Source organism: Micropterus salmoides, unplaced genomic scaffold, assembly GCF_014851395.1.
Source record: "Micropterus salmoides isolate LMB-PRFRI ecotype aquatic unplaced genomic scaffold, ASM1485139v1 Ms_hic_scaffold_12, whole genome shotgun sequence".
In the NCBI taxonomy this organism is placed as follows: domain Eukaryota; kingdom Metazoa; phylum Chordata; class Actinopteri; order Centrarchiformes; family Centrarchidae; genus Micropterus; species Micropterus salmoides.
In genome coordinates this window covers 19,128,826-19,200,914 of record NW_024040263.1, presented here as the reverse complement: position 1 = coordinate 19,200,914, position 72,089 = coordinate 19,128,826, and the positions used below count along the sequence as shown (strand labels likewise).

The following is a 72,089-nucleotide window of genomic DNA, read 5'->3' as shown; positions in this document are numbered from 1 at the left end:
TTTTGAAATTCTTTTGTATGAAAAATATGGTTTTATTACATGAAATTACACCAAAATAACATGGATGCTTCCACACTACGCTTTAAACAAACAAACAAAATGATCACTACTTTCACTGAATTGTGGGTATTTTATTCAAATGTGTTCCATTTTTGGTCTACCCGGGTCAGATGTGACCCGGTGTTGCAAAAGGGTCGATAAGTCACGGTGTTTTGGTTTTCAGCAGATGAAATCCTGCGACTAACATTCACACATTCATACACATTCATACACTGGCGGAACAGCCACCAGGGGCAATTCGGGGTTCAGTATCTTGCCCAAGGACACTTCGACACGCAACAAGGGGGAGCCAGGGATTGAACCACTGACCTTCCGATGGAAGGACCCTCTACCTCCGCAGCAGCTCCTACTAACCCAGTTTAAGTTTTAGAAATAAATGTTGCCTGTTCTATGTAAATGAATTTATTTATCTTTGTTTACTCTGTTATTTGTGAATAAAATTCCATCAAATGTTGACCTAGGAATATATATCAGTCTGTCATTATCCAAAATATATATAATAATAATTCCTGCTGGTTTCCTAAAAAAATTGAAAAGTTAATGTAAATGAGGTTTTGAAGTGTAAAATTAATTGGTGATGAGCTGGAATAAAGTTTGCTGACATTGTGTAACACAGAATTGGGTGATCATTTTTTACATTATGCTTTAGAAACAGGCAAACCAGACCGGGTCGTTTTGACCCATAAGGACAACAGGTGTGTATATGTGCTACCATTAAAAATAATGCAATGCTTCTAAAACAGTATCCTGACTCAACTTTGACATATACCAGTCTGTGATAGTCCATCAACTTATAGTCCTCTGATTTATACTCTTAGTCAAGATAACTTAGAGTTTCTGCATTTTTTAACTAAAAAATAAGATAAATTGATTGACCATGAATTCCAAGAAGAAGTGTAAAACTAGTGGTAATGAGTTGGAATGAAGCTGGTAAAGAAAGTGTAACAGAGAAATGGGTGATAATGTTTACATTATGCTTTATAAACAGACCAGGTCAATTTTGACCCGGGAGGACAAAAAGTGGGATTATTTGCAGCCATTAAAAATAATGAAATGGTTTCAAAACACTATCCAGACCAAACTTTGACATATACTAGTCTGTGATAATCCATCAACATATAGTCCTCTGATCTTAACTATTAGTCAAAAGAATTCATAATTTCTGATTTTTTTAGCTTATAAATTTGGTATAGTTTCATAAAAATGAGACATATTGACCATAAATTCCATCAAGAATTGTAAAAATAGTGGTAATGAATTAGAATGGAGTTGGCTAAGAAGGTGTAACACAGAATTGGGTGATAAGTTAAACTGGATGCTTTAAAACCAGGCAAACCGGACCGGGTCAATTTTGACCCGGGAGGACAAAAAGTGCATGGTTGACGGGAAGAGAACACAAGGGTTAAGTAGAGGCAGCATCTTACCAAGTACAGACTCAGTGACCACACCCTTGCAATTGAAAAAGGGAGAAATAAAAAGTCCCAGTTACCAAAAGATGTGAGGTGGAGACAGAGACGCATTTTCTCCTTATATTGGATAAATATAGAAGCATAAGAGAGCAACATTTTGAGAAATTCCATCCACTGATACCAGATTTCAAAGAACTTCAAGATAACAATAATTAAGAATAATCATAGGAGAAGGACATACGGCAAACCATACAACCATAGTATGTGTCACAACCTGAGGGACAGCTGCATGGCATGTTAAGTTTTGTAAGTTCTTGTTTGTGGTTTCTGTTCTATCTGAATTTGTTATTTTTGTTGTTGTAACTTTTAATTGCTTAACTGAATGGTCATGATTGCGTTAATTCTATCAGATTCAAAATTCAAAAGTTTGTGATTTTGCGGCTTTGTCAACATTGTTTAACTTGAACATTCAAGCCAGTAAAGCATGTTGAATAGAATCTGAATTGAACTGAAAAAAGATTCAGACTTCATTTCAGACTTACAAACACACAGATTCTTCAGATGATTTTTCCTAAACTTTTAAATGACACCTTTTATAACCTAATAGTTTAAAATTTAATGCAAGATAAATGTTTTCATTCTTGTTGATGTTACTTTTATAGTTAAAACAACTGAACATTGATAGCATTTCTCTCTCACCAGGGACTGGAGTAGCCACTTCACCATCTTCACCAGTGTAACTCTTCAAGGCATCACTTCTGGCTGAAATACCAGGAAGGTTTCCAATTTCAATAGTGATCTCTGATTCATTTTTAGGCATGTTTTACCTGCAGGAGTTGTACAAAAGTTTTAATGGTTGTTTTGTCTTGGTGCCAGTAGATGATCTGCTTACACAGCAAAGCACTCTTGTTCTTCCTCATTTTTAGATAAAGTCTTCCTTCCTTCCTTGTTTCAAACAACTTCCTGATGTTTATCAGTGACATATGCTACACAAACAAAACAACTTTGTCTGAACAAAACAACTCTGTCTGAACAAAACCCCCAACTTATAATGGCAAGTTATTCAACACCACAAACCACAGCTATCACAAAACAGAACAGATAAACAGCAAGTATAATGTTGGCATGCATACTGTGAGTTAGACCGTGGGAAGCAACTTGAGCACTGTTTTATATTTGTTTGCATTTTGGAAAATTAAGTTTACCAATTTAAATCACAGTTAATTTCTTCACTGATGTACTGACTATCCACACTACTACATTTTTGTTTTAAAACCCAGACCTTTTGCTATTGGCACATCCCTTACAGACTAAAATGGCAAAGTTTTCAAACACTACCGACACTGTTTTCGTTTTAAAACTCTGGGCTAGCGTTTTAGTGCAGACGGGCAAAAATGGAGGATTTAAAAAACAATGATGCAGACGCTTACATTTGGCTTCCTGATTGGGTCTTATAAGTCATGCAAAGAAAAAACACAAATCTACTGTGTTTTAGTTTCGGTATTTTTATTGAAATATTTTGTACTGTGTAAATAACATTTATACATGCTGGTGTGGACGGAGATTGTTTTTGTTTTAAAACTATATTTTTAAACAAAAACAGTATGGATGTAGCCTGAAGAAATCTTAAAACCAGGGGATTTCTTAAGTGTTTCCATTCCTGTTCCAGTACATGCATACAGTGCATTACACTGTGTCCTACACACTGAGCCATGTTTTTTATTTCCCAACATACTCATGCTCACGTTCATGGTTTTTAAGGGGAAATTACATGAACACACACTGTAGGGAAAATATTTATAAATAACCGAAATATCCAATATGATACGTTATGTCAGTCAGAGGCTGTCCAGCCCTACACGCAATTGACATTTTTCATATGATGTCAAGCCACTGTAGCAGACCTTGGCTACGTAAAATTTTAATACAGTTTTGAAAATTAATATTTCCGGAAATATTAATTTATACCTCGAAATTAGGAGCACCACTTAAAGATTTGCTTGTCCGCCCAAGGCTTTAGGTCCTTGAGTATAGCCTGAGAATTATACGAAGTTCTGGTAATTCATTAGTTGTTATTGGTTCAGGTATTCTGAAATCGTAAGGTCAATCAGTCAGTCTCAGATCTGAGCGTAAGTTCTATGTATAGGGACTCTAGATTCTGAATAACACACACACATACATTGCTGTGCTCAAGGTGAATTTATTAACTAACAGAAGAGGGTACAATAGTGGGTAAATGTGGTGATATTACAGGGATAACAGTTAATATGACCACCAGGAGGTACTAAAACAGGTTAGCCTATGTAAGGTTTGATTGAATTTCAGTTACTCACGAGTATGAGGGAACGAATGACCAAAATTGGGTTGCAGATTTAGTTTGACTAATCTAAGCGTTATTAACTGTGGATGGAGCCCCATAGAACACCAACGAGTCACAGAGGGTGTTTGTTTTGCCCTACCGTTGCCGCAGGTCCCGTGGTGAGGCTCGACTGCCGGTTGGCTCGGGAAGTCGGTTCTGGCCCGACCCCAGTGGCGTTTTCAAGTTGGGTTGAAACCGGTGGATTGGGTCCGGAGTCCTCTTGTGGGAAGCGCTTGCAGCAATGGGCTGTCAGCCAAGGCTTTTGCTCTGATCTCAGTTCGTTTGGTGTCGCTATAGCGGGGCCCACTCTGGGTTCTGTCGTCAGAGCCGTGGTTTCATTTATTCAAGGCCATAAATGAAGGCTTCAGAGTTTCTGGTCCAAAGTTGCTCACAATGGTCGGATGAGGTTGCAACAACAAAATCAAATAAACTCACACATTCGCCATAGGTTCGCGAGGCCTCGGGAATATAGGCTATTTAATGTTGCTGAGATTAAACAGGCAGCTCCAAACAGAATAAAAAAAATCAAATCTCCCGCTAAGAAATTTGGAATTCAGGGTCGTAGCTTTCTCAGCTTGTTTGAAGGAGATTTAAGTACGAAACAAAAAAATCGGAATTTCAAAAGTAAAGGAAGTTAAGAGAGCGTATACGTTTAGTTTCAAGAAACAACGTGAACAAAAGACAGCAGGGCCTTTTCTTGATCCCGCTAGCTAGTGTGACGTCAATTTTGGGGAAGGTCTCCCAAACGTCGGTAAGGTGTTAACTAACCTTTAATCTCTCTCTCCACAATATCGACATTTGGAAAAATACTTAGTTCTAAACATTCGGATAAAGACAGTTAAAACAAGGCTAAACACTATGGAAAAAGGTTATAATGGTATATAAAACGTAACAAAGCTTGATTACCTGTCCTCAGTATACTTGCTGGTTATTGGTTTTAACTCAAGGAGACAATTTAGATGTAAGCGTGACAGTAAAATTTCGTTTATGCAATTACATGGTGATAGCTAGGCCTACTTAACAATTCTGTCAGTGTAAGCCGAGTTTTAAACACTTGCGTATTATACCTTTCTTGTCCCCTTGGTGGCGCTCGGGTCACACAAGAAAAGAGTAGACATTCCACTTTAACTGAGAGGCTGGTGATGAACACGAGCGCTTCCATGGATAATTTAGTAGGAAATTGTATATGAAACATTTAACTAAAGCATTAGTTAATACTGAACAGACAGTAACAGGGATGAATTAAGACAACACAGAAAGAGGTTAGAAAACTAGTTCAAGATTACTTTCTTATAGGTCTGCTAGTCTTCAAACATCACTAAAGGATAACAAAAGGGTTATTACTTACTAAACTCAGAGGCAAACACTGCTGCTCACTTAGCAAGGTTATTATTTCAACAGAATAAACACAGTTATAATGGAACCTTGCTTGGTTCAAGAAACGGGGGTTTTTATGGTCTCTCTTCTCTGCATTTCTGGCTTATCGCACCGGTTATCAGAGAATGAAATGGTGGTTTATGGCTCAGCCGTTCTGTGGAGAGAAAAGAGTCAGGTTGAGGCTGGAGGTGACCTGCGGGAGGGAGAAGGGGTCAGATCGCCCCCTTTCCTGTCCTGTGGACTGTCTTTAGTGACACCTTTACGGCTAGAAAGGTTCACTAAGGCTCTTTGAATACACAATCCTTCATTGTCTGAATTCATTGTCTGATTGAGTCTCTTTCGGTCCTTACCAAACACCAGACAATGTCTCTGGGTTTTACATGTGAAAAGGTCAACTCTCGGGGAGGGAAACTTCCCTCTTTTGACACCTCCTGACCTTCTTTGAAGTGCGTCTGGATGAGTTCACAACACCACACATTAATTTTCTCATGCAGTGAAATACAAATGTAATTATAATTGATGAGACTTATAGAGTGAATCTTGATAGTAATCAACCGAACCTGAAATTGACATGTGTGTTTTCTTCAGCCATCTGTTCAAGTTGTAGCTGTCTGTCTGGAGTAAAGATTTGGAAAATTTTCTTGACTGACATTTCCTTCATCATTTTGCCGCTCTGGTTACACACAAACACCGTTGGCGCTGCGCTCAAAGTCATCTGTCAGTCAGTAAATTGGGCAATTTTTGGGCCAGAATCCATCAGCTGGATCTGGCAACACTGGCTGCAGCACATAGTGACAAGACGTCCGCCTGCTGCCTCCCCTCTCCCTTCTAAACACTAGCTACCCTCCAGGCAATCAATGGACATAAAGTTGTTACTGTGATGTAGCGACAGAGCTCAGTTATAACTTTATAGATGAAAGATACATTTGTTACAGATTAATAACTCACCACTCTGAAACTCCAGTCCATGTTGCTAAGCTGGTAAGGGGATTTACAGCTGAAATGAAGCCGTGTTTACCGGATTTTCAGGACCCGCCCTACTCTGCTTCTGTTTGACTAGTAGTACTTAAGTAGGGAATAGGGAGTTCTGAGAAAACCGTGTACTTAGCCTGAAAATTTGAACAAGCACACCTTAGAAGTCCCTCCCCCTTGCTCTCTGCTGCGCTACAGCCCTCCCTCCTCAGCTCCTCCCCCACAGCGGAGCCTGCCGTGAACGCACAGACTAGTAAGCAGGGCCACCAATGAAGGTGGATAAACAACAATGGCACATTCACTGGTATGGACAAAACATCAACGTTATGCTTTACATTGACTATGGCCTGCCCATACTTGTACATATAAACTCCTGAGCACCTCAGCAGAGAGGACATGGCGCGTGTAGAGAATTTAAGATTATAGAGGATTGCTTAAGAACGTGTAAGTTACCTCAGTTATAATTTTTTTCCCTTTGCACATCATAAATTATAATATTGTTCATTTAAATTTTGGAGGCCTATGTAGTATATTGTTAGATGTTTATCTGTGGATAATGACCTTCAGTAACTATTTTTATCTGTATCACTAGGAGTAAATTCACAATTGGATTTACAACAGACATAACAAGTGTTGGAGCAATGTTTGGCATGGGATCCAAGCCTGATTTTTGATGTCCTCAGCCATTTGGGACCTGCTGCTCCTCCAACATTACCTCCTTTTCCCGAGCAACCACCAGTTTGTGGCTTGGCAGTGTGGGGCTCTGGGTCCTGGTCACAGAGTGCTCATCCCAAGCTGCTGTGTGTGGGCAATCTGGGACCTCTTTCCAGATCCTCATGGAAAATACAGGGGATTTATTCTGAGGAGGGTATAGCTACTGTGTGGAGTGATTTCGAATGCTTTCTTGCTGTGTATAAAAATTTTACTTATATATTTGCTTATTTTTGGGGGGTTTAAAAATTTATGTAATTGCTCATTTGTGTCTTGCCAAAGGAGACCTAGCTTTTTTAAATTCAATTAATTTCCAATTTTTATTAGGAAGGTAAAAGGTAGCAGTGATAGTTTGATACAAACATTTACTTCTTACCCTGGCCCCCGCTGACTTGGTTCTCCAATGGCTCCTGTGTCGTGAGAGCTGGCACACCGGACAGCACACCATGCTGAAGTGGGTCATTTGGTCTTATGGTTGTAAGTTGAGGGAGTCCACGTCTTGATGACACCTGTTTCCTTACAATTGCCCTCTGAATTTCTGGGATGTAATGGTAGTCCTTTTCCTCTTTTATGGCATACAAACTCCACTTTCTGGACTTCTTATTATAGAGTTTGCAATATCTGAAATGAGATATTAGACGGACAATGAAAACAGATGAAAATATTTATATTCTATGCCTTTTTCGATAAGGTAAAGTAACAATAAACACAATTAATATTAACTCGACCGATCCTTACCGATCTGAGGATGGGTTGCAAAAATAAATTGGGCTAACTAAATGTAGGTATTGAAACAATTTTGTTTATACTGAGGTTGACCAACTTAGCAGGTAACGTTAACGTTAACGCTCACCTGCTTCTGACCGGCAGCGGTGGATTTCTGCAAATGGCAGTATGACCACTGGGAGGTGCCAGAGGAGCTTGATTTTTTCACAGATTATCTGTCTCATATTCTACTTTCAGGACATAGTGACAGTTAACTAGATACTGCAAATGTGCAACTCCCAACAAAGATCTTCTAGAGGTGAGATGCATCATCCATAGCTAAAACGGCACGTTCAACACACAGGGTGAAAAGAGGAACTGCAGCAATTTGCAGTGTGACAAACAATATGGTGTTTTCTGAAAATGAAACCATGTAAACCTGTTCTGGTACAACCCCTAAATAAAATTATGAATGTGAAAATTAGCATAATATGACCTCTTTAAAGTCCAGGAATTAATAACTGACTTAAAAGTGTGTAATATTTCTGAGGATTTCTTGACAGAAATGCAATGTAAGATCCATTACTATGTTTTCAGTGGTGTACAGATCTTATATAATAACCCGTTTTGTTTTTATTACCTTAGAATGAGCCATTTATATCTGCTTAACCGCAGGTCCCCCCTTCCATGGGTGCCGCCACATTGCATTGTCATGTTTCTACAGTAGCTGAAAAAGGACAAACAGCGCTACAGAGCACATTTCGTCACTACGTTCTTCTTGTTCTACTTCTGGTGGAATTCAGACAGTGTAGACACATATTACTACGTTGTATACGTACGTTAGAAGAAGAAGAAGTAGTAATAATATACTGCAGGGGTCTGCAAATAAGTTTTGCAATATTTTTAAACATTAGATTGTGAATGACAATATAAGCCATAATATTGACTTGCATTAACGTTTTATTTGGTTAGCTCAGTCGGTAAGGCACAGGACTTGCAACCCAAGGGTTGAGTGTTCGCTCCCACTAGGGTGACCAGACGTCCCGAAAACTCTGGGACAGTCCCGAATTACGAGCAGTTGTCCCGACTCGTATGGAGGACCGATCCTGACACAGGCAGAAATAAATACAGAAATAAATAAATAAATGCTCAATAAATAAATAAGCATACAATTAAATACACACAAAAAATAAAGTAAATAAATAAATGTAGGTAGTAATTAAATTATCCAAGGAGACATAAATGTATATATTTTAATTAGTGCCTTTACTTATTCACCTTTGTAATAATTACCTTATTTATTTATTCTCCGTTATAATCTTCAACTTTATTTATTAATTACTTATTTCTTAAATGTATTTATTTATTTATTCATTTACCGTAAATTCTCGAATAGGAGTGCACTCCTGATATAGCTGCGGCTAACTGATGTGGCTCTCAGAAACAACAGCTCACTTTCCTGCAGTTCTGTGTACGTATAAGTCGCTAACTGTAAACTCTGTAGGTCAGAGTGTCCACATGAAAAGAGAAGGAAGACATGGCTGGTAGTGTCTTCAAACAAGGTTGTTAAACACCTCAGCGCACTGAAGGAAGCCATCTGACTGTGTGAAGAGCAGCTCGTTGATGTGTGCAAGCAGAGAAGGCCTAGAGCTCTCCCGACTGACTGGTCCACCAATGGGCAGAAGTTGACCCCTTGAGACACAGCCCCTCCTCATTTACATAATGAGGCAGAAATGCATACAGAAATGTAAAAAGGACAGGCAGAAATAAATACCATAGGTGAAAATAAATAAGGTAAAAAAAATACAAAGGAAGAATAAAACAGACAAAAATATTAAAACACACATAAATAAATACATTAAAAAAATTAGTAATTAATAAATAAAGTTGAAGATTATAACGGAGAATAAATAAATAAGGTAATTGTCTATGAAGATTCTCAGTCATCCAGGTCATAGTTATCCAACGAAGGTTAAAAATCAAGGGCAACTGGACTCATCCAAAGGACTTCTTCAGTTCTGACTGACTGGCAGGGAAACTCAGCTATTTAACCTCAGTGGGGTCGTTGGCCTGGGTCATCGATACCGCTGGTTCGTTAGTGTTCCTGGTTGCTGTGACGACAGTCGTTACAGTCGTTAAGACTACCTGTGGCCAAGACTGAACGACCATAGTTGGTATCTTCACCTGAGGCCAACAGGTTACGTTTGTTGAGTTTCCTGGGAAGTGATGAAAGGACAGCATTGTAAGTGGGGGATAAGTGGTGGCGTAGACCCCCTCCCCTGTTCAATGACGGCTTCTCAACCCTGGTGTAGATGGCTTCCTTGACCCCTCTTTCAAACCATCCATCTTCTCTGTCTAAAATGCACACCTGGTGGTCCTCAAACGAGTGTCCTCTGTCCTTCAGATGTAAGTAGACTGCAGAGTCTTGACCTGAGGAGTTGGCCCTTCTGTGTTGAGCCATGCGTTTGTGTAGTGGTTGTTTAGTCTCCCCAATATCCAGGTCTGTGCATTCCTCACTGCATTGGACCGCATACACTAGATTGCTTTTCTTGTGTTTGGGTGTGCGGTCTTTGGGGTGACCAGCATCTGTCTTAGTGTGTTCTTGGGTTTAAAAAACACAGGGATGTTGTGTTTGTTGAAAATCCTCCTGAGTTTCTCTAATACCCCAGACACATACGGAATCACAATGTTGTTGCGTTTGACCTTCTTTTCCTCCTCCCCTGTAGTTTTGTTCTTGGATCTTGTGGCTATTTTCACAAAGGTCCATTTAGGGTATCCACAGGCTGTAAGTGCCCCCTTCAGGTGGTTCTGTTCCTTCTCTCTGGCTTGGGCGCTTGTTGGTATGTTTTCCGCTCTGTGGTGCAGTGTTCTCATGACCCCTAGCTTGTGCTCCAGTGGGTGGTGGGAATCAAACAGTAGGTATTGGTCTGTGTGTGTAGGTTTTCTGTAAACACCAATCTGCAGGCTCCTGTCCTCTTCAATGTGTACAGCGCAGTCCAGGGCCAAACTGTTGTTGTGAACATCTTCTCGTGTGAACTTGATGTTACTGTCCACAGAGTTGATGTGTTCTGTGAAGGCTTGCACTTCCTGGCTTTTAATTTTGACTCAGGTGTCGTCCACATATCTGTACCAGTGGCTCGGTGCTATTCCTCTGAAGGAGTTGAGGGCTTTATTCTCCACTTCTTCCATGTAGATGTTTGCCACAATCAGGGATACCGGTGAGCCCATGGCACAGTCATGCTTCAGTCTGTAGAATCCACCGTTGTACTGGAAGTAGGTGGTGTTTAGACAGAGGTCGAGTAATTTACAGATTTGGTCAGGGCTGAGGCTAGTTCTGTTGTCCAGGGTGTTGTCTTGAGTTAGCCGTTTCCTGACGGTTTCTACTGCCTCTATGGTGGGGATGCAGGTGCACAAAGAAGTCACGTCATAGGATACCATGGTTTCATCTGGATCCAGTTTTAGTCCTTGAACTTTGTTTACAAAGTCAATAGAGTTTTGGATGTGGTGAGGCGTGTTTCCCACCAAAGGAGCTAAGATGGTAGAAATGTGTTTGGCAATGTTGTAGGTGACAAAGTTGCTGATTATCGGCCTGAGTGGGGCTCCTTCTTTGAGGCTAATTCTTTCTTGAGCCTAATTTAACATTAAATACTGATCATTGTGTAGTTCTCTTACTCCAGCAAGGGTTGCAGGTTATCTGTACATTGTGTCAACGGCGTTTTTATAGCCACAAAGTAACACTCGTCCCCTTTTTGTTTTCTTTGTGGTTATTGGAAATTACAGTTGCGAGGACAGGGAAAGTGTATCTTCAGGCAGCCACAGCGGAGAGATCTGACACGCATGTGGAGCAGACAGATGTGACACTGCACTGATGACATTAATAAAATAAAAATAAAAATTAGGTAAAAGATCATGATTTACCTACATATCCACAGTTATTGTGTTTTTCCTAAGAACAGACTGGTGATTTCATGAACAAAAATAATTTTAGCGTTGTATTTTGATTTTCACGTGTGTTAATGTCCACCCCCCCCCCCCCCGCATCCCGAATTTCATCCATGCTCATCTGGTCACCCTAGCTCCCACCTTGAGACAACTTTTTTTTCTCTCTTCAACAAGTTTATTCTGCAGCCTATGTTTCTCACATTACAGCATGTGCTGCACTGTTTGTGTATCTGTGTTTGATCCACATCCATCAACCTACGGACGCTTTTGCATTTCCCCAGTATCTTCTGGCAGAGAAAATTTAGGGGAATCACGTTTTCTGACGGCTCTTTCAGAGGTGTGTCAAGCAGGCTACAGACTCTTTTAAAATCGTTCAGAAATTTTCAAAGTAAAAGCTCAGTTCAACTCCAACTACTGCATTACAGTAAACAAGCTTCTCACGCTTTTATTTTGTAGGCAAAACCACTAAAGAGGAAGTGATTATGTGCTGTCATGACAGATCTATTTCAGAACCGATATCAAAGTATTTTTTATTTTTTATTTTTTGCCGCTAGCAAACACCATAATCTGGCTGTGGGACAGATATTGATGGTGGGCAGTTTTAGCGATGGTCCATAATCACAAAGAGAATAAATGTGTTGTCAATGTTTGTATAAACTTTATCTATTATGTGGTTTATAATGGACTGTGGTACAGAATCAGTAGCTGTCCTATGCTCTTTGAAGCTGTCCTACGCTCTTTGAAAGGGTAGGGGGCAGTGGTAGACTGAAAAGTTGGTGGCAATTCACAACCCTCACCACTAGATGCCACTACATCTTACACACTGAACCTTTAAATAAGGTATCATTGAGGTGAAAGGTGCCACAATCACAATTAAAAAGGTTACTTCCCCAAATAAAGACACAAACAGGAGGGAAGATTAAATCATGAATCAGATATTAAATAAGTTGATCTACGGGAGAAACAGATCTGATAGCAACACAAAATTAATGAGAGCTGCACTGCTTTATATTCTGTTATAGTTAGGCTATAGAGTTTGAGTTGTCACCTTCCACAGAAATTTAGCCAAACTGAGGTGGAAGCAGATTTCACACGAGTTTTTCTAGCTGTCCTCACAGGAAATGACAGAAATAGGACCACATTGCAACAGCATTGCAAAGCATTAGTCATGGGAACAGCTGACTTCATTGCTGTTTCAGTTCTTCAGCATTCTCCCATAAAAACCCACTGCCAACAGTAATGTTGGTTATCGTTAGTTTTGTGCAAGATCATTAGAGACTGAATTTCTGACTATCAACTTACTATGCTAGTTTGGGACTGCTGCTGGCATGACTTGTTTGTCAGATAGAACTTTTTGCTACACACCCACTGCCCAAATGATTTACCCCTGGTAACATCTCAAACACAGCAAAATCAGAGGGGTAGGGTCTGCAGATACAGACACTGCACATAAGTGATGATTGAGGTAGATTATTTTTGTATGAAAATATGAATGAATGAATGAATGGTTTATTTCGGTTTACATTATAATGTACAAAGAATGACAATTTGTGTGAATATGCAATTTACAACAATCTTTAACTCATTAATCACACATTAACAACCGACAAAGGAATAGCCTTATATTTGTCTAGAATGCAAAATACCAGCAATACAAAAGAAACAAAAGAGAAAACAAACAAAAAAGAATATGCATTGTTGTTTTTTTTAAGAAAATCCTACTTATTCTGCCTTTAAAGAAAACATTTATAGATTTAAATTCAGTCAGTGTATGATGTCAAGTAATGACAAATAAGCAGGTATTTACTCAACAATGAATCAAAGCATGTTTAACATATTACTTTTCATTATTTTTGCAACCAAAGCAGTAGTTGGGTATTTGCTTGTATGTATGTTAACAGGCCACTTTCCCAGCAGTGCCGTAAAGTAATAACCAAGTTTCAGATTATATCCACACTAAACTGACAAATCTGAAAATTATGTTGGCCACACATATTCAGGTTGCTTATGTGAAGCTCTAAGTCCACACTGAAATGTATAAACAATAGTAAAAGAGCTAAACCTCTTCTTCTGTTCAACTGAAATTGAGAAATGCACTTTTAAAGAGAATGTTGTATACCTGCTCTTTTAGGAAAAGTGACCTGAGATAACTACTGTTATGATTTGGCGCTACATGAATAACAGTGAACTCATTCTCCTGAGTTTTCAGTACCGTCTGGTCGGTATGGATGGAGGGTTATGGAAGGACTTTGTGAAGTGAAGTGGGACATGGCAAATCATTCCAGTTGTTTCCTTTATGATTGTTTATCATGGAGTCAGGAAAATTGTTTATCATGAAGCCATCATTATGTAATTCCACACAGTTTTCACTGCTTCCACCGTTAGGCTCCTAGAATCCCAGTAGCTGAAATTAAAAAAAGCTTTTATCAGAGAACACAGCCCAAACAGCACCGGTTAGTGATTCAATTTGAATGAAAACATGTGTGAACCTATTCATTACATATTTCTGCTCATTATCTATCTTACAAACACACAAACACACACACACACACACACACACACACACACACACACACACACACACTGTTCTTCGATGCTGTTGATAATCGTCAGGTCTGTACCTTTCTGAAGACAATCATTTCTACTTTCTTGCCAGGTTTTCTTCTGTGAATAAATGTGAAATGTGTGTGTAATGAAAAACAGAAAATATCTTAGAATTTAAGAGATTTAAAAAAAATCTTCAGCTACAAAACAAAGAGCCAATATGGTGTCTATCTTACAAATCTGTATGTTTGCAGCATCATATGAAGGCTCATAGGCTTAATATCTTTATAAGGGTCACTTTCATCTCTACCAGTTTCATTATCCTACTTACCATCATTCAACATCTTCAACAGGACAGCTTTCTCAGTCAGGTTTTTGCAACTGGCTACAGTATCTGAAAGAGAATTCCCATTGTCTATTGAGTTTAAACCTGCAATGTGGACCTTTTGTCTCCCCCTTCTGACATTGAGAGTAATTACACAACTCTGTTGACTGCTTATGTGGCACTGGGTGTTTGAAAGACAGATAAAATGACCGGGGGGGGCCGTAATTTTTGAATTCAGTGAAACCTTAAGGTCTCAAAATATAATGTAACTACTTTGTCACTTACATGAGTTATACTGTTCTGTTACTGAGATGTGATAATTCCATGCAACTCTGCTTCATAGAATGTACCCTGTATAGGTTCTCCGTCATAATCATTCAGTTTATAAATGGGGGGTTGACGAGGATGCATTCTGTCACTGTAAAAAGTTCATCTGTATAACTCTGTTGATATTTTTTATCAAACACTCCTCTCAGTTTTGATATTCTTACCAAATCCCCCACATTAAATTTCATCTTTAAATCATTTTTGCGCCGAATAGGAAATGTACCGTACAGGTTTTCAAACACTTGAGAGGTATTTTCTGACGTGACCTGCATAGGCGTCATTTTTATACTTTTATGATAGCTATTATTACAGCTTTCAAGCAATTCCTGTAAGACATCCAAATATCTACGGGTGTTTGTAGCTGTAAAAAACCTCCACATTCGCGTTTTTAGCGTACGGTTAAATCTTTCAACCACTGACGCTTTTAAGTCACTGGCCGTTGCAAAATGATTAATACCTTGTTTTGTCATTAATCTGTCAAAAGTCTTGTTAAAGAATTCTTTACCCGCATCCGTTTCTAACTTTTCAGGGCTCCGGCTGTCTTTTAAAATAGACTCAAATGCCTTAGAGATCTCGACCCCTGTTTTTTTCTTCAAGGGTCTAGCATAAGCCCGTTTGGAAAAAACATCGATTACTGTTAATAAATAATTAAAGCCATCATTGTGTTCAGCCAAAGCCTGCATATCGCAAAGATCGCCTGAAACTGATTTAGGGGTCGTGGTACAAAAACTCCATTTCTTACAAAATGTATCCTGGCAGGTTTATGCAAAGTATATGAATCCTGCTCAGATAAAAAATCTTTGACGCATTCTACATTTACTTTTTTCCCCATTTCATCCTGTAACGCTCTATGGAGTCTGTCTACTCCGCCAAAACTAGCCGGATGTGATGGATTATAATACACTTTTTTCATAATTCGTTTTTTAAGACATGTTTCTTGCTGCTCTCTTTGAGGGTATTTGAAAACAACAACGGGATACAAGGGTCTTTATGATTTTTTTTATTATTAGTTTTCACAAACATCATCCTCTCAACACAGTCAATGTTAATTTCAATACACTCCCTCCTACAATATGGTAAATATTATTATGCAATCTTCTCACTTCAGTCAAGGTAATTTTTTTCAGAGCCGCTTTAACGCCACCGGAGGAAGTAGTCAGGCATGTCAAACAGACACTCGTGTTGCATCTGGCTTGGGTGATCCGTCTTACAACCGTTACAAACGGAACTTCTATATCTGAATAGAACTTTCTTCAGCAGTCGAAGCACCACAGTTTTCACTGTGTTCACAAACACGGCAGAGAGTAGGCATGTTGCTCATGCTAAATTGACATGGTATTTCAGAATTTGTCCTCCTTTAAATTGTGTTTTCTTAGGGGCGGGCTTAGGGGGCATTGTTGGAGGAGGAGTCTTCTGTGAACGTTAGAGTCTTTTTCATTTGCAGAATCTCCCAGGAGGTCTGACTTTTTTTGAAGAGATCTTTTAGCTTTTCTGCTTTTTCAAACATCATTTCCATCCAAACCTCGACAGGTATCCTTAATGAAGTCTGAAACACGCCACATTCAGTATTGAAATACTGCAAGACAAATTCATCCAAGGCTTCATCTCCTTTGCTCTTCTGATGGCTTGCGCGGTAGAACCATCTGCCGGAAGCTGAGCTTTTTGTCTCCCAAACACTACAGGAAACAATTTTTTATCAGTCAAAAACACACAATGGAAGGATGCACGCAACCCTCTTATCAGTTACACACAGACATATTTCCGGTTGGGGCGGGACCGGATGCACCCCTCTTATCAGTTACATACAGACATCCGGTATGGGGGGTGGACCAGAAATAGCTGTCAAAAATGAGATGAAAAATGTCATGTATAATTCTCTCTAGTAGGTGAAACTCCTAACAGACCATCTGGGCATAACATAGCACCAAAGCTGCCATTTGTGAGCATTCATGCTAAATTTAGGGACGTAACCCACATTAGTGCACCACTCAATCGAGGTCTTACAAGTCCGGAAAGACGTGATGGACATGACACAATACCTGCTAGAGACCCTGGATGCCCTACTAAACCACAAACAACACATTATCCTCGCAAATCACTGCTTAAAGCAACAGCCCCGTCATTCACACCTGTGTATGCTTCACCCACCACGAATGTGGCACCTGAACCAGAACACCTGGCACGCGATACCTGGCTCGTCGTGATTTAGTGAGTACAAGTCTCTACCAATTCGATGATAAACCTGAAAATTATCTAGCATGGCAATCATCCTTTGGTAACGCTACTACAGGCTTAGGGCTCACATCCACTGAAATGTTAGATTTGCTGATAAAGTGGCTCGGACCAGAGTCTGTCAAGCATATCAAAAGGATTTGCTCTGTGCATTTTGGCAATCCAGATGTAGCACTACAAAAGGCCTGGGACCGCCTTCAAGAGTGCTACGCCGCACCTGAAGTAATGGAAAAGTCTCTGTTTAAGAGGCTGGAGGAATTCCCAAGAATAACAGCCAGAGATTATGGGAAGCTTAGGGACCTAGGCGATCTCCTTATGGAACTCCAGGGTGCGAGAGAAGAAGGTTACCTCACAGGACTGACCTACTTGGACACCGCCCGGGGCATTGGGCCCATCGTAGAGAAACTTCCTCACCTCACCAATGTTGGAGTGGACGTGTTTGGACCCTGGCAAGTCATCTCCAGGCGCACGCAGGGTGACAGGCCCAAATCAAGAGATGTGCTTGTTTATTTTGCCTGCTTTAATTTAATTTATCAACATGGTGATTAGTTTAAGTGATTGTTTAATGGGCTTATTAGTCATGAGTCATGATAGCAGAGGATATTGGTGCTTTACATTATTACGTCATTCAGGGTGGAAATGTGAACGTGATTCGTTTCGATTTCGTCAGTGAGAGATGTGAGATGTGAGAGACCCAGGTTCAATTCCCCACTGTGACCCATCCACCAATGTGTCCCTGAGCAAGACACTTAACCCCTAGTTGCTCCAGAGGTGTGTGACCTCTGACATGTATAGCAATTGTAAGTTGCTTTGGATAAAAGCGTCAGCTAAATGAATAAATGTAAATAACAAATGAACAGCTGTAATGCCTCCTCTTTCCTTTCATTCCCTCTTACAGAGCTACCACTCCTACTTTCTCTTGTTCAGTGAGAAACGTGAGCTCTAGTTTGTCCTGCCAGCTAGCATTGGAGTTCTATGAGATATTCTGGTTTTGAACTGCCCGTGGGAGGAATGTACATGTTAAAATCCGTACATTCTTGATTAAAAGCCAAGTGAAATCTCTTTTCCCTTTCGTCTCCTCAATTTGTGTGTGTTTCCAAAATGTCTCTGATAAATCTTGCGGACTCGACTCGCAAGCATCGGAATGCACTGATTTGATTGCCTGAGCAGAGTCACATGAGACAATTGGAGCACATGGGATTGGTCTGTGAGTTTCCTGGTCTGCTAAACCAGTACAGTAAATTCTAGAAAAGCTGCGCTGGTTAAAATAGAAATGCTCTGTCACGAGGTAGTAAGTCTCAATAATAAATCGGCTGTAGGTCGGCAGTCCGGAGAGGACAGCGGCTGGGTTCCGAGGTAAATGGAACGCACCATAACTGTTGATACCCCGACAGCCATCTTGGATCACGAATTCGGGGTAGTGCGATTCTCCTGACTTCCGAAGTCGGCGTTTTTTAATCAACCGGCATATCAATAGCTAACCTGGCTAGTTGTAAACAAACAACTCGCCGAGCGAGGTTTTCCAACTTGTTAAATGGAATGCCATCAACTCGGGTTTGACTTCATTCCCATCTCCGATGTCCGACTTCTGAGGTAAATGGAACGCAGCATTAATGACCTCGGGTTTATACCTTATGTCCCTGGAAAGAGCACATGTGTTATTTTGTACAAGCAGACAACCTGTGGGTCTTCATAGGATGAAGCCAGACGGGGTCGGGACAGATGCAGTCCAGCTAAGTTAAACGTTTACTGCCCTGGTAGTTGGATTGTAATTTCATGTAGTTATTCTAGCACTCTGTTATGGCTTTGCAATGTGGACAAAAATGTGCCGTTAAATTTGTGATACAAACAGCTGATGAATATTATTGGCAATAAAATGGTAACAGCATGGAAGTTCAGCAGCTAAACTTCACATTTTACTGCGCTGGTGGAAAACCGCTATTTCTTTTCACTGCTTATGGTGATGCCATAACAGGACCTTGTGCCTATCAAGTGACCAATAATGAATATTTTCCAAATTTGCATTAAAAAATTTGTACTTTCACATGCTAAATGCCCATTAAAAACGTTGCACCGTTTTACCACAAGCTGAAACTATGGCTGTCAGTACTACTTTGTGATTCTGTTGTATTTAAAAAAAATTTAAAAAGACATTTTAGTAAGATTTGCATGCTTATCTATCTATCTACTGTACACTAACAATAATAATAATACAAATAAAGTAACAACAGTCCCCTTTTCATACTATTTGTGTTGTTTATTTTTTTAAGTTTCACAAGCCAAGAATCTTCTGTGCATCACAAGCCATATATCTCTTTATTTGATTTAAATTACTCAAATGTAATGACAGAATAACTATCTCATGGCTGTGTTTTTCTCTGCTGTTGTTGTTGGAGTCTCTGCTGAGCTGGCTGCAAAAGGTCTGTGTGACTGCGGGAGCAGAGGGCTCTGTGAGCGGACAGCTGGCCAGCATCACTAGCTCCTTCAGCGGGTTGTCACGAGCCCCCCCCCCACCACTTGTGGAGCTTCTCAACACCAAAAACGTTCAAGCACATTTTGATCCGTTAAACTGTCAATATTCGACAATATATTCGAATATTTGATTTCTCACCTCAAAACTTCTCAGAAGTGTATTTAGTGATGAAATAATGTACAAAACTTGTAAAAGACATTCTCTTATTGGCCTCTCTCTCTGCTGCTTCCCACTTCTCCCGTGTTGTTGGTCCCACCCACTTCCACTACGTAGCTAAAATGGTGGTCGTTGAGGGTGAGAATTGTCCAGCATTCCACACTCAACTTTTTGGCTGTTATGAGTGCACCATCAGAGTACTCACAGTGCACTGCATTTTGCCATACTTCTCAGTGTGAATGCACTTTTGCCCTCAAAATAGTAAGTGTTACGTATGTAATTGAGACACAGCATGTGAAGTGGGCACAGCGGTGCTTTGAGTTAAATGCTAAGGCCAGCATGCTAACATACTCACAATCATGACAATTACCATTTTCACCATCATTTAGCATGTTAGCATGTAGCACTAAACACAAATAAGTAAAGCCCCTCAGAAGTACTTAGAATTCATCCTCTGGTTTCCATGAATATCTGTACAACATTTTCATGGCAATCCATCCAATTAGGGTTGCCACCTTCAATACAGAAAAATAAGGGACACCTGCCGCAGTGGGGGCCACACCCCTCGGGGGCCCAGTAACCACAGGCCCAATAGTGTGCCAGTGGTGGTATATCATAACTTCGTTTTCAGGAAAGTATTAAGATTGATGCGAGTGGAAATTATTATAAGCTATCTGCTATTGAAATCAGTGTGAACAGATGCATTCAGACAAGGATTATACTTTCCGCATCCGCGAGTATGTGAGGGTCCACTATGGTCCACGTGACAAAAAAATCATCATCAGAGGGGGTATGCGTAGGGTCTGAGCAGACATCTGTGTGCCTCCTGTTTTTTGTGAACTGGTGCGGACATGTCTACGCGGCGACTAGCGCTACCACGGCACCAAACCGATCTACTGCGCATGTGTGGAAAGTAGCTGACTGCAGAACGTACTATAAACAGAAGTAGTCCGTGTCCACGGGGTCCGTAGCTGTCCATGTCCGCGTCCGCTCCCGAGCACATTCGAGGCTTCAGTCTCTCTCTATCACAACTCAACAGACTAGTGGTCATATAATAAACATGGCCAACAATGTGTGACAGTGAGACCATAAAAAATAGGAAAATAAACAAATCATACCATAATGTAGGCCTGTGCTTTGTTTACATTCTAACAATATTTCCTAACACATAGGCAGCACATGAAATCCAGTGTAATCAATCAGAAAGTTAGTACTTGTTATTAAATCTTTGCACTACCTCGGCATGCTGTCACACGTCTGATAGGCCACCGTGCACTACACAGAAAAGCCGGCAAATTGTGCTGTTTGGCTTGATACTCAAGTAGGCGATTAGATGGGGGGGTGTAGATGTTCTACCAGTCTGTAGTGGCTAGTGTCATCTTCTTTGCTGTGGTGTGCAGGGGAGGTGGCATTGGGACTTGCTGGTGAGAAAGGCCTGCTTGGTAACATGGCTAATATCACTCTCCTCTGCTGTTGATGGGAAATGGTTCACAAAACATTTTGTGACTGTTTTGTGTAGGTTAATCTTTAAACTTACCAAAATCTGTCAGCTTTGTCTGCAGTACATCTCGCTCCGCAGTCAGGGTTTTAAATCTGGACTCAATGTCTTCTGTCTTCGTATCTGAGAAATCAGAAAGAATTTTGAGGGAGAGGTTACCAGTTGCAACAGCACCAAAGCATATCCACAAAAGAGATGATGTAATTTAAAACAATATGAAAATAGTGTTTAAATCTATTAATTATAAAAGTTGATATCTAGGAGTAGCGTATGCATTTATGTAGTTATTAATTCTGTCATCACATTCCTCTGTTACTGACTGTCAGCCAACCACAAATTCTTTTGCAATACAATATGAAACATGTATGTATGTATGTATGTATGTATCAGACACTGTAACTAAATGTTACTGAATTGGAAAGAAACTATGAATGAGCCTGACAAACAATAAGGTATTTTTATGTTATCATTAATCAAGCAATCTACACACTGATATAAATAAACTATAGCCAACCAGCTGTGAACTAAGCAGGAGCTTTCATCTGATATGACACTTGATTTATCCAATATTTCACTTTGGAACCCTTATTGTTGATGCAGTTTCATCCTGATACTTACCACAGTTAATCAGTGTCTTCCGAAGCACATCTCTTTCATCTGTCAGGTTTTTGCAAGTGGCCTCAAGCTCTAGTGTCTTATTATGTGATGCATCTGAAAGAGCAAAAAGAGGTTTCCATCAGTTTCAACAGAATCAGAGCACATCCACAACATAAGAGACAATTGGCTCTGCTCCACAGTTAATATGCAGTTGTCCTCACATGCAAGTCTGTTTTTGTATTTGCGCCAGTTTGGTGTAACAAGTTTGCACCGAGGTGGGAGGACTGTAGAGGCTGAGACTATGTTTAGGTGGTGATATTAATATTGCACAAATTCAGCTTAGGATAGAAGTCCTTATTATTGGTGTAGTTTCATACTAACCAAAGTCACTCAGCTTCCTCTTTAACTCGTCTCTTTCTTCGGCAAGGTTTGTGTAGCTGGCCTCAAAACCTGGTGTCTTACTGTGAGAACCGTCTGATAGAGCGGAAAGACTTACATGGAAATTATGGGATACATATGCCAGGGGCGTTTCCAGGCTCTTGAAACATTGGGGGCTTAACCCAGCCCAGAAATCTTTCATGTTTTCGCCTGTTTTCAGATAGAAGCTGGAGCAGAGACAGTCCAAACAGTCTCTGAGCGAGGAGGACAGAGACAACAAAGAGTACGACAGGTGTCTGTGTCATGGTCAGTTGTGTCATATTATTTTGTCATTACTTTGCAGCGGACTGTTAACCGTTTGTGTAGCAAATACATTGACTAAAATCTGACCGACAACATTTATATCTCAATGTTTTGATTACAAGGCTTAAGCCCCGGAATATTGACCTGCCGACGCGGATCCATCTGTCACTTACAGCATATCAAAACATTTAAAAGACAGTTCAGTTCAAAAACTGAATTTCTATATTTCATAAAGACAGGTTTACAGAATGAAAAAATATGACTTGGATTTATTTTCCCTTTAAGGTGAGACACCACAGTCAAATAGGCTTTTGTTCCAAATTTAGTTATAACACAATGAAAGCTTACAAGTTGATAGTTTAGCCTGCATAAATAGAATCTTTTTTTAAATTACAAATTTTATGTAATTAATGTTTAAATTAGTTTTCCTCATGAAATATGCACACATTTTCAGATCATACAAATCTATTCTCCAACATATTGATAAGACTCGGATTAATATTTTTGGTTTTATTGTGATAATATACCGACATTTCCAGAATGTTTTATCAAAATATTGTTTTTTCATGGATTTATTGAAAATATACCATCACTAGTAATCACTAGTGTTACTATTATTATGGGTTTCTGTTTTTCTGATTGTAAACATCCCCAAATATGTATCTCTCTCTCAATTAGCCAACTGAAATTTTTTCTGCAATACCAAAGAGGGGATGATGATTTAATTCATTAAACAGGATAAACCCATTGAGATTAACCATTTTTCGAAGGGGTACTAACTGGGGACGTCACTAGGTTTGACAGACGGTGGGGCTTAGCCACCAGGATATGCATAACTTATGCTTGCAAAATCTTTACACCACATCTTTCGTTTCTGTATTACAACAATTGTCTCAAGAACCACTGAAAAAGCCAACATGTTAACAGGTTAAAAGCGACAGACATATTTTCTTCTTCCATTTCTCCTCTGATGAACAAAAGTTACTGTAATGTTACATCAAAGCTGCATGGGGGGAATTTACTTAGGCCAGACTGTGTTCTTCTGTAGGCTATAATTTAAATGCTATCCATCTGCTCATGTAAATGTATGATAAAATAATACCATATCTAATTCCTCTCTCTATTAGATAAGTTGCAGGTCCAAATAATGCTGTTTAATTACACTAATTACTGTTACTGCACTGTAGATTGGTTCAATCAGAGTGTGAGTTTGCTCTGTAGTTTGGCTTGAATACAAGCATACAAGAAATACTTCTACTGTCTGAATTGAATAACCTGATGGCAGAAGGAATAAAAAAATTGCAGTAATGATTTCTATATGTATGGATGCATGTATGTATGATTACTTTCATTTTATTATATTCATGTGTGTATATGCTCATGTATAATCTAGCCTACATTTAGGCAGCATCTACATATTTATTTAATTTATCACAGACAATGAATGCAGAAAGTTAAGCTGGTCAGATATATAATAACTGATATATGATAATAAATGTCATGAAATAATTTAGTTTAGGCTATGCCTACACCTGCCATCAAATACCCATTATTAGAAGAAAATAAAACACTGCCTATAACTAAGCCTGTCCAAACATTTCCCCTTATGAGACAGATCTGAAAACATTATGTAGATAATGTACAAATGTCAACTGAGAGACCAGATACAGGCTCAGTGATCACTAACTCAACATTTAGACTGTAGACATTAAAAACAGTGTTTCCCACTAAAGTGAGAGGATCTGATAACTATAGGACACTTGAGTTACCAAGATACACTTCATCCTATACTGTAAGAAATCTTCAATTGCTCATCACAGCTGTTAAATTATTTTATTGAGCATGTAAAAAACTGTTTATTAGCTAACTTCTGAACTCCAGTTCAGCTCAGGCTGTCAAGGAGGTATTCGCTGTGGTGTGAGCACGAGAACACTTTCAGACACAGGATCGAGGGAAACCAAAGTGACCGGTTCAGGATTTGCCGTGAGGACGGAGAGGAAGTGGAGGGTTGTCGAGGCACTCCAGTAGGCAGAAGCTCAGCTGAAGCAAAAGGTCCTTCTTGGGAGTGTGACGCAGGGCAAGGCCGGACTTGAGAGTTCAACAGCAACCTAATCCGGGGGGATGGAACAAAATGTCCCCTGGCGTGTGTGAAACCTCCAGAGGATCAATTCTTGGTTAAGGAAGTTACCCCCCACCCATCCAATCTGTTCACATGGGGTAAAGTGGAAACAACTGCATGCCCCCTGTGTTCCAGGAAAGGCATCTTCTCCTAGGCACTGGGCGAGGGGTGCTATTGCTGGTGGTGCATCCACAAGTCCATTGTTGAGGCAATTTCCAACAGCAGACAGCGACATCAATGTATCAACGACAGCAGATACGTTGACTCTAAGCCAAAATGACCACGCTTGTCAAGGAGGGAGAGCAGCCGAATTAAAGACCCAAGAACTGCTCTGTCGGTTTGCTTTCCACAGGGCCACAGGGACTGGGTGATCACAGTTAACCTGCAGAGACAGCTGAAAATCCATCACATATCATCGGGTCCTCATTGATACCAGACATCATCTTGGTTTCTGAGGCCACAAGAGAGCTCATCTTGCTGCCTGTGGCCTGGTAGAAGAGGATGGAGGAGGCGCAAGAGAAAAAAGACGTACCAGGAGCTGGTGGACTGCCGCAGAAACAGGTGAAAGAGAACTGGTTGATGCCAGTGGTAGTAGGCCCTCTTGGGTTTGCAAGCCATTCCCTTAGCAAAGCCTACGAAAATTATGGGACCAAGCAGGAGAACAGCCATCAACAACAAGGTGGAGGTGGCAGAGAAAGTGTCTAGATGTCTGATCTGTCTCTGTTGTCTGTTGACTGTATGTCTTCAGTATACAACACTGATCATGTGTTCAAGTATGAGCATTAGACGACATTTACAAAAACTGACCTATTTGCATTTTGTGACTCAGTCACTTTTTTTGTGATGCAGTCATCAAACAACACAGAATGATATTAAAACACAAAATAAATCATCACTAGTAGAGCTGGAAGCATAAGCTGGAAGTGGGCATAAGTGTTCTTTCTAAAACAATGAGAAACAGAAATATCTGTATCTGTATATTATGTCTATATTCACTAACATGGACAGCCACTGAGTGCAGTTCAAATGACCACTTTCTTATTCATTCTGGCTTTGTCTCTTCATCTTCCTTGCCTGCTTATGCCCCCTACTGTATACGTCAAGGGTTTGAAACCATGAAATAGATATCAACTTGAAACAAAGGAAGTGAGGTCACAGAGAACTCAGAGCTCATGAAACTTTGGAAAAATTGGTTAAAATGCACCCATATTTTGCAGGCAGATTTAGACGCACAAATACTCTAGGTGTGATTCAAATTGCCATTACAGTACTATGTTATAATTATGATTAAAAAGTTAATAAAAGATATATTGTAGATTTTTTTTGTGAAACAGAAAATCGGATTTTGCTATGAATTGTTATTTTAACAGCTTTCCATTGGTTTGTCTTGGTTAATAAAAAGTTTTTAGTGATCTTGCATCAAGTTAAATGGATTCAACATGATTAAGATAAACTTGTTTGTTTCACTGTAATTAGCTTTACAGTAATTCGGCTGTGCTGATGTGGAATTAGAAGATTTTTCTAGCAGTAGTCCTGACAAGAAATGACAGAAGTGGGACCACATTGCATCAGCACTGCAAAGCATTAGTCATGGGAAAGACTGGCTTTAAATGTAAAGAATATGTTGGTTCATGTCCCAATATTCCTTGGAAAATACCTGTTCCTGGTAACAGTGGAAATCTTAAAGAGAGTGATTGAGGTCCAGCAACACTAATTTATACTGCATTATAATAATTAAGGAAAACATTTATTTAAATTCAGTCAGCGTATGAGGGAAAAACATTTATTTAACAATGAATCAAATCATGCAAAACATTAGAGTCTTTTATATTATTTATTGTTATCAAAGCAGTGACCCTAGTTGGATATATTGTTCTATGTATGTTAACCTGCCACTTTCCCTGCAGCGCAGTAATACGCTATTCCAGACTAGATCCACACTAAGCCAGCAAATCTAATAATGTGCATGTCCATATGGGCATTTTCAGGTTTGTATTGTGAAGATCTAAGTGTGAAATGCTTAAACAACAGAAAAATGGCTAAATTTCTTTCAGATTGCTCATTTTTAGTCAGCAAACAACGAAATTGTGCATGAACACATTTTTACATTTTGATAGTTGATCGAAACACTACATGATCATGAAGTCTCCTGGCAAAATAAGCACAGATCAATGACAACTTTGTGTGATTGGCTATACTGAACTAAAGGGGGGCTGAAGTTTTCCTCTTTATGCTGAGTTAGAGATGCACTTTCATTTCACAGATCCAGAAGATTGTTCTATTACATGGTTTATCATTCCAGTTGTTTTCCAGTTTATGGTATCTTATTTCTCCACAGTCTTCGTCTCTGAGTTCATAGCCATTAGGCTCATCCTCAGCCCAGTAGCTGAAACCCAAGAACAAAGAATGAGTTTTTTGTAAAGAACACAACCCAATAAACATGTAATCAACTGAAACATGCAGGATTTTGTTGACAGTGATAATTTTAAATGTGTTAACCTTGTTGTCAGCGCAGTCCCATCAACCCATTTCCATGATCCCTCTGTCTCTCTGTCAGTCAGTCCAATCCACAAGTAACTCTTCAATTGTCTTGTGAAATTCTTTTTATAGAGAGAAACAATCATCAGTATAACACATTTGAATCCATCCTCTATCTCAGTTGCATTTAATAAATAGTTTCTGTCTAATACAAAGATTAATTCTGTAGTGGACCAACAGTGTGGATTTGTGCATTTTATATTAAATAATTTGGAGACTTAACTCCTCTTTTCTCTGCCAGAGAGAAGGGGGTTCGATTATCAACCCTCTACAGACGGCTGAAGAGACCCCAACAGAAGGGGGGTGGAAAGGTTGCTTTCCCTAAGTGCTATTCCTGAGCAGCCTGACCATAAAACTGGCACCTTTGATTCCACAGCCTGATAACGCGGTGTCTGACTGTTAAACTGACAAAAGGGACATTAACCAACGATTAGCATTTTCCTAAACAGCCTATCAGAACTATTCTTAAAGAAAGGTGCAGGAAACCCTAAACTGCCCCATACATGTAACCATGGCAACTGACCTTGCTCTGTGTTTAATTACCTCTCATCAAAGGGACACTCCTTCTCACCCAGGTATGACAAAATCCAGGACACCAAGGACGGGCCTGAACTTTATGGAAACAAAGACTGCAGTCTCCAAAGAGTCAAAGCATTACCTGTTTAATTAAATAATCTTTTAGTTACTTGATTACGTTTGCCTCCATTTGAGTAGTTATGTTACCATGTTGTTGCTATCTGTTGTTGATATTATTGCTGGAAAAAAAACAAAATAAGTTACTTTTGCAGTTTTGATTTTCAGCAAGGTTAAGGACATTCCTTCATTTTATGTGTAACCAATGCTTGTTCACAATGCTTTCTGACAACATAATTTAGAAATGATGATAAAGAAATGTCATACTATACGCTATTAATTGCCAGCTTGAATTTAAGGCTAAATAACTAAATTTTCCAGCTCCTGAGAAGATTGTTTTTGGATTAATCTAAGCTGTCGTCATGTAACCTGAGCTCCCCAAAAGTGGACGAAATAAGTATTTAATGCCATTATTCTGAAACGCTAACCTTTTAAGGTCTAATAATTTGACAATTGTTTTCCTGTTACCAAATGCTTAAACTTAGAACGCTACAACCGTTTGAACATTGAGGTTTGATCGTGGGAAAATATTTGATTATAATACGCGCAAATAGATTTTCTTTTCCTTTGTATAGACATATTAAAAGTTTATAAAGACAGTCCCTCGGAAACGGGAAACAGCCCACCCTGCGGGAAACGAAGGACTGCCCTCTGGGGAACCATGCCCCAGACTGAATAATTATTAAAAAGCTACCTAGAGGTCCGAAGACTCTAGGTTAATAACAACTTCGGTGGTGCCCCGCGAAACAAGAGATTTATAGATTAATATTTTCTGAATATTAAAATTCATAATTGGGTATTCTTATAAATGTATTAAAATTCATATGTAGTTTAGGCATGCTACAATTCACATATTAATACACACACCTGTTCTTCAATGCTGTTGATAATCATCAGGTCTGCACCTCTTTGCAGACAGTCATCTCTACTCTCTTGCCAGGATTTCTTGATAGCAGAAATGTAATAGAAACTACCGCTGAAATACACCCATCCTTGTTGGGAATAGTGAGATGTGAATGAGGACAAAAACAAAAAGACAAATCCTTAATATCTCAGTAACAAGAAGAATGAACAAATACATTTCCACTCAGGCAGCAGAACTGCATTCTATTAGGAGGTAATAAGTATTATAAAGAAGTCTTTGCTAAAACAGCCAAAAGAAAAAAATTAAGAAGAATCAATGAAAACTTTGTTACTGCCACTTATTTATCACTTATACCCTAACAAGACTAAGACTCCACAGCCATGCCAGTGACTCTGTTAGGCTTTACTTGGGCACAGCTGTGATGTGAGCTAAAGGCTCAAATCAGCATGCCAACATGCTCACAGTGACTGGAATTATCATGTTCACCATCACTTAGCATGTAATCACGCATTTGATAACTATCACTAAACATTGCATGGATCGCAAATAATTTCGTGACTGTTTTGTATATTTTCATCCTTGTACTCACCGGGGTCACTCAGCTTTGACTTCAGTTCGTCTCGCTCTGCAGTAAGGTTTTTAAATCTGGACTCAATGTCTTGTGTCTTCTTGGCTGAGAAAGGAGAAAGACTTAACATTTTTTAGGGGAATTTGAGGGTAGAGATTACCAGTTGCAACAGCACCATGTCCAGAAAATAGCACAAACAATATGGAAAAAGTGTTTAAATCTATTGATAACAGGTAATGTAGTTTGTTTTATATTGTTATGCATAAACGATTCCCTTATACAAAGGCACATTGATATCAAGGAGTAAACTGGCCCATAAAGCGTGGACAGCAGCCCATTGGGTAATTTTCTGTTCTGACACTGTGCCGGCCCAATCACATCTCTTTCTAGCCCCCACCCTCTGTTTCTTGCATTACTCCCTCCCCAAATAAAAATGCTATGAAGAAGGTTTATTTGCACAATAAGCCTGTAATTGCATTGCATTGTATTCTGTTACATTTCTTTTTCTATGAATTGTCACCTGCCACCGGAATTTTGTGCTTCCCTGTTGCACAAAATATCTCCAGAAAATGTCCCAAGAATGCAGGAAATTTAGTGTTTAATGCTCAAAATCTTCTGGGGGGGGACCGCCAGACCCCCCTATAAACTATTTCATCAATACGTTTTTTTTCTAAATAGGAGGCCTATTAAAATATATTCTTGTCTTGTTGTTGTGGCCCCAATCTTGAACAATGTTATGTCTAATAGGCTGAAGTGTTTCGTCAAACCCCTAATCTGATGTCGGCTGGGATTGGCTCCAGCCCCCCGGGACCCTGTGCTCAGAATAAGCGGTTGACGATGGATGTATTTTAAGTTTTTCAGCTTTCCGTTTACTACACTGTTTTTGAAGACAGATTGACCTCCTGTCTCATGATTTAGGGTTTTAGTTTTGTATTTCCTCTTCTATGCTGAAAGAGACATCTGTGGATCATCACATGAGTCTTTTTGGCACTGATAACTGTTGTGGTGGCAGCCTGGCTGACGGTGAGTGTCCCGTTTATTTCCCCTTTTCCCCCAGCAGGTGAGAGCCATTCTGTTTTCCCCTGGGGTTTGCCTCTCTCTGTGTGTCTCTTCCCCTCCCCTGCGTGTGCTCTCCCTCTCTCTCTCTTCCTGAGCCCAGCTGACAGTCCACACCTGCGCCTCATCAGCCACCACCTCTGCCTGCCACACCTGCCAGCAATCTACCTCATCTCTGCCAGTATTTCAACCCCGGCTCTCCACACAATCTCCGCTTGATCGTCGTCACTCCTGGCTTGGTGTCACTGTTGTATTCAAGCGCCTTTTGATCCTGTTTGAACATTGCTTCTCCGTTCCCAGTTTCCCTGTAGTTAGCCCTGTCTGTCCATCTGTCTTCCCTCCAGGTCCGCTCACCTCCGTCCCCCGTTTGGTCAGCTGGGTTCCCCTACCTGCCTTCTTCCCCCCTTAGACTTTCTCCATGGCGTTCCCCCAGCTTCTCCTCGCCAGTATGCCTGCCACAACACTCCTTCCCTCCTCGGCCTCCTGTTTCCCTCGGCCCTCTCGCCTGAACCTCTTCTGCCCCACCTGCTCCTCGGTCCTCCGCACCCACGTTCCCCGGTGTCTGCCTCTCCCATCTTCTCCAGCCCCCTTTGCTCCCCCTTTTCCCTCACTAAACCAGTTTAAACCTGAGTGTTGCGTTTGGGTCCGTTCTAAGCTCATCACAGATAACATTTGAGTGCAACATTCATACTATTGCACTTATTTCCCTTTTGGATCAGTGATTAGTATATTTCCGTGAAACTTTAATCAGTGCCAATCCAACTTTTTCCAATAGGCCTACAAATGTTTCAATGCCAATGTTTCCTTTTTCAGTTCTGATTTTGTTTTCAATGCCGAATATTATGATTAACATTCTTGCCCCATGTGGGATCAGAGGAACATTTAAGACTTCCAGGAATCTGAATTTCTGTTCAGTTAAAATGGAGGACTGTACTGGCTGACTCTAATGTTGACCATTCACTGTTCACATCTGTTAGAATGCTGGTGACAGGACCCCAGTATTCTTTCTCTGCACTTTATTTATTGATTGGAGGCACAGCAGAGCACAGGACATTTAAACAGACTGTAACATGGGTTGGTGAACTTGTGTTCGTGTAGGTCAGTGGTTCTCAACCTTTTTTGGGCCAGCGCCCCCCTATCCATTATCCAGATCCCTTACCGCCCCCCCATCAAAAAAGATGTTTGCTATTTGCCCTGAATATATTTTGTTTTTTTTTAATTGTTACTATTGTTATTAAAAACATGGAAAAGGTTTTGAGCATTAAACACTTAATTTCCTCCATTCTGGTGAAATTTCTCCCCTAATTTCGAGCGAGAGGATGTGCCCCGCGAATACGGGCTGCCTGCAGCTCTGCAGTCAAATAAGATTTTAAATGGGCCTGGTTAAAAAAATTTAAATAAAATAAAAATCAATATGTTGCTGTCAGCATTGATATTGTGGCTGGCCACCACAAATAAATGAACGTATGGGAAACACTGTAACATATCTGCTCATGTTCAAACCTTTCTGCACATTCGGAATCTCTCCCACTTATCGGTGTTCTCTGACAGGTAAAGAAAAAAATACGTTATAGGAGACTAACGTCATTAGCTTATTTAAAAAATTCATAATATTTTACTACATGCCCTATACTGCATTATGTTACTGATTTGCTGGACGTATCCCCTTGCCGTCTAACAGACAAAACTGAATGACACGAGGAGGTGCTCATGCCGGGGGAAAACGAAACTAACCGACAACACCTGTGATCACACAGAAAGCTCACGAATAATTCCACATACCTTAACTTCAGCACATCTGATAAAGTGCTGCTTACAATCCCCAACAGAGCAAGACAGGGCTTCAGTTTTTAACGTTACATTTCTATAACCTACTGAAACTACCTAGATGTCCGCTTTGGCAAGAACGAAGGTTACGATATGGTAAAAATTAGCACAGGCGGAGCCCTCTACTGGACTCTATGGGTAATACCTCTCTTCCTATCACACGCATGTACTCACCCACTGAAATTTTGAATACTGTAAGTAGCCGACCAATTGGACGTCGCTACTGTACGTGCGTACCGTATAAATAGCGGTGTCCTCACTGCTCAGCATCCAACCAACCTTTCAGGAGACGGCGGTGGAGCGGCAGGGCTCCATCGTAGAGGGCTCCGCCTGTGCTAATAGAACTAGGGTTACCATATCGTAACCTTCGTTCTATCTCACACAGGCTCCGCCCTCTACTGGACTCTATGGGTACAATGGGTGGAGCCCGATGACTGTCCGCCCAGCCGCGACAAGCCACAGCTCACCTCACTGACACGATCGGCCCCAGGTCACCAGCCACAGGCCCTAGGCTGCCTCCATCCTAAGCGATGGGGCAGTGGGCCACCCCTCAGAAAGGTCACTAGACCGCTAGGGGTTTGGCATGACCAGATGGATCTGATCCAGCACCTGAACTGTCCTGATCCATACAGGGGACATCACAGTCAGTGTAAGAATGTTTTCCCCGACAACCGGTAGTCTATGGTAGACACCAGTCTTCTTCCTCACAGATCCTGAGTCGCACCTGCGAGCACAGAAGGAGCCCGACACATCCAAGAGGTTAAAACGCACAAATGGACATGGTGAAGACCACGATGCCATTGTGCAAATCTCCTCGACGCTCACCCCGTTGAAGAGGGCCGTTGACACAGCCACACCTCGTGTGGAGTGAGCCCGGACCACCGCACCGTCTGCACGTAGGCCTGTGAGATATAGTCACAAAGCCATCCGGCTTTAACGATCGCACCGTCACCAAAGCAAACAAACAGTTGATCAGTGCGACACAACAGATGCAGCCTCGCCTCCCTAGGCCCAGGGTGGGGCGGAGGGTGGAAGGCATCCAAATGTATGGTCCTCGACCTGAACGAGCTTCTTATGTTCTTAGGAACAAAGGAGGGGTTCGGTCTTAACACTGCTGCACTGTGGTCACCACGAAGCAGCATGCAGCTGGGATGAATCGACAGGGCGCACAGCTCACTCACCCTCTTGGCAGAGGTGAGAGCCAGTAACAAGGCTGTCTTTTTTTATAACCCGAGCGGATTGTGTTGTCCTGAACGCACCACGGCCGGTCGCTCCGTTGACGTCATTGCCTGCGACAGTGTTGTCGTAGCGTCTACGGCGATGCGTTCACTATCAGCAGAACTGTCGAGAGGAGAAGTGACGAGCCGGGGAGCTCTCCTCTCCACAGCTGTTGGCCACTGTGGGAGAGATAGTGTCCCCTCTGCGGCCAAACGACGCAGTGAGCCGCTCGCAGAGGCAACGAGCGATCTTCCCTGCTTTGCTCTGACGGGAGAGACGTGGCTAGTGACAGCATCTCTCCGGCAATAGCGGGCTAGGCTGCTGCTACCACGGATACTCCGTGATGCGCTGCGACCTCTCGTTGGAGCAGTTTTCGGCAGCTTAGCGTGTATGTCTGTGTGGCACGAAAACACTGCCGGTGAGCTAGCAGCGCGCCCGAGCGGGTTCACGTAGGCGCGCTGGGAATGCAAGCTAGGATCAGATAGCTGCATTGTGCCGCTTCTACGGCAAGAGCGGCTCGTTTCTCGGCCGTCATGCCGCGGAAGCGGAGTGTGTCGCAGCTCAGGCGGCGTAGCAAGCACTGTGGATGTGGGCCACGGGGCAAGCCAGACAGTTTTTTTTGCAAGTAGTTTAAAGTTTAAACTCGTATTGTTGTGAATCTTAAGTGTAAACTCACCTTAGAATTTCCAACCAACAAACGCCCCCCAAAAGCAGCTCAGCGCCCCCTGTTGAATAATGCCTAATTCCTAGATTGATTGTTAGGTTCTTTTTCTATATTCCTAGATTGATTGTTAGGTTCTTTTTCTATATTTATACACCTTATTAATGGTTTACAATATGTTATAACTACTGAGTGTTTAACTACTGAGTATTCTTTTAGTGTGAAGTTTGACTGCTGAGTGTTTAACTACTGAGTGTTTAATGAGTGTGTTCAAACTCATATTTTATTCTTATACTCTGTGTGTTTATCATATATATTATTCCTATACTCTGTGTATTCATGAACGTGTGCTTTTTCAATGTGCCTACATGAGCAGAGAAGCTGCTCAGGCTGCTCAGGCCGCGCAGGCAAAACCTAGCCAACCGTAACCCACTCAATAGAAGCAAGGCACCTGCTGTAAGTCACGTACGCCAGGCCTGAGATCATCGCGAACTGAAGCCAAGAATGAGATCATGACATTTTGTGTTTTATGGCGCCTGGTACGGCAGGGTACGGCCAGGTGCTGCATGAAACCAAGCTTTGCGCTGCCGAAACTAAACTTATATGAGACAAAGCACTCTCATGGTTGGCATTGTTGAATCATGTATTTGTTCATTGAATCACATTATATATGTATTAGATATGTTATTCCTTATTAATTCTTTTAAAAAATACGATTGTAAGTGTTTAAGTTTTAATGGTGTCAAACTATGCCTGTATAACTTTTAAAAAAATACGGTGGGACTGAAGTTGAAACGTATTGGTGGATTTCTAATCCAGTAATGTAAAAAATATAATAAAGAGAGATAAATGGTAACAATAATTACATATAATAATAGCTAAAAAGTGGAAATTGTAACATTAATGAAAGGGTTAAACAGTACAAGAAAAAGGCCATTAGATGGCAGTAGAGGATAAGAAATCCACCAAAGGGGAGGAGTGGTCAGCGAACACTATAGGTGGAGTTAAGGTGTAACGCCCACCTAGAAGGAGGAGATAAGGAGGAGTTAAGATGTAACGCCCACCCGAAGGGAGGGACAAGGTGGAGCTTAAGGTGAATATAAGGCGATGTTCGCTGACCACCAACTGGGTTCCATCCTGAGACCTGCAGGGATGTTGCTCGGGTTTATCTGTCCTTTATTGGAATAAACTCTTTTGCACCGACTCTTGACCGTCTCCAGTGAAGTTTTTGACTAAAGAAGAAATCTAATAGAGTAATTTTATTGAGTTTATTACGTTGGTTAGGGTAGGGACCAGGTCTTTTGTTGGCCCGGCCGGTCCTTATTTCCGACCCGACACCCCCCTCTTTCTAAAATATTACTTCCTGCGCCCCCCATCGTCCTCGGAACGCCCCCGTTGAGAAACAGGTAGTTCACGGGTCCATGAAGGTGACAATTATTCAGCACTTAAGGCTGATTTATACTTCTGCGTCAAATCGCCTGACGTGCACCTCCTCCAAAATGTAACTACATGTCGAGTCGACGCGGACCGTAAGCTCTGTGATTGGTCGGCTGGGTAGCCTGGCAATGCCTTCGAGCGGACCAAAAGTACCACGTGCAACACCAGCCGCACGTATACAATTTTACCCCCATTTACGTTAGCGGAGCGCTAAACCGGAAGTTAGCCTGCTCGGCCGGCAAAAGTCAACACAGTGGACGCTACTGCCGACTAGTGTTTGGGGGTGTAATTGCAGAATGAAGGACAGACCTACACACAAGTATAAATGCATGTCTACGTGCGTAGCCTACGGCGTAGGTACGCACCTAGACCCTACGCAGGAGTATAAATCGGCCTTTAGGCTACTTGAACATGGACGCACATGAACACAAATAAGTCCACACTGGATTAATTGGGCCGCATGGTTTGGGGTGTGCAAGTCGGATAGCTAGGCGTGTGTGCTTCGTGTAGATTTGGGAGAATAAATCAATTTGCGGACAGAATTACCACCTTATGCTGCAGCGGTGACGTCACTATAGCTTATATAGGAGCGCTGCTTATTATTATCATGCCTTTTTTACATCAGTACTATCCACAAATGTATCTGTATTATGTAAATGTAAGACACAACCCTTCTTGGTGGTTTGTTATGAAAACTAGCACTGCAAGTATATGAAGTAGAATACAACAACAAAAAAAACACGACTAAACCTTATTGATGCCTTTAAAAGATATATCTTAGCTATAATCTTGTTCTTTCTGCTTATTATATTATAATTTGGTTATGGCAGACATTACAGCTCCGAGCCTACCTGCCAATATCTTATTGTACAATTTCTACTTAGAAAAAGCAGTTGCAGCTTCAGAAAGATTTGAAACAATGGTTATGAAAACTTCCATTCCTGTTTCACGGCAGTGTGAGCTCTCCCTCATTATTTCTTTAATGAAGGGTGCTTCATTCAGCTTTGGATGTGACAGGACAGATTGGAAGAGAGGAGGATCCTGTTTGAGATAGGCAGAGCCAAAGGATAAAAATGGCTGTGAAAAGAAACACTGAACATTATTAAGTTCACTAAATAATTGAAAACTACTTTTCTGTATTGGAGCTTGATTTCAGAACTTTACAGTTACCACTTGCACTTTCTGGTGTTACAATTAGTAATGGGGACACAAATCAAGTTGACTCACCTAGAGCAAGACGCAGGGAAATGTTGAGAGCAGCTTGTAGGATACACAGGAATCCAAAGCTAACAGCAAGCAATCTGAGTTTGAATCCTGTATTGAGCGTGCACACACACACACACACACACACACACGGGGGGGGGGGGGGGAAGAGTGTGACTGACCCATTTACTTACAGATCAATGCAGATCACTTTACTACCATGCTTAATCATATTATTTAAAGTCTTTAAACATCTGATTAATACAGCATGCGTTAGTGTGTAAAATTATGAGTAAACCAAACACACTTACAAATATATAAGCAAATGGCACACAGATAGGTACCTTCCCATTAATTAAAATGTACAAAACTATGCAGGGGTCTGGTCTCAAATGATACATACTTGGATGTGAAGAAACATGACCAAAAAGTGGCACTGGAAAGAGTTTTTTGAAGACATACTAAATTGTAGTGGTTTGAACTGCAAGGGTAAAACTTGTTGAAGATAGAGGAAATTTCTATTCTATTGTAAATAATTTACATGTTTTCTATTAAAAGTGATCCAGCTCTGACTGTCGACAAGTGGCTGAAAGTAAACATGAAACAAAATAACAAATTTAACAAGAAGGTAGGACAATATGGAAAAATGCATATGATCAATGCAGATGAGAACTATTTTTGAACAAAATGACATGATTTTTTTATTTTGCTTTACTTAGGATTTATTTTTTTAAATTAAAATGTAAACTTTACATGACCTAAAACTTTACAGTTTACTGAAACTGAAAAAAACTGAACTGTAGGATTTGTGTCTCACCAGGCGCTGCAGGAGTCGCTTTACTGTCTTCACCAGAGCGGCTCTGAAACACAACATTCCTGGCTGGAACATCATGGATGTTTTCATACGCCTTAGAGCCCTGTGGTTCCTTTTCAACCATATTTTAGCCACTGGAGAGTGATGATTGTGTTGGTCAAAGCAGTTTTAAATGGCGCTAAACTATGATCAGAACTTTTTATGCTCCTCTCTGCTTTCACAACAACACTTTCTTGTTCTTCCTCATTTTTCAGAAAGTTGTCTTTGTTTCTCAACTCACACTAGAAGCTTTTACTTTTTCAGTGTGTTTGACAGTTGAAACCTGTGCATCAGACTGAGATTTGAGTTATCATTATTGTTACTTATTATTGACATATATTGCATGACCACAAGTTTGACAACTTTCATCACAAAAAATAAAACTTGTTATACAATGCAAGTTGATTCAACACCATGAATAATAAAGCCTCTAAGGTTTCTGTGAAGTTTAATATGCACAATATCAAGAAGTGAATGTGACATATCTCCTCACTTTGAAGTTTTTGTACTATTTTCTACAGTTTTTAATCTTTTTCCTACTTGGGATATTTTCAAGCCTATATATACCTTTCTATGTATTTTTGGGTTATTGGGTATTTTTGGGTTGTAAAACTTTTTAGAAATTTAAAATGTATTACAGATATTCATGATGCCCAGAGGATGAATGACTTCTGAGGTGCTTTTTTTTTGCATTTATTTATTTCCTTCAGTAGTGTGTGATCTCCTGTCTCTAAAATCAAGTTTCAAGAGCTTCCTCTTCAAATTGTAAAGCTTGGTTTAAAACCTTGGCTGTGATATGATAGAGTTAATGGAGCCATCTTTATTGAAAAACAAAAGGTGTAGATAGAATTGGTCTAGCCTACATTTAATTATCAGTTGATTTATTGTTACTCGTTAAATTCCCCAGCTCTGAAAAACACTAATAGATCAAGCACTTAATCATAATAATAAACCTCCAAGCTCCAATTACTAATATATAATAATTATTATTATAGAGAAAATAGTGGCACAACTTACACTGTACATGTTCTGTAAATCTGTCTTTGTTAATTTCCAGGGGATCGTAGTGACGGTCAATTCTTGGTACAGTCTAGTTCTCTGTGTACAAAGTTCCCCTTTGGCCGTATAATTTTTAGTGCTTTGATATTTCGTATCTTTGTCCTGATGACACACAGCTGTATCTCTTGTTTAACTCTATACAAGACACAATTCAAAACTGTCTTAGCACGGTAAGAACACAGATGTCTCAAAATGCTTTACAGCTTAAAGGATACATCCTTTCATTCCTCCCGTTCATACTGGTTGTTATTTCTAACAAATTTTTATTTGGTTTGTACACTTTTCCTTGATTTTTATGTAATGTATTTTTATTTCTCTCACTCAGTTTAAAAGTTATGTTTTGAAGAAAACATAAATATAAAACCAAGCATTATGATTTACAAGACATTATTATTCTTTCCATATTTTTATTATATTTCCAGATAGATTTCCAGTTAGCAAATTGTTAAAGGAAGTTACATCACCTGACACCATTAAAATGAAACAAGACACCCACATTTTCAGCAGTTTCATCTCTGCTGGCAGGTTTCTGTGCACAAATAGGACTTCTTCAAACAAAGCAGAAATTACTCAATCATTGGTTCCCTACTGGTTAAAAGTTTCCACACTATTGCAATACTCTGTGGATTTCATGTAATGTCATACAGTTACATCACACTGAAGCAGCTCTGGGGCTAAACTCAACAGCAGAGTCATGAGTGGGCAACCTGTTCTCCTCAGATAACCAGCGAAACAAAATCCAAAAAAAGATCAATTTAATGGTGCAAGGACAGATTTGTATGCTTTCACCACCACTACTGCTGGCAGAATGTTTGACATGCAGTACTGTGATTGTACTGTGATACATTTAGACCTGTTAGTAATGTTGATAAGCTCATTTAGACCAACATGCTGTAGTACCTGCATTTAAAGGGCTGAAAGAATAGAATAAACTATGGGATTCTTTTGAGAGAATTTTAGTGCATATGGCCTAATCTGTGAACACTCCAGACCTTTGTTACAGTGAGGGAATATTCATAATCCAGGTAACAGGTGAGATACAGCTAATGTAGAGGTCAAGCTTGGGGGTCACTACCAGATCCCAGACGTAGAATGCTTGAGGCAGAAGAAAAAAGACAAGTTGGAAATGCGCAGGAGGAAATGTGATGCTACCAAGCTGATCAATCAGAGTTCTTGTTCTGTGTCGCTGCAACGTGTCGTAACATTTTTGGGGAGGTGCGCATCAGGCTATGACGCATGTCATAGGGTACCCACCTACATGTAGGCAATGACACCCAGCAGATTGGCTGTTCAGATTTAGGCTAGATGACCCTCTGGGGAAAAACTTATAAACACTAAGGAAAGACAGTGAGTTAAAGGAGGAATGGTAAATGTCCACATCTGTGCAAAATAAAAGAGCAGACCATCTTCAGATTTGGTGTTGACAAGGCATGTGTTCGCATGTTGTATGCTGCCACTGTTATGAAAACAACTATTGTGATGACAATTTCAATTGCAATAATTTTCAAAACATTATTAGTGGCCTACATGCTATTAAACCAGATATCATCGCCCCAAAACTTCTCTTGTTTATTATTAGAATGTGAGAAAATATTTGTGTTGTTGTTGTTGTCCATCCAGTGTTTTTAGTTGTTCTCAGATATCGAGTTAATAATTAAATAAAATCATGAAATCAAAAATGGTGTTGAATTTAGCTACTAGCCAGTTACTATTAATGACAAACTGATGGAAATTGACATCTGACAAAATATTGACCGAAGGCCTCTAATGCATATTTTATAAGACTTAGACCTAAGTAACCTTATTCCAACTAAGACACTTGTATGACACCTTAACTCCTTCTCCACACACTTGAAATAATTTAAGCACATACACTAAAACTCTCATTTCAACACCTTTCATTGCTTATACTATATTTTACACCCTTTATCACAATTTGTTCAGTAATTGCTTTCTCTGGTTACATTGCATCTTTCTGTGATCTTTGCTGTCTTTGTTACTGGTCTGTAACTGGTCTCCTTCTTCAGTCAGGTTGTTGTAACTGGTCTGTACCTGGTTTCTTTCTGTATTATTTCTGTATTACCTGAGAGTGCAGGTCCAGTTCTTTTTGTATCCGCAGTGTGGATTAACACATTTTCATCAATGTTTTGTAACTTTGTATCTCCCTTTTTGTTTTGCTGGGATTATGTGATTGCCTCTCTACTTTCACATACAGTAGATACAGTGAGGAAAATAAGTATTTGAACACCCTGCTATTTTGCAAGTTCTCCCACTTAGAAATCATGGAGGGGTCTGAAATTGTCATCGTAGGTGCATGTCCACTGTGAGAGATATAATCTAAAAAAAAATAATCCAGAAATCACAATGTATGATTTTTTAACTATTTATTTGTATGATATAGCTGTAAGTATTTGAACACCTGAGAAAATCAATGTTAATATTTGGTACAATAGCCTTTGTTTGCAATTACAGAGGTCAAACGTTTCCTGTAGTTTTTCCTCTGCCTTCCCCTCCATGATTTCTAAGTGGGAGAACTTGCAAAATAGCAGGGTGTTCAAATACTTATTTTCCTCACTGTATGGGGGCGTGATGTTGTAGAGAATAAGACTCATACCTATGGTGTGAGAGACACGGGTCCTATTCCCCACTGTGACACATCCACCAATGTGTCCCTGAGCAAGACACTTAACTCCTAGCTGCTCCAGAGGCATGTGATCTGAGATATATAGCAATTGTAAGCCGCTTTGGATAAAAGCGTCAGCTAAATGAATAAATGTAATGAATAAATGTATTATGTATTATTTAAATTCTCTAACATGATACAGAATGTAATGGCAAATAACCTTCTGCTTTTTTACCCAACTTGACAAAAAAGCTGCACCATACAGATTCCAAGTAATACAGGGAAAATAATTTTAAGTATAGCTCCTTAAAAGGGGCATGTCTTACAAAAATCCAACGACTACTGAATTGTCCCTGAATTGGGTGACTTTCCAGGTTGTCTTAAGGCTCGTGCAGAGTACATGACTTTCAGCGCTGGCCGATCGGCGTGCTGTTTAGACTACACAACTTGCCGTTTTGTGATTGGAGTCTCGAAGCCATTATGGCATTCACACTGCGTGACTGATCGGTGACAGGGGGTCACACACTACACGAGCTGATGCGGCTGTGTCACCTGACGCTGGTCTCCAAACCACGTTTTGTCAAGAAAACACAAGTGAAATGTGAAACAGGAAATGACGCAAACCTACACATGAAACAGCTGTTGTTTGTTATAATAAAAATACCAATTACCAATAAAAGAATATGGGTGAAAGAATGCATTAGCATATGTAGGTAGCAGGGATCGTCTGTACTACAGAGAGAGCTGGAGGCAAGTAAAAAGTGTTAAGTAGCTGCCTGCTCTGCCAGCTGCCTGCTCTCATTGGCTGGATGTGGAGTTGGCCGACTCCTCCAGATATTTGCTATGCAAGATATCTGGCTGGCATCGGCGATGTGTCAGCGATGCGTCGGGGAGCTGTTTTGTTGCGTCATTGAGTAGTTCATATATAACAACTGGTGGCCGCCGATCAATCGCTGAATTACCCTTGATCACAGCCCGATGGTCGCTGAGCTCACCGACAGGCAATTTGGGCTTAAAATCGTGCCGCTAGTAGATTTAGAAGCTATGCTGAGTTTGTTTATATCAGAGGTTTTCAAAGTCTGAGACTGTGGGCATCCCTTCAGACAAAGCTTGGGAAACGGCGCCCCCAAACCACATCTTTAGTTTACTTGGTAAGATTCACTCAATTCCTAAATGCCTAAGGGATCATGATTATATTATTTTATCCCATACTCAACATTTGAGACAAAATAGTTTAATATTGCTGTTTGACATAACTTCTGACTACACCAAATAGTTTAAAAAAAACGTTTTTTGTAACCTCCAGCCACCAGTGGAGTTGGCTACACATATTTAGGCTAGTAAACAATAACTAACTAACCACAATTTCTATTACAAGCATTAGCAGAATTTAACAAAACATTTATTATGCCAGAGGCTACAGCAGCGATTAAAGCTATCCAAAAGGTCAAATCTCTTGGTGCTGATGTGTTTGTGGTTAGATTTGTTTAGTATTTCATTCCCTTGACATTATGCCAAGCAATAATCACACTCATGTTAACTGACAACATATTTCTTATTAGATGTGGATGGTAAAAATGTTACAAATGAATTAGTCATCAGCTGGATGGGGTCCTTCCCAGTGTTACGTCTGAACAGACGGGGTTCAGGCCGCTGTTGTTCACAATAATGACAACAACTCACCAGAAGGCTGCATATAGGGTCTCTTGTCAAGAAATATCACTCTCAGTTCTTATTCTGTTTTAAACACATTACAAGAAACACTTTCACAACATACATCTAGCTCAGTGGTTACTATTCCCACAAAGACATTGATACAGTTTAGTCACTCATATGTACAGAGCCATAGGATTGTGAATGCTGTACTGTATTTTAAAAGTGAATTAGTCTTAGTTAGTTTTATATGCTGAGTCATAAAGCCACCATCTTTTCACAGATCCAGAAGTTTTGGTCTTCACATGGTATATCATTCCAGTTGTTTTCCATATCATAGAAGTTTATTTCTACACAGTCTTCATTTTTGCCTTCAAAGGCATTGGGCTCCTCAGGGCCCCAGTAGCTGAAACTATAAAAAACAAATTATCTTTAAACAAAGAACACAACCCAAGAAGCATTTGATAGACAACAACATGCTGGAATGTGACCAGGTCTCATTAGCAAAATAAAATGTTCCTTGTAATTCAATATTGATTAATTTATTAATCTAACGTAAAAAACTAAAAGAAGCTGAAAGGCCTTTAGTTTCAGCATTGAATTTGAATTAAAGAGAAATGCGTGAACCTTTTTGTCAGTGGAGTGCCATCCACCCATTTCCACATTTCTTTCCTTTCTCCAAATGTCAGTCCAATCCACATGAGCGTGCGGATTTTTCTTATGAATTCCTTATTTACAGAGAAAAGCAGTAATCAGTAATCAATAGAATGGAAATGATTAGAATTCATCCTACACATCACATTCATTTACATTTATTTACAATTACTCTTATTATTGTCTCTCTTAACCTCAAACTCATACTTATTCACAAATTAATACACACACCTGTTCTTCTTTGCTGTTGATAATCACCAGATCTGCACCTCTTTGCAGACAGTCTTCTCTACTTTCTTGCCAGGATTTCTTGACAGAAGAAAGGTAATAGAAACTGGGACGGAAATACACCCAACCTTGTTGGAAATACTGATCTGTTATGGATAAAAACAAAGAGAACCTTAATATCTCAGGAATTGGGAAATAAAATCTAGAGAATCAAAACGAGCCTCAAGTTTGCCACCAAAATAATAATTTATTTACTTCCTTTAACAGTGTTTAATTATTTTCCATTAATAAATTGACCAATTTAAAAATGTGAATATTAATTAAGAATCACCAATGGTAAATTAAGCATTTTAAAGCTCAAAATAAAAGTCAGCAGCCACTTTACACCTGTATAGTCTAATGCAATCCACCTGCTCTGCCACAAAGTCTACATTTAAAAAGTCTAACGTTCAGTTCTTTTTGACACTTTCATAGAAGTATTTATTAAATTATGTTTTAGCCCTGAGGTTACAGGTAGTTACAGACCGTGCTGTACTGGACTGCATCATATTGAGAGGTGTTTTCAATATTCTGCTTATGTTATGTATGTAAACAGTGAAGGATGAACATTTTTAAACACCAATTTCTAATATAATATATTCTAATATACTCTATGTAATACCCAGTTTCCCCCCAGATTGCACTGAATGTGTCTCTGGATGTAAGCTCTCAATATTAGTATGACGAGTTACATCCTTGTAGTTACCAAAGTTAGACAGTTTTCTCTTCAGCTCGTCAGTATCTTCAGTCAGGTTCTTGCAGCTGGCCTTTATTCCAGAACAGTCTGAAAGAGTTGACATACTTCATTGAGAATTACATTAAATTAAACTAACAATTTTGCCAACATGCAGTAGGAACACTTTCGGTGTTTGTTAGTTTGGAATGTGCAGAAAGTCAAATAAAAATAGACAGTGTATGTGATTATTGTTATTATTAGTAGTAGTATTGTGATTATTGTGTATTTGATCAAGAATTAAAAATGAAGAAAAGAAAGGTATATTCCTGTTTTGTTGACTTCCAAAAAGCCTTTGATTCCATCTGGCACGAGGGCCTTTTCTATAGGCTACTTGAAAGTGGCATTGGAGGAAAAACATATGATTGATATGAGGAGAACATGTATACAAAAAGTGAATGTGCCATAAAGATTGGAAACAAACAAACACCGTTCTTCTGAATTGTATGTACAGTCTCTGCCCCAAAATAAAACCCCACTATAACCTTAAAGTCTGATACACTGTACAACAGTAGATCATCATATCAGTCCGTTTGTCATTGACAAGATTTATTATGTGCTTTTATCTGTATATCTCTGATATAATATAATCTGATATACTGTTTGTAATACCCAGTTTTGCCCAAGATTGCCCTGAATGTGCTGCAAGCTCTCATTATTGGTATGAGGAATTACATCCTCATACTTACCAGTGTTAGTCAGTTTCCTTTTCAGCTCGTCAGGATCTTCAGTCAGGTTTTTGCAGCTGGCCTTCATTTCAGAGTGGTCTGAAAGAGTGGAAATACTTAATTGATAATTGATGTGTCAAGCATTACATTACATTAAACTAATGATTTTGCCACCATGCAGTGGGAGCACTTGCCACCATGCAGTGGGAGCACTTTGGGGTTCAGTATCTTGTCAAGGACTCCTTGACATGTGGATATTGGGGAACAAACGTGATCCAACTATGTGTGATTTAATGTATTCTGGACTATAAGTAGGTTTAAGGCTGAAAGTTTTGACTTGCGTATGACAAAATATGATAAATTAAGTAACTGGAAAGAACCGTCCTCTTCTTACCTAATCTTACATAATACAATAACTTTCTAGTGCTGTTATTATGCCTCGTAATTGTTCCTGATTCTAAACTTCCCCAAACTTGTGTCTATGTATGAATTTCACTTAATCACAAATTCTTATGCAATGATAAGATTGTGGTGATAGCCAGATCCATTTTCTGGTCTTATAATAGAGAATTTCAAAAAAAGTCTTAGGAAACACAGAGCAAACATAGAGAAAGACACGGTTTAAATTGACTCACAGAGAGCCAGACGCAGGGAAATATTGAGAGCAGCTTGTAGGATACACAGGAGCCCAAAGCTCACAGCAACCACTTTGTAGAGTTTTCTCCCTGAGTGCAGAAATCAGACAAACATGGATTGCTCAGCTACCGGTCACAAGAAGTAGGTTTACAGTGTTATCAGGAAGATTCTGCTCTTGGCATTTTGGTAGGACTGTATGTGGGCCCTGTGACCTGGCATCAGGGTTTTGACACAAGTCCTGCAAAAAATGCGTTCCAAAAACCATTGTGTACTTCATCATGTAGATTAAACAAAGTTAAAAAAAAAAAAAACAACTGTGCAAAATGACTGACTAAATATCACATCAAAGCAATATTTATAAATTTTTAAATATATGCGAAAAACAGTGTATTAGCTTTTTTAAACAATAACATTTTTATTCATAATACTTTCATGGGTAAAACTTAAAATGTTTTTTAAACTGTAAGTTTTCTGTCTCACCAGGCACTGCAGCAGTCACTCCACCGTCGTCCCTAGAACCACTCTTTAGGTTATTACTCTTGGCTGATGCATCAGGTAGATTAACATAGTCCATAGTGATCTCAGATTGCTCTTTATAGACAAACCTCACCATATTTTGCCCAACGACTGGAGCGTGACAACAGTGATGGAGAATTTGTTTTCTAAGAGTGACAATGATGTGTAATCCACTTCTTTTTATATGTTTGCTTCCTCATTTTTCCTAGACTTGAACAACTTCTCCATACTAAAGCTTTAGATCTTTGGTTACCCATAAAGTGGAAAATCTTTAAAGTTGACTATATTAAGTTATTTCTCTATTAAGTTATTTTTGCTAAACAAACCCAGGCCTTAAAATTACAATATAATTTAATCCACACCACTGTATCACATATTTTCTTATTCTTTAAAACAAGCACATTTTATACAATTCTCTTTTTTTGAATTATGAATGAACTTCTACAGATGAACTTTACGCTCTCCTTTGCAGAACAGTCCTTTCATCATTTCGGTTTCTTTAATATTACACAACTAATACATTTGAAAACATCATTCAGAACTCTCCTACAGTTGTTGTGCCTTAAGTTTAAGTTTATTTGTCCATTTAATTTCATCAATATCATACAAAAAAATTAAGATCAGAGGAATATGGAATTAGGGATACGTGTGCATATTAAAATTACTGCTAAAATATGACATAAAAACACAGCACACATCTGGCTTTGTTAAAACATTACATTGAGAGGAGTGGATATCTAGAGGCTCTGAGCCATTAAAATTTTTTTTTAAATCAAAATCGATCTGCCTGAAAATATTGGACAGTGAAGTATATTGTAATAATACATATTGCTTATATAAGTAGATGTGACATCAAAATAAAAGGGATTGTTCCTCTCCTTTGTCATGTAGCCATGTGACAAGAGAATCACAATAAGTGCTATGTTGTAACACAAAATGTCATCACTTGTAAAGGCAACATTGTTGCCAAAGCTGGACACTAATCTGGTTCCTAACAAAAAGCAGAAGTATGCTACAAAAGTATAAAGTTACTTTATTTATTTACTTTATAATGGTTATCAGTTATGAAGCTGTCATCTAAACCTTTTTTGTCAGGTCTTGTAAACCGGTGTTTTTCATTCCATCCTTTTGCTTCCTGCCACAGTAACAAATTATAACCAAGACTTGCAGTTCGCGTGACAGAAGAAGATAAAGTTCGAGTTAAATGTCAAAGGAAATTAAATAATGAGGAATTTAAAGCATGTGAAACCACGAAAGCATGACATACTCATGCTTATGTCATTTCCTGAACATAAACTGACATTTATGAACTAGAATTACCGGCCTGGGGTTGTTTGCCTCCGCCAAACAGTCTGGTTGCATTTTATCCAAGTCTGTCCAGACTTGTGTGTAGTGAATACTTGGAAGGAATTGAATAAAATGTATAAAGTGCATTCTTTTGCTAAATGGAACTTGTAACTGTATTGATGATACATATGATTCCAGTGAATATACATTGTTGAACTGAATTTATTGGCTAAACAGGTATACATATACTTGACTATTTTGTCAAGATGGGAGAAAACTGAGTTATGGCCAAAAATGTGTTTGTCAAGGTAATTTTGAGGTCACTGTGACCTTTGAATCAAATGTGGCCATATGTGAAAAATGGTAATCTATTCTAGTTATGGCCAAAAATATTCTTTGTGAGGTCACAGTGACCTGGACCACTGACATCTGACAACCAAATTCTAATCAGTTTATCCTTGAATCCAATTGGACATTTTTGGACTGAAAACATAAGCCTCCATCCACAGCAGACACTTATAAAAACAAGATGTAACTTGCTCGCCTCGCACTTATTTCAGACAATGCATACACAGTTTTGTAGAGTGAGCTGAGGGTGATATGATGAAGTCGCAATGAAAAATAAGATGTGGGATGTCATATGATGAAAATGTTAATTTCGGCCAGTTTTACTAATTGTGTGTGTGTGTTTTTAAGTCTACACAATGATCTGTAAAATGCCAGTGCAAGTTGAATTTATATAGGCATCCGACTCCTGCTTTTCAAGGTGTAGTGTTAGCACTGTGTTATCAGTTTTCCTCTTATGTGACTGTTTCACATAGTTAATTTGGTGATGTGCAATAATGGAGAGTGTGTTACACATTTTAACATCACGCAATACAATACACATGAATTAAGTGATTAATTTGTATTCTTGCACACTGACTCATGCCTGCTCTTTTACCACACAAACACATTTCTATTGACCCTTGCACACTGACTCATGCCTGCCCTTTTACCACACAAACACATTTCTATTGACCCTTTCAATGCTTTTTTTCTCCATAGGTGCATGAAGACAGCTTTTAATGGGACTGAGTATTATACACAGTATACTACAAAGTTAAAAGGAAGATGAAGAAATTGCATGTATTAAAAGTAGATATTCTTTTCACATATAAATAGATATTCTTTCAGTAATTCAAGTGTAACTTACTTACTGTGATGTATTTTGTATGTCCACATACTTGTTTCTTCCTCTGTTTTAAATCTGTTAACCATGTTGTAATGAGTGTATTAGCTAACCCTTTACAAAGACACGCATCAAAAGAAACTCAAAGTTCACTGATAAGACTATACCCTGAACCCAAATATGCAGCAAATAGAGATATCGGATTATATTAATGAGCAACCCTGTCATGAGCAGAAATGCAGTGGGGATGCAAAAGAAACAGGTAATAATACACATAATTTTATTGTATACTGTTAAACAACATAGGTTGATATAGTAATTGTAAACTATCATCAAGTGATTTTATTTTTTTAGCTGGAAATAACACTAATATCAGACTTCCAATTTTGATAAATGTATAAAGTCGCAAAATGTTGACACTGAACTTATCTGCAAAACATTCACTGACATTGTATAAATGTGTTAACAACACTCGCTCGCAATGCAATGGTTATTGTTATATTCAGGCACTCAAAGCACTTGGTGAAGGTTTGGTAGGCTAAAGACTGTGCTCTTAGTTAAATGCTGAGATAATCAGTGCTAACTTGAAGCATGAGACATAATTTACTTTTCAATATATTATAAAAACCACTATCTTTGCCTAACCTTAACCAAAGTTTTTTGATTTCCTAAACATAACCAGGGGTCACAGAAAGGGTGGGATGTTGATCAGCCAGCAAATCACCAACCCAAATAAGCAGTGGAGGGAGGCTTCGGACGCCTTGTGTGGGAGACCGCGCTCGCGAGTAAATGACAGGCGCTCTATTGAAAGTAAGCATGGCAACGGCTTCAGTGCGCTACACAGCTGTAGCCTATGTAACTCAAGTTAAAATTATAGGCTACATAACTTTACCTGATTGGCCTTCATCTAGTTATGCGGGGATGCTCTGCCGTGCGAATTCCCTCGTGTTGATGTCCTATTTAGTGAACAGTAATAGATTCTGGAAACTCACAAACAGTGAGGATCAGTCTCTCTTCGTTCTCTCTTGATTTGTGCTGCACATCGCTTACAAAAAGTTCAAGACAATTCAACTTTACCAACTGGCGGGCGGGTGTATTTATATATGTTAACCTGTTGCTCAGACGGTGCCTGTGTTGTGGTGAGTGTCCTGGTTTTTTCTCCTTTTTGTCAGTTATTCCGCTTTTTCCTTGGTTTTCTGTTCCCTGCCTGCCTCCCTGTGTTTTCTCCCCTGTGTGCTCTCTCTCTCCCTCTGCTCCTGAGCCCAGCCAACTACCTGCACCTGCATCTCATCAGCCACCTCGTCAGCCTGCCACACCTGCCAGTAATCGCCTCATGCCTGCCTGTATTTCAACCCCAGTTCTCCACACCATCCTCGCTTGATCGTTGTTGCTCCATACCCGGTGCCACCCCCACGTTCAGGCTCTCCTGTTTCTTGTTTTATTCTCACATTTACCCCATGCCTTGTCTCTGTTATCTCTAACCCTGTCTCTCTGTCTGTTTCCCTCCCAGGTACACTCACCCTCGTCCTCCGTTCAGTCGGCTGGGCTCATCCACCGGCCCTCTCCTCCTCGGACCTCCCCCACGGCGTCCTCCCTGTCCTCCCACCGCTCCTGGCTACCTCAGCCCCAGTGTTCCCCAGCTCCCTGGCCTCCAGGCTCCTTGGTTCCCCGTGCCTGCGTTTCCCCAACGTCCTCCTCTCCCTCCACTCCAGTCCCTCTCACCCTTTTTCCCCTCAATAAACCTCCTTCCCTCAGAGTGCTGCATTTGGGTCCTCTCTGTCCACACACCACACAACCTCGTAACAGCCTGTTATTATGTTATGATTGTGGCTATGGACTTTAATTTGTTTTAACAAGCTAGATAAAAGGTAATGCCCTGGCAGTGGCAAATAGTTTTGGTTTTACATTTGATTTCATTGTGTAAGTCGAGATTTACAAGAATATTTTATTGCTACTGTGTAAAGGGAATGCTGCTGGTAAAAATCAGATTATTTGTTTAAAGTGTTTGCAAACCACATGTTATTGCACTTGTGTATATAGCAGTACATTTAAATTAAAAGTGCGCAATACACTACAGTAGAATTCATTATTCAATTTTGCTCAAATACGATTAATCGCAAGAAAATCATGCGATTAATAGCGATTAAAAAATTTTAAGCACTAATTTGTATATTTTTGTACTTATAGCTCTCCATCAAAATGGGATCTAATCTCTAATGTGTTTGTTTATTTTTCCTCCAGAGCTGAGTGGTTGTGGGTCCTCTCAGCAGTGTCCTGTGGACTGGAGGAAGATCAACTCCAGATCTTACTTCCTCTCCACTGAGAATAAAACATGGGAGGACAGCAGAAGATACTGTCAGAGTAAAGATGCTGACCTGGTGGTGATCGCAGTGAACAGAAACCGGTAAGTAAAGTAAAGCTCTGTCTAGGTCTTTGTGCACCCATGTGTGTATGCCATTCTTGATGAACTTCATTTATTGAAGTTTCATTTTTCATGATCTCAATCAACAGAGGGCGTTGTACTGTCTGGATGGGAATGCTGAACTCTTGTTCTGGATTGGTCTGTATGACACAGCTGGGAGCTTCAAATGGGTGGATGGATCTGTGCTGACCAAACAGTAAGCCTTTTAGAATGACCCTGAATCTTTCTGCCAGACATGTTGACTCAATAAGACCTTAGTATCACAGAAATATATGCTGCGTATGCAGTGCTAGGCTATAGAGATTATGTCTCCAAAAAGAAAAATTCCCCTTTGCACCTCTTCACAGAAACTAATGAAGTGCTTTGTATTTAGCACTGGCAGTCAATGAAACGCAATGTACCTCTTGACTTTGTTTTGTGTTATGATTTTATTTGTTTATTTGGCAATTATCTGCATTAATTGACATACGTTTTTCATTTAGCTATGACACAGTTAATAAATACGTGCATAAAAAGGAAATACATATAACTATGCATAGGGTTAAAAAGAGAATACATGCAGCAACATCATGCGACCCCAAATAAAAAGTTGAAAGGAATAGGAATACATGGTATTTTCCCCTGCCCTTCACAGTTGCCAGGATCATCTTCCTTAAAAAAACCAACCCATTTTTCTCAGTGGCAATACAGCGGGGCCTTACCCAGCCCAGTTCGACTAAAGACAATGTAGACCCAGCCAAACGTATCCTGGCTTGTTACATGGTCATAAGTACCAAGTTGATCCGTGTAAAGACTTCTACTTGGCTCACACAAAATGATTAGGCTGCAGGTTTTTTCATTAAACAGTTAAATTAGCCAACATACCATCATCTCCACTACTTTAGTCCTCACAAGTTAGCAAAACACACATTTCAGTTTTGGAAGGAAAAATACTGTATATGTGTATATTAAATTGCTTATCTCTCCCTGGCCTCCATCATTTTTCTGTCATTTAAATTTTGGCAGTCGGACCAGCCGGATCGTGGTGGTCCTAACAACATGTATCACCGCCACACAGTGCTGGGCAGCTGGAATGATGCCCCCTGTGGAGCCAAGCGGCTTTGGCTCTGTGAGAAAGATCCATTTATCATTTCATAGTATCAGCTCCAGAACATTATATTATGTACATGTGCTTTTGCAAGAAGTTTACATGTAAAACAGTTGTGAATAAAAACAGATTCTATGATAATACACAACATCATCATCATTATACTTTTCTGTCAATGCCTCTCATTCTTCTGTCAGTTTGTTGTTGTCCGTTGTAACTGTGGAATCATAGACTCAGGAAGCAGGGCGGGTGAGGTAGACACAGTCAGGACAAAGTCAAGAAATGAGACAGACAGACCAAGAGATAATCAGACATACCAAGTGCTGAGAGGTCTCTTGTTTTAGGTATTCATAACAAATGGCCAAATTTGAGTGAAATACTACTAAAAGTCTATATTTGCAAGTAATTTGTTTCTGCAAGTCAGAAGAGTGGCAGTCCATCTTCTCACACTAAAGGAGCTCTGAAGAAAATCACTTCGATCTTGGCTTACTCTGGAGTCTTTAGATTTTAATTGTGTTAATGAGTTGTTTGCTTCTGGAATTGGCACCGGAGACGAATAGGCACACACAACAGGGATGCTACAACATCACAGCAGCAAGGTGAAAATATAATTGACTGGAAGGTCAAGTTCAGTTGCTCCTTTAAGATATAATCACTCTTCTCTGGAAGAAATAACTTGGTGGCAGTGGCAAAAAGGAATGATTTTGAGACAGAATGCACACAGTACGTATGTCTGAAGATTGTCAAAAAAACAGGGACATCAATAGAAACAAGTCCAGGACTTTAATATTCTATCCTCAATAAAGTCTGAGATGTTGTATTTTACATATTAGATTGCTGTCAATAAACTAAATCAAAGCAAACAATTTGACATATTATTAGAAATTGTAATAACATACTATTTATTCTATTCTTGTGAAATTACATAAAGATGCTGACTATTTTAAGATCTTAGAATATTACAGTGAGTATGATAAACAAGTGAAACATTATAATGAATACGAGCAACACAAAACAATAAAAAAAAAAGTGAAAGTAAAACTACAGCACAAGATGTTAAACTAAAAATATTGAAGGTAAATGTATGAATGTTTATCAGTCTGCCCATGCACTTAGTTTAGCAATCTACATGCTCGGATTAATAAACATACAAATTGATTTCAAAACTGAGTTAATTTGTCATCACTAGAACCCTCCCTCTCACCTATTCCTCTTCACTATTGATGATCACCAGATCAGCTCCTTTCATCTGACACTCCTGTCTGATCTCCCAGGTCATCTTTTCAATAGATACAGTGGATAGAAAAAGTCTACACACCCCTGTTAAAATGCCAGGTTCTTATGATTTAAAATAATGAGACAAAGATAAATCGTGTCAGAACTTTTTCCACCATTAATGTGACCTATAATGTGAACAATTGAATTGAAAAACAAATTGAAATCTTTGAGGGGGAAAAATGAAAAATAAAAACCCTCAAATAACCTGGTTGCATAAGTGTGCACACCCTTAGACTAATACTTTGTTGAAGCACCTTTTGATTTTACTAAAGAAGTCAGTCTTTGTGGGTGAGTCTATTAGCATGGCACATCTTGACATGACAATATTTGCCCACTCTTCTTTGCAAAAGCGCTCCAAATCTGTCAGATTGCGAGGACATCGCCTGTGCACAGCCCTCTTCAGATCACCCCACAGATGTTCAGTTGGATTCAGGTCTGGGCTCTGGCCGGGCCATTCCTAAACATTAATCTTCTTCTGGTGAAGCCATGCTTTTGTGGATTTGGATGTGTGGTTTGGGTCGTTGTCGTGCTGAAAGGTGAACTTCCTCTTCAGCTTTCTAACTGACGGCTGAAAGTTTTGTGCCAAAACTGCTTGGTATTTGGAACTGTTCATAATTCCCTCCACCCTGACTAAGGCCCCGGTTCCAGCTGAAGAAAAACAGCCCCAAAGCATGATGCTGCCACCACCATGCTTCACTGTGGGTATGGTGTTCTTTGCGCCAAACATACCTTTTGGAATTATGGCCAAAAAGTTCTACCATGGTTTCATCAGACCATAACACATTTTCCCACATGCTTTTGGGGGACTTGATGTTTGTTTTTGCAAATTTCAGCCGTGCTTGGAAGTTTTTCTTTGTAAGAAAAGCCTTCCGTCTTGCCACCCTCCCTGTAGCCCATTCATATGAAGAATACGGGAGATAGTCACATGTACCACACAGCCAGTAGTAGAAATTCCTGCAGTTCCTTTAATGTTGCTGTAGGCCTCTTGGAAGCCTCCCTGACCAGTTTTCTTTCGTCTTTTCATCAATTTAGGAGGGATGTCCAGTTCTTGGTAAAGTCACAGTTGTGCCATATTTTCTCCACTTGATGATGACTGTCTGAGTTCCATGGTATATCTAATTCATCCATCCTCCATCGTCAACTGCTTATCCTGCGTACAGGGTCGCGGGGGGGAGCCAATCCCAGCTGACATCTGGTGCAAGGCGGGGTACACCCTGGACAGGTCACCAGTCCATCGCAGGGCCACACATAGGCGAACAACCACTCACGCTCACACTCACACCTAAGGACAATTTAGGGTAACCAGGTATATCTAACCTTTGGAAATTATTTTGTACCTGTCTCCTGACTTATGTCTTTCAACAATGAGATCTCTCTGCGGACCACGGCTTTTGCTCGGAGATGCAACTAAGAAAATACCACTAGAACAGCTGAACTTTATTTGTGATTAATCAGAGTCACTTTAAATGATGGCAGGTGTGTAATGACTTCTAGTTAACCTGAATTTGAATGTGATTGGTTAATTCTGAACACAGCCACATCCCCAGTTATAAGAGGGCGTGCACACTTATGCAACCAGGTTATTGTAAGGTTTTTATTTTCCCCCTCGAAGATTTCAGTTTGTTTTTCTATTGAATTGTTCAAATTATAGGTCACATTAAAGGTGGAAGAAGTTCTGACATGATTTCTTTGTCTCATTATTTTACATCATAAGAACCTGGCATTTTTACAGGGGTGTATAGACTTTTTCTATCCAATGTATGTAACAGCTGTTGTCAAACTTCACCCATTCATCACAACAAATTTTCTGTGTCAAAAGCATACAAACACACTCAAGACAGACAAAGTAATCATCATTCACAATAATCCGTTTTTAATAATGTCCTGAACTGAGCCCTTGAAAGAACCAAAAAAAGTTACTGTTGGTGAAGTGAACCAATAACTTAGTATTCTTTTTTTCATACACTGATTTGCCACATTTCACTTGCATGTAACCACAGACGGATGAAATTGAGTGCTGAAGCTATGAAAATATTACTGAGGCATGTAGGCCAGAGCCACTGTTTGAAGCGACTGTTTGTCTTTGGAAAGTAAAACACAACTACAAAGAGACTAAAAATTATGACAACGATGCAAAACAATTTTAAAATAAATGCAAAACTAACAAAGCGATGCAAAGCAACTACAAAGAGACAAAACATGACTACAAAGAGGCTGAAAATTACACAAATTGACCAAAAAGAAGAGATGCAAAATCTCCGTAAAGACACGCAAAATCAGAGATTAAAAAACACTAAAAAGAGACTGCATCTGCATCTTATACATATGGTGTGTAGGAGAGGTGGGGGCCCCTTTACATATCAGTACTGGCAGTTATATATTTTACTTTTTGGTGCATGAGGACTTTTTCTTGCGTACTGGCACTTCTCACAAGCTGCCAGTACTCTTTTCTGCCCTCTCCACATCAGGTTCTCTGATATGTTACACTCACCTGTTCACGTTCTCGCCTGCCAGCTAATCTCTGTCGACGGAGAAAAGGCGAGGGAGAAGCTCAGGTGCGTTTCATGCAGCAGTGAGCATAAAGTAATGTGTCAGTGTCCCTTTTCATGAACCGACCAATCATAGCCTGGATGGGGTGGGACGTTAAAAGGTTTGACAGCCATAGGTGTCATGTGAAAATCAGGATGTCCCCATCACTATTTGAAAGCATTTGTTAAAAATGTTCTGAAAAACAGCTTGCAACAAGAAATGTTAAATAATAAATAATAAATAATTTAATCTAATATTTAACCTTTGAGAAAGGTTTATTTACACAATAAGAAAACAGTTTAAATATAGAAGCAACAAATGTGCATTGTCCAAAAAAAACTTAACAAGCAACTGATTACTGCATTATATTCCTTTACATTTTTATATTTTCATCTGCTATCGTTTTTCCCTTCATATAAATAACATTTTCACCATAAATGTGTACCGAAAGTGTCTCCAGAATGCATTAAGAGTTTAATGATCAGAATATTTCGGGGGAGGACCCCCACTTGCATATTTCACCATCAAATATTTTTTCGAAATACTGTTCTCCTCGTCACGTAGTATATCGTCACACACCTATTCTGAGCCCTTATGTCCCCACCACTTTTCTACACAAAGTGACTCCCTTGTTGACAGCAATTAGTACTTTCTGATAAACTGCTAACTCTAGCCTATCTGTATCTATGGCAGATAAAACTTACCGACTGCAAGTTGTGTATTTTTATTTAGGATGACTTAATATAGGGCAATTTAAGTAGCCTATTAAACCTTTATAAAGCCATAAAGAGCTGTTGTGAAGACACAAAGCAGATTTGTCTGAAATGCCTAATGGTGAGATATGACTGAGAACCACATCATGATCAGAACATTTAGTCACGAACGTCAGTTTAACAAACTCACTCAACCAAGATAAGTTGCTGAATTCTCAAAAACAAAACAATCTAAAATTCTATTAATTTACATGATGTAAACTGAAGTTTGGTAAATGACATTTTCAGGGATATCAATCAACTTTGACAAAATTCTCACAATATATTGATGTGCTGTGTTGTGATGCACTGTGATGTTAAGTTATTTTCTGTTGTGATGAGATGTTATGTGATTTAGGTGAGGTGCTGTGATTGTCACAAGTGTGTGGTGAGGCAGGTTGGTGGACCCAAACGCAGGACACAGGGCAGAGAAGGTATAGTTCAAAAAGGGTTTATTGTAGCAAACAAAAGGCGAGAACACTTACTGGCAGAGTGACTGATAAACAGAGTCCAAAAACAAGGAAATCCAAACACCACATGGAGACATGACGAACAAGGCAGACAACGCGACAATGACCAGACAAAGACTAAGGGGAAACAAGCAAGGACACACACACGCATTAACGAGCTGGGAGGAGGTACACAGGTGATAATAATGAGACTAACGAGACACAGACAGGCAGAGGGATTACTGGGGTAAAAGACATGACACAGGTTACTGAACACTAGATGATAGACAAGACAGAACCCCAATACCAAATAGACCAAAATAACAGATAATAAAATGACCAAACTCAAGAGTGCAAAACATGGTGTGCTCTGCTGGCCAAAGTCAAAGATAATGCTGGGGTGTACTGGTATTCTGTGCATTTTTAAAAGATGTAAGCAGGTTGAAATTATATTTAAATTTTTTTTGTTGAAACCTGAAAAACCTGAAACCAAATCCTGATAAATATAGAAGAATGTGTTTTAATAAGTTCATAAAATGTTTTGTACATTTAGTATATTCAAACTGAAGTGTTAATACCTGTACTGTCACTGGCCCCCCCAAACCCTAAGCCCTGAACCCCAGTCTATGCTGAACCCTCAGACTTTACTGATGTCACCTGGAAAGTGATTGAGTGAATGAGGCTGCAAGGGCTCAAAATACTGTAAACTGGGATGAGACAGCCCTTTGCCACATCATCACGTTACCTTGACGACGCTGAAACATGTTGCACACTGTTTTTGCCTGATTTTTAAGTCTTGCAGGCTCTTGCCTCACAGAGTGGAGGAGAGGTAAATGTCAATCTACAGTTGTCAATCAATGCACTATTGTTGGTCAAAACAGCATCAAGCAAAAACTAAAAAATAGTTGGCAATGTTTACATTAGCTAGACTGATGTTAATTAACTTAGCAAACAGTCATGTACTGTAGGTTTGGGTAGAGTAAGCCAACTTAAAATGTTGCAAGCCACGTGCAGCTCTTCGGCAGTTAAGTTAGTTGATGGGTAAATTTAGATGTGGTAGCGCAGGTTACTATGAACTTACACTTAAGCCTAGTCCACACAGACACAGGTATTTTTATAACTGGAGTTTTCCTCCTTCATTTAAAAAAAAAAATCTGTCCACATGAAAACGCAAACACACGCTATCAAGCTTTGTCAAGAGCATGTCAAAACACCTGGCAGCGATATGACCCTAACCGTAAAGCCACGTTGGCCAATCAGAGCCTAATAAAATTGTAAACAAAGCAGGCAGTGGCGCACAATCTGACATCAAATACAGTGGATAATTTTTTTATGGTGTTTGGGTTTTCTTATCTGTTAATCTTTCCTCGTGTGTTCTATCGAGCTTCTCTGTTGTCTCGTCTCTGTGTTGCATTTCTTCTGGTCAGTCGTTCCGAAGTGTGCTTCCTTATGTGTTTTGTGCTGCTTTTACTTCCTGTCATTAATTTTTTACACCTGTCTCACTCCCCTGATTTTGATGACCTGTGCCTTGTTATCTCCACTCCCCCTGTGTGCATATAAATATGGTGGTCTTTCTGTTGTTCAGTGCTCGTGCATTGGTTCATGTTTGGTGTTTTGCTCCTGTGTCTCCCATGTATCACAGTCATTCTTGTGCCGCTCATGTTTTGTGGATTATGCTCGTCGTTCTAGACCTGTGGGTTGTTTTCTACTTTCAGACACTCAACTTGTGTCAATAATTTTCACTAAAGAAACCTCTGTCTCAACAAGTAACTCAACAACAACATCAAAAAAAAATTAATATATAATATGCAGTAATCTTCATGACTCAGCCTGTCTTGCAGGTGCTACTCGCAATATTATTGCTACATTTTTTTTGGAGATCATGTGACGTGACTGACTAGGCCTATTAAACTGACCCTGCCAAAATTATAATGAAAACATTTAAATAGGCTATAGACCCAAATGTGGCCGTCTGTCAACGCATTTGCTACACAAATCGGTTAACAGTCCCCTGCAATGTAGCGAGAGAATAACACACCTGACCGCGACACAGACACTTGTCACTCTCTTTGCTGTCTCTGTGTCCACTTAAAAACAATTCAAATAGCATGACACAATTTGATTCTATTAACCATAAAAACCTGGAGGACATATTACAACATCTGAAATCCTCCTACTGCTGCCTTGATATTCTGCCAACAGATTTATTCAAAAATGTTTCTGATTGCATGACCTCAGATCTTCAACAAATTGTCAACATGTCTCTCCTCTCAGGTTTCTTACCACAGGCCCTGAAAACTGCAGCCTTTAAGCCACTCCTAAAAAAAGAGCAATCTAGACAGGTCACTAATTAGCAATTAGGCCCAAATCTTCCATTTATAAGTAAAATCGTTGAAAAAGCTGTTTTTCAGTAGCTTAGTGCTTTCTTGGCACTAAATAACTGTTTTGATGTCTTCCAGTTAGGATTTCGACCACACCACAGCACTTAGACTCTTGTTAAGGTCTTCAGTGATATCCATTTAAACATTAACAGTGGCAGAATCTCAGTCTTGGTATTATTGGATCTCAGTGCTGCATTCGACACGGTCGACCACAACATATTGCTTGACAGGCTTGAAAACTGGGTGGGACTTCCTGGCACAGTATTAAACTGGTTTGAATCCTACTTAAAGGACAGGGACGACTTTGTGTCGATAGGTAATCGCACATCTGAGCTAACAAAAATGACGTGGAGTTCCCCGAGGCTCCATTTTGGGGCGTCTTTTGTTTAACATCTACATGCTTTCACTGGCTCAGATTAAGAAAAACAACAAAATATGTTACCATAATTATGGTATTATAATTAACACACAGATTTACATACCCGTATCACCAGGGGACTATGATCCCATACAGACACTGAGTGGCTCTATTGAACAAATCAACAGTTGGATGTGTCAGAATTTTCTCCAATTGCACAAGGATAAAACTGAAGTTATTGTTTTTGGAGCCAAGGAAGTGCTCAGCTTCAATCAGTAATATTGAGGACCACAAACCAAGCCATAAATCTTGGTGTAGTCATGGACTCAGACCTGAATTTGAGGAGCCACATTAAGACAATTACAAAGTCAGCCTACTATCACCTGAAGAAAATATCAAGGATTAAAGGACGTATGTCTCAGCAGGACCTGGGGAAAAAAAAAACCCCATGCATTTATCTTCAGTTGACTCGACTACTATAACTGTGTCTATACAGGGCTCCCTATCAGCTGCAGCTGATTCAGAACGCAGCCGCTCGGGTCCTCACTCAAACCAAAAAAGTGGATTTTTCCATGTCCTTCGGGTGTTTTTGTATTCTACTATATATAAATGTCTGTGGAAAATATTCTTGCATATTTTTTAACTGTCGCGTGTGTGTGTGTGTGTGTGTGTGTGTGTGTGTGTGTGTGTGTGTGTGTTTTAAAAAAAAAAAGGCACAACACAAACTATACCTGTGTCCCTGTGGACACAAACAACATAACGATGTATTGATATATCCTCCACTTCAGTGACCTTTGCATTCATTCAATAGTTCTGCTCTTTATTCTATATGTGTGGTCATGGATGTGCTACGTCTATCTCTTACACATAAATTCATGCGCGCACGCACACGCACACACACACACACACACACACACCTGTTCTTCAATGCTGTGGATAATCATCAGGTCTGCACCTTTCTGAAGACAATCATTTCTACTTTCTGGCCAGGTTTTCTTCTGTGAAGAAATGTGACAGAAACTATCTTGGAAATACAGCCATCCTTGTTGAGTGTAATAGAAAAACACAAAGCGCTTTAATATATCATTATCACATATACAAACAAGAATTAAAAAAATATTTCAGCTACAAAACAAAGAGCCAAGGTGGTGTCTATCTCAGAAATCTGTATGTTTGCAGCATCATATGAAGGCTCACAGGCTGAATATCGCTGTAAGGGTCACTTTCATCACTAACAATTTCATCATCTTAATTACCGTTATTCAACATTCTCAAGAGGTCAGCTTTCTCATCAGTCAGGTTTTTGCAACTGGCCTCAGTATCTGAAAGAGAATTCCTATCTCCTATGTCTATTGAGATTAAACCTGCAATGTGGAAATTTTGTCTCCCCCTTTTGACAGTGAGCGTAATTACACAACTCTGTTGACTGTTGATGGGCTCTGCCTTCCTGAGTTTCTCGTTTATGGTAAGATAATAACTAGTTAACTTTTAATTGCAGTTAGTTAACGTAAGTCGCACTTCACACTTAGCTAACATAACCAAATGTCAGTTGGCCAACATTTATCTCAAATTAATTGCAGTTATTGACATTCATTGAATACAAAGTTTATCTTTGGTTATTTGATTTATTGTTAAAGTTAGCACTTTGTTGCGACCATATTGGTACATCTGATTACAATGAATGGTAGCTAGCTCAGCTACATAACATGACAAGCTTGCATCTAACAAGGTTGTTCCTTGATTAATTCATTCATTACATACAGTTGCTCAGCAGTGTGCATCACTGACAGGTTATAAGAACAGATGTAAAAAGAAATTATTAGCTAATTAGTTTACATATTCACCTGCTTATATTGACTGAGGGAAAAAAGCTATTTTAACACAATCTCCCAAATAAATTATAAAGTGCTGAAATGATTAATTTAAATATAACTTTCAAACGCCTAAAATAACATACCCAAAATACATCAGTAATAACTCCTCAACCATTAGGCCTAGATGCATAATTCTGGTCTCCTTTGATAAGTCAGAAACTAAGGAATATAAATTAACTGTAAATGAACCTATTTATTTTTCTATTAAAAAGTAAATGGAAATGCAATGAAGGAAAATATATTTTCATCCTTGCCTGGAATAAAATCTATATTTTAATTGCAATATTGCCATTAAAACCAACATCCAACTCATTATGATGCAACTGAATATATTCTAATACACCTGGAATACAACTGTAAATTTGCTGAAAAGAAACCAATATACAGTTACAATACACCAGGCGAATGTCCATGTTTTGGCCATATTTACTGTTTATATGTTCACTTTTATTGGGAGTCTTCTTCAAAACACTATTTCTCCATACTCCATACAGCCACGATCCAAATAACATAAAGCTTCTAAAACATTGCAACTGCAACCATTGGACAAAAAAAAACTCTAGTCAGTCTGGATTCTGCTCTGACAAATACGCCGTTTACTCGCGGGAGGAGCTCGCCATTAACTGCTTTTATTAAATTAGCTTTTTACTTTTTTGGGGGGGGATTACAATGTTGATTTATCTTCATTGGAGCTTCTCAGCAGCTAGCTTCCGTCCATCAAGTTCCAGTGTTGTTGTTAGCATCGTTGGACTACTCTGTCGGACTACGACTTCCATATTTATATCAAAACTGGACATTACTTGGAGAAAAGAAAGGGAGGAGGTTGAGGAGTTCAGAAAACATGTGTCTGTAACTTTATTCCAGCTATCATTGTACTTTACTATGACCAAGTTAGCATAGCATAGCCCTGATCAATCCAAACTCCATTCCGAAAAAAAACATTTTAGAAGTTGTTGTCTTGCTGACAGACCTGAATTCATATGTTTAACAAATCTGCATCATGTTGTAGTTATTTCGGCATCAGTTTAATCCATTTATTGCTATTTAATCACAGCAAAATGTTTACTTTGGTTTCATATATTTGTAGTAATGGCAAGTTGAATTTATTCACATTATCGCATTAAAATCGCCTTCTGAACACTTGCAGCGAATGTACTGCGAGGCGAAAATTTGCGGTTGGTCTGAATGCCGCATAAGACCTCACCGACCTCACCAAGATGGCAGCCCACAACTACGATCTCTATTGACACAAACAACCACTGTTTTTGGACTGAAAACGGCTAGAAGAGCAAAACTAAATGAAAATTTGATCTCCTGCCCGATATCGGGTCAGGTACCACTTGTCAGCTAGAATTAAGAAAGAAATATTTACCTTAAAGGTTCTTCTGAAGATGATTTCTCTCTTTGGGGGTGTCTTCAACTGTTTTTTGGAGCTGATCTCTTTCTTTAATCAGGTTTTTGTAACTGGTCTGTAACAGGACCATCTCTATGTCCCACTCAGACTTGCCTTTGGTGACTGACACATCAACAATAAACAACAGACCCTGTTAAAAAACATCCCATGCTTATGCTTCAGCAGCATGCTAACACAGTATTCACACAGGAAAACCAGAATTATCAGTCCAGTCAGGAGGAGAAGAGGCAGCAGACCCAGAAACACTGCAGCAGCTCTACAGGAACTCTTCTTTACTCTTATCTCCAGCACCTGAAATTAGGCGACGTCTTTTTATTATGTTTTAATTTTAAATAAATAAGATTAAATCAAGCTTTGTCTTTGCTTCATACACAATAGATTACAACCAGCAAGAAATAAAAAAATACAATAGCATAAAGAGTATTAGAAGCATATTACTTATGAGTCTGATTAGCTTTTGCTGTGCTAATGGGGATCCAAATAAATAAATAATCAACCAACAAACTTGCTACAGTAAGTAAACACAAAGCTGAAGAGATAAATCATACGGATTAAACAGAAAATCAACAGATTTGGATGCCTCATTTCAAAGGAGGAGTGAAACCAACTCTGATCATTGGCAGCTCCATTTTGAGAAACGTGAAGTTAGCAAAGCCAGCAGCCATAGTTAAGTGCATCCTGGGGCCAGACCCTATAGTGACGGTGTCTGCCCCCCGACCATTGAAATTATTTAAATCAAAGGTAAACAGAAGAGGAGCTGTGCATAAAAACCTCATAAAAATTAAAACCATGAGAGCAATAGTGCAAAAGAATAGGAGAATTAAATGTGGACTCTTAAACATCAGATCTCTCTCTTCTAAAGGTGTACTAGTAAATGAACTAATATCAGATTATGATATTGATTTATTTTGTCTTACTGAAAACTGGCTGGGTGACGGAGAATATGTTAGCCTAAATGAATCCTCCCCTCCCAGTCATATTAATACTCACATTCCTCGAGGCACAGGCCGAGGAGGTGGAGTTGCAGCTATGTACGGCTCTAGCCTACTAATCAGCTCTAAATTCATTATCAAGTCACAAAGTAACAGAGGACTCCTATGCTAATTTCAGTCCCTCCCAAGTCGATCATCTTGTTGATAGTGCTGCAGGCTCGCTGCGAATGACACTCGACTCTGTAGCCCCTCTAAAAAAGAAAATAATAAAACAAAGACTGTTAGCTCCATGGTATAATACTGAAACTCAATATAAAGCAAATATTGCGGAAACTTGAGGAATTGGTGTTCCACCAAACTGGAAAATTCTCGTTTAATTTGGCAAGATAGTCTTAAAACTTATAGGAAGGCCCTCCATAATGCCAGAGCAGCGTACTACTCGTCATTAATAGAGGAAAATAGGAACAACCTATTTTCTTTTCAGCACTGTAGCCAGGCTGACAGAGAGTCACAGCTCTATTGAGCCAAGTATTCCCGTAGCTCTCAGTAGTTATGACTAAAATTCTAACTATTAGAAAAAAAATTTGCCAAGACCTGACCTCAACTGGTACCAACTTATCTCCAAACTCAGGAACCTTAGAAACAGCTGTAGAACCAGATATATGTTCAGACTGCTTTGCTTCCCTCAATCTTTACCAACTAACTAAACCATCAACCTGCCTCTTAGACCCCATCCCGACTAGGCTGCTTAAAGAAGTTTTACCCTTAGTCAGCACTTCTCTACTAGATATGATCAATCTTTCTTTATCAACAGGCTATGTACCACAGTACTTTAAAGTAGCTGTAATTAAACCTCTTCTGAAAAAGCCCAACCTTGATCCAGATGTTTTAGCCAACTATAGACCTATATCTAACCTTCCATTTCTCTCTAAGATCATGGAGAAAGTAGCCGCTAAACAGCTGTGTGACTTTCTACAGAGCAATAGTTTATTTGAGGATTTTCAGTCAGGATTTAGAGTTCATCATAGCACAGAGACAGCACTGGTGAAAATTACTAACGACCACCTTATTGCATCAGACAAAGGACTTGTCTCTGTACTGGTTTTAAACTGAAGTTATTGTTCTAGGGCCGAAGCACCTCCATGATGCATTATCTAAAGATATAGTTTCCCTTGATGGCATCGCCCTGGCCTCCAGCCCCACTGTGAGGAATCTTTATTTGATCAGGACATGTCGTTTAAGTCTCACATTAAGCAAATTTCAAGGACCGCCTTTTTTCACCTACGTAATATTGGGAAAATCAGGAACATCCTGTCTAAAAATGATGCAGAAAAACTAGTCCATGCATTTGTTACTTCTAGGCTGGATTACTGCAATTCCTATTATCAGGCTGCTCAAAAAAGTCCATTAAGACTCTTCAGCTGATCCAGAATGCTGCAGCACGTGTTCTGACAGGAACCAGGAAAAGAGATCACATTTCTCCTGTTTTAGCTTCTTTGCATTGGCTTCCAGTAAAATCCAGAATAGAATTTAAAATCATTCTTCTCACCCACAATGCTCTTAATGGTCAGGCACCATCTTATCTTAAAGAGCTCATAGTACCTTACTACCCCACCAGAGCACTGCGCTCCCAGAATGCAGGGTTACTTGTGGTTCCTAGAGTCTCCAACATATGCATAGGAGCCATTATACATGGAGGGGGACATGTCATCCCAACATTTCAAAATCTATGTTTTGTCCCCCTCACTTTTTTCAGGCGATTTCGGAGTTGGCTCATAGCTGGTGTGGTTTGTGTGACTAGTCAATCAATCACATACTCCGTATCAGACATGATTAAACGGTTGAAAAGCGGACAAAAAACATGTAGCCGAATGTTAGGCCTCTAGAAAAAGTCCGACACCACGCAAAGGTGGTGCTGAAAACTCAAGGGAGAAAAAAAGAGTTCACTCGAGGCTGGTGCAGGGGGTTGATATTACAGACTTTTCTTTTGTGCTGCTGTTACTTAGCCTGAACAGTAGCCTGAACTTAGCCTGAAGACAGTAGTGAGGACACCTTCAGCAGGGTGGGTAGTTAGACTTGTTACAAGTAACGCAAATTTGTAAAATGAATAAATAAAATAAAGTCATTGGCACATTTTCACATTTCTTTTTTAAAACTGTACTTTTACTCTTTACTCTAGCATTTTCTTTAGGCCAGTAATCTACTTTTAATTGCGCTACATTTTCGATTGATACCTTCATAATTTAACCAGTCTGTAATCTGCATCAGGCTTCATTAACCGAAATGAGCTGTCATCAGTCTGTGTGCGCGCAGTTACGCAGAAGAGCCCTGGTGTCGGGCGCTTGTCACAGTCACAGAGCTGGGCAGATGCAAACATGTAGAAAATCAGGCAAATTATTTTCTGCACACCATGGTACTGGTGGCTGTGTTGGAAAGCTGCCTGCGTCGCTCTTTAACAAGCCGGTAAATAAATACTTTCACTTTCCATTAACAGCTCATTTAAAGCTCTCTGCAGAGCAAACGTAGACTTCACACTGTAACATAAGTTAGATGATCACTAGATTGATTCTGGCATATTAACAGTAAAGAGAAAAGAGAATTTATTTTTATGGATATTAGCCTGCTAGTTTTTATTTTTTACATTGGTTACTTTGATTCATAGCAATGCCCGACGGTGAGTCCATTAAACAGAAGCTCGCCGGTGAAACTAATCTAATCTTTCACTCAGCAGCTACCAGCTGTTATTTATTCAGGAAACAATCATTTTTAGATGCACAGAGTGAAAGAGAAAATATGTGTGGATAAAACAGCCCATTTGGGCTTTACGCATGACGCTCAGCTTCCTCTGTATGCAGGTTTACCTGATACAACAACCAGCTGCTCCCGTGTTACTGCCACAATGATTCTGATGCTTTAGGAATGATCAGATTGTATTGGCTGCCTGTGCTACTGCAAAGCAAGCGGTTTGGTTGGCTACATGTCCATAACAAAAGAGACAGGAAACAGTAGTGGCTGGCAGCAACTGTGATATTTTAAAGTGATCATATTAAAGTGATCGTACCTTCATGGAGATTTAAAAAGGAAAATAATTGTATTAAACAGAAATAGCTAAAGATAATCAACCTGCAAAGCAAATTGCATTTACCTAGAAATAACCTGTTGCAGCTGTTTCTAACCTATTGAACAGCAGATTAAATATATTATTACACTTTTACTTGAGTAGTTTTGTAATTTTTTCCTCTAACTTTTTATGGGAGTAATTGTACTTTTTCTTGAGTAAAGATTTTGAGCACTTTACCTGCCACTGGCCAGCGGCACCAATACCAGCTCTGACATGGTGAACATGAGACAGACAGCAAAGATGAGGTGAATAGCACAATAGAGTCAAAGCCAGCACAGTCCAAAGCACCAGTTTATGGTAAGATTGATGATGATATTAGCTTATTTAGGCCTAGTTATCTACTCAAGGGCTCAGCTGAAGTGATTACTTTACTTTAGGAGACGTGTTTCTAGTTTTGAAAATGTATTTTAAAGGCTCATTTAGTTATGTACTCTACTTGCATACAATTCTCAAGAATGCAGGAATTAATGTCTCTAAAGACCCAGAGCCCTGACAAATGCTTTGTCTGGAGAGTGGGCTGACCAAGGACAAACTCCTGGGTCACTTTTTAAAAAACTCGAGGTGTGTATGTGTCTCTACATGTCCATAAACAATTGAAAAGTAGTCAATTGTCACACAGAGACAAGCATCCTGCAGTATTTTAAGAGGTCACAGGAGGAGGAGTAGAACAAACTGAGACAGATGAGCTTGTGAGTTGTATGGATGGCTACTAGACATAGTAAATTCTAAAACTCACATAGTAAAAGACTTTGTTAGACCAGCATGTCATCAGAGTTTGCATGGAAGACAGTTCTGTGTTGCAGGGACGTAACGTCAGGCTAAATAAATACATTTGTACTGTGGCTACATTAACTAGCAACTGTTCCATGGTTTTCATGGTATGTAGTCAGTTTTGTTCTAGTTATCTAGTTATTATACTGTGTGTCTCAGACCCTCTCCCTCTCTGACTTTTTCTCCATCTCCTGTCACTACAAATACCCTCTTTCAGCCTCACTAATTAGTACATTTATATATTTTATTTTCATTTATATTTTTTCAAAACTGTTTTCAGTGTCCCCCCCAGGTTCAAAGTTGCTCCTACGCCCCTGCTCCAAAAGTAGAATGGGAACCAGAGTGTTCAGCTATCAAGCTCCTCTCCTGTGGAACCAGGTTCCAGTTTGGGTTCAGGAGGCAGACACCATCTCCACATTTAAGAGTAGGCTTAAGACTTTCCTCTTTGATAAAGCTTATAGTTGGGGCTTAGTTATTCTGCTATAGGCCTAGACTGCCGGGGATTTCCTATGATGCACTGAGCTCCTCTCTCCTCTTCTTTCTCTCCCTCTGTATGCAACCTCATCCCATTAATGCATGTTACTAACACAACTTCTCCCCTTTCTGGTAGTCTTGTGCTTTCTCGTCCCTCTCCTCTCTCCTCCTATCACTTCCTGCAGGTGTTTCTGGCTCTCGAGCTGTGGAGTCTGGATCTGTGGCTGCGAGTCACCTGCTGCCCCCGTGTTCCTGCTCGACACCCTCTGCTGCAACGACTATTGTTACAACTACTAGTCCTATTGTTATTATTATCATTAACACTACTGTAAATATCTGTACCATTATTCATTCAGTCTATAGCAACATTACCTTTACTGTCTGTACCTCTGTGAGTATATTGTGTAGTCCCCCCCCCCCCCAACCGGTTGAGGGAGATGGTTTCTGCCTCTTAAAAGAAAGTTTTTCCTTGCCTCTGTCGCCTAGTGCTTGCTCTTGGTGGGAACTGTTGGGATTCTGTAAATACCATCACAGAGTATGGTCTAGACCGGTCTAGAGATAACTGTTGTTGTGATTTGGCGCTATATAAATAAAATTGAATTGAAGTATACTGTGTCACAGTGTGCCTCAAAACATGTCTCCAAAGTAAACTAATCAGTCACTATATAGCCTGCCTCCTGTCATTAAAATGTTTTTTCCTGTTTCAAAGCAGTGAAATACGATGGACTATTAGGGCCACACTGAGGAGGAAAAAAAATCAGAGATGAGAATAAAGTCATAATATTTAAGCTACATGTTAGGGGAAATATCAGAAGAGCAGCCTGCCGCCTCCATGAGTTAAAATGAGGAACGTGGAGAATCTTGTGAATCACAATGTGATTTTAGCATTATTTCGAAAGCTAAACTATTAATAAATTCAAATGCTGATGTGAACTTGGTTCAGGAAGCGATCTTATAAATGATCTGTATAAGCCACTATGTGAGATATTTATGCAAATAATTTGGTAACCACGTATGCACACCAGCATGTATTAAACTCCTATATTTACAAGAAAGAAAATCACAAATGTTTGAGAAATAACCTCAGATATTCTCTGAGAATAAGCCCTGCTGTATAACCAACTAAGTCCAAGAATAAAAGGGTGGTGATGGTGCAGTGGATAAGACATGTGCCTTTGGTGCAAAAGAACGGGGTTCAATCCCCCACTGTAACACATCCTCCAATGTGTCCCTTAAACCCTCTTTGCTCCAGAGGTGTGTGACACAAACAGCAATTGTAAGTTGCTTTGGGTAAATGTAATGTGGTAGGATTATAATGCAGAAGGGGCCATGTTCAATATTAGGATGCGCTGCTGTTCCAGCTGGTCACAGAATGCATAAAATTGCACATTCAAGCAGAGGTGCTACCTGCTAAACTAAACTGTCTCGAGAAACAAAACATTATTTATTTACATTTAGAAATTGGTCAGAGCATTCACAATAATCATTAAAAATCAATACAGCTGTTTCTCTGCATCCCACCCCTCCCAACTTCCCCTTCACATCCCTTCTGTCTGTGGATCACTGCTACACTGGGTAGAAATGGGATTAGTGCCAACAGTTAAAACACTGAACCAAATGACGTGTTCTATCAATTTCCGCTGATCCGTTTCAGTACAGTGCTGTGCCTACACCTAATTAAGCCAGACCTGAGCCAGACTCATTTCACCAATTCACTGCACAAACGGCAATTTAGCTGTGATACTGCCAAAATATTTTCTTGTACATTTACTTTATTCTCGGAAATTTGGAGTTATTCTCTAATGGCCTACGCAGTCATGTATTTTCCCTGGTTAGGTCAGCAGCTGTGAATGTGCTTGACTCCGTGCAAGCTACTTCGTTGAGTTGATTAAGTCAATTACAAAGTGTGTGACAGCGATCCCACAGTAATAAACCCCGAATCATTCCTGTTCATGATACCTTTAGGTCTGTGGTGAATGTCTTTGCTCTCTACCTCCTTCACTTTACATTATAGTTTCCCACACAAGAAAGTAATTGTTTTCCTACAGACAAGTTATTTTGTGGTGTAGCCTGACCAGGGGCCAGTACCACGAAGCAGGATTTGAGCTTATCCAGGTAACTTCAGTTCCACAAAAGTACGTGGTTCACTTCTTAACGGGGTAGATCGCCATGGTAACTTATGCTGAATGGCTAACCTGCTCCGGAGCAGGTTATGTTCCACATAAGATATCAACTCTATGAAAACGTCGCCAACTGACCAATCAGCTCTCTTGGAAAATGACATCAACATCTGTAGGAAATCCCACAGCCTGTTTTAGCCTATAGGCTGCTTTGTTTGCTGCGGTGATAAAGATAAACTCTTGTAGGCTATAGCAACATCATCCTACAGAGACTGATTAAAAGCCTTAGGCTATTTTTACAGTAGGATAAGCCTACTTACTGCTTTGAAATGTGTTTAATATTTACGTTTCACACAGCCTGACTCAAAATAGCTTTATTTTACTTATGTGAGGCTGAATATTATGAGCAGTTTGGTAGGGATATTGAAATACAAAATTTTAATATCAACAGGGGCCAGTGCCCCTGTAACACAGACCTTGGACCCCCCTATGGCCCCCTCCCCGCTGAATGAAGTGTACACATCCACCTCCATGTGTCCCAGCACATAATCTAATAGATAGGCTATAACAACAAAAGTAAACTACATGTATAGTGAATGGAAGTCGCTAAAGAGTGAGATATATTCTTTCCATGTCATCATGGTTGAGTTTCACATGCGCTGTACCGATCACCGCCAATCAAGACTCAACATAACTGTCCGACCTGGATCCTCTCCCACTCCTCTGTGTCTGCAGAGCGCCTCCACACTCGCGCGCGCACGCAGGATCGAAGTCAGCCAGCTGATCAGCGGACATTAACGACAACTACGCTGGTTAGAGTATGTACGTGGTGCAATAAAGACTTCTTTACCAACACACCTGTTTAATAAGCATAAACATGCAAAACACGATGTCTTAATCTTCTCAGTCTCTCATCCACTGCAGCTGTGTTTAGGTTTTACACAAGCACAGCGCTAGTTCAGATAAGAGCTTATTGTTACAAACAAGCTGAAGTGAAAGCTCTGTCTTTAGTAACTGTTCAGCTTAGTTTGCCACTTACATTAAAATATGGCACATTATAAACTCAGCTGGTGGCTGAGACAGACCAGCCCTCTTCTCTACCAGCAGTAGCAGAGGGAGGAGGAGGACAGGAGGAGTTCATTCTTTCTAAACTTCACTCAGTATGTTGATGTCAGGAATATGATTTATTTTAATGACATGTTAGATTTGTTTCCAGTGAGCTATTAGTGACTTCGCCGTTGTAAATCATGTTGCTGCTCCAGAAACAAATAATAATTAATAAAAAAGGTAAAAACGTTTTTATAATATATGCAATTATTTAGTAATAAATAGTGACTGATAAGAGACTTGATAAAGAACTGAACCAGTAAGGATTACAAATACAAGTGTGTCAATAAAATCCTAATGATCCAAACTCGTGGGGAAATGTACAGCCCATCTCTGTGTCCTGGTTTTAAAATTGGCCCAATTGAATCTGTAATTGAATAGCCCTGTTCTACAGTAATCATAGTGAT

General features: G+C 39.6%; 2 protein-coding genes and 1 long non-coding RNA gene across 9 annotated transcripts in view; 1 reads left to right on the top strand and 2 right to left on the bottom strand.

Annotated features, from left to right (window-relative positions):
• LOC119899325 (CD209 antigen-like protein E) overlaps positions 1–2,353 on the bottom strand; it is an 11,675-nt gene extending 9,322 nt beyond the window's left edge. For both annotated transcript variants that reach the window (XM_038713852.1, XM_038713853.1), the window contains exon 1: positions 2,169–2,353. In XM_038713852.1, coding sequence (XP_038569780.1) covers positions 2,169–2,289 — 121 coding nt within the window. In that variant the 5' untranslated portion in view covers positions 2,290–2,353. The remainder of the gene's footprint in view (positions 1–2,168) is intronic.
• A 23,903-nt stretch (positions 2,354–26,256) lies between these two features.
• LOC119899659 (CD209 antigen-like) lies at positions 26,257–46,726 on the bottom strand. Its single transcript, XM_038714307.1, has 13 exons — positions 46,120–46,726; positions 45,639–45,728; positions 45,025–45,102; positions 44,309–44,386; positions 43,567–43,709; positions 43,309–43,409; positions 42,943–43,093; positions 37,311–37,434; positions 36,518–36,604; positions 29,113–29,196; positions 28,526–28,650; positions 26,987–27,087; positions 26,257–26,873 (listed from the first exon to the last, which is right to left on the bottom strand). Exons 1-13 carry the CDS (start codon positions 46,250–46,252, stop codon positions 26,726–26,728), a joined length of 1,443 nt encoding a protein of 480 aa, XP_038570235.1. The 5' UTR covers positions 46,253–46,726; the 3' UTR covers positions 26,257–26,725.
• Positions 46,727–49,930: 3,204 nt separating this feature from the next.
• Positions 49,931–68,665, top strand: LOC119899328. Of its 6 annotated transcripts, none has more exons than XR_005443801.1 (4): positions 49,931–51,017; positions 51,125–51,231; positions 68,262–68,405; positions 68,641–68,665. It is a non-coding gene; the product is annotated as an uncharacterized LOC119899328 (long non-coding RNA). The 6 variants fall into 6 exon arrangements; XR_005443799.1 differs by lacking the exon at positions 68,641–68,665 and adding an exon at positions 68,592–68,617; XR_005443800.1 differs by lacking the exon at positions 68,641–68,665 and adding an exon at positions 61,270–61,334 and having other exon boundaries at positions 68,262–68,424.
• Positions 68,666–72,089: the final 3,424 nt, after the last annotated feature.

Bases quoted from the DNA above. Each gene is read 5' to 3' on its own strand.
- LOC119899659 (XM_038714307.1), bottom strand. From the start codon at position 46,252: ATGGTGAGGTTTGTCTATAAAGAGCAATCTGAGATCACTATGGACTAT. The intron at 43,094-43,308 runs GTTCACGCATTT...TGTTTTTTATAG, and splicing joins GGCACTCCACTGACAAAAAG to TTTCAGCTACTGGGGCCCTG. The intron at 27,088-28,525 runs GTGTGTGTATTA...CTCTATAAAAAG, and splicing joins TCAACAGCATTGAAGAACAG to AATTTCACAAGACAATTGAA.